Source organism: Ostrinia furnacalis, unplaced genomic scaffold, assembly GCF_004193835.3.
Source record: "Ostrinia furnacalis isolate ACB-3 unplaced genomic scaffold, ASM419383v2 OfSCF2833, whole genome shotgun sequence".
NCBI lineage: Eukaryota > Metazoa > Arthropoda > Insecta > Lepidoptera > Crambidae > Ostrinia > Ostrinia furnacalis.
This window is the reverse complement of record NW_021133072.1, coordinates 185,401-250,464: the sequence shown is the minus strand read 5'-3', so window position 1 is coordinate 250,464 and position 65,064 is coordinate 185,401. Positions and strand designations below refer to the sequence as shown.

General features: G+C 36.0%; 3 protein-coding genes across 4 annotated transcripts; 2 read left to right on the top strand and 1 right to left on the bottom strand.

The window, feature by feature from the left end:
- Nucleotides 1-2,305: 2,305 nt before the first annotated feature.
- Nucleotides 2,306-5,540, top strand: LOC114356586 (calcium/calmodulin-dependent protein kinase type 1). Its single transcript, XM_028309815.1, has 2 exons — nt 2,306-3,392; nt 4,152-5,540. Exons 1-2 carry the CDS (start codon nt 2,521-2,523, stop codon nt 4,357-4,359), a joined length of 1,080 nt encoding a protein of 359 aa, XP_028165616.1. The 5' UTR covers nt 2,306-2,520; the 3' UTR covers nt 4,360-5,540.
- Nucleotides 5,541-9,387: 3,847 nt separating this feature from the next.
- Nucleotides 9,388-21,504, bottom strand: Slh (sec1 family domain containing Slh). 2 transcript variants are annotated; one of them, XM_028309811.1, is made up of 13 exons: nt 21,346-21,503; nt 21,104-21,263; nt 20,682-20,983; nt 20,481-20,570; nt 19,927-20,185; nt 19,545-19,703; nt 19,029-19,204; nt 18,013-18,283; nt 17,258-17,387; nt 14,604-14,759; nt 12,548-12,607; nt 11,306-11,439; nt 9,388-11,164 (listed from the first exon to the last, which is right to left on the bottom strand). In XM_028309811.1, exons 1-12 carry the CDS (start codon nt 21,371-21,373, stop codon nt 11,329-11,331), a joined length of 1,902 nt encoding a protein of 633 aa, XP_028165612.1. In that variant the 5' UTR covers nt 21,374-21,503; the 3' UTR covers nt 9,388-11,164; nt 11,306-11,328. The 2 variants fall into 2 exon arrangements, with proteins under 2 accessions (XP_028165612.1, XP_028165613.1); XM_028309812.1 differs by lacking the exons at nt 9,388-11,164; nt 12,548-12,607 and having other exon boundaries at nt 11,220-11,439; nt 14,544-14,759; nt 21,346-21,504.
- Nucleotides 21,505-22,798: 1,294 nt separating this feature from the next.
- Nucleotides 22,799-54,263, top strand: Cda4 (chitin deacetylase Cda4). The gene is made up of 12 exons (XM_028309813.1): nt 22,799-23,042; nt 26,155-26,261; nt 31,827-31,938; nt 33,564-33,691; nt 34,345-34,487; nt 38,242-38,284; nt 38,973-39,149; nt 45,756-45,894; nt 46,321-46,424; nt 49,170-49,312; nt 51,364-51,585; nt 53,106-54,263. Exons 1-12 carry the CDS (start codon nt 22,814-22,816, stop codon nt 53,185-53,187), a joined length of 1,629 nt encoding a protein of 542 aa, XP_028165614.1. The 5' UTR covers nt 22,799-22,813; the 3' UTR covers nt 53,188-54,263.
- The last annotated feature ends 10,801 nt before the right edge of the window (nt 54,264-65,064 follow it).

The following is a 65,064-nucleotide window of genomic DNA, read 5'->3' as shown; positions in this document are numbered from 1 at the left end:
GTAATTCATAGTGTTCTCAAAAAGTTTAATATTTGTAATCATAATCACAAAAAAAACAAGATAAGTATTCATTGAATATCGGGAGTCCTCCTTCCCTAAACTGAAGGTAGACGGATGTTAACTGAAGTTAATGGATATGTAGGTATGCGAACTGGTTCCTCCTTCTTTTTAAAGAGTGAATCAAGCACAGCGTGAACCAGTTACAGGGTAACCTTGTACACTTCGTTTTGTCACCTTTGGAGGAAGGCAGGTTATGTGGGGCTCGAATCCACTAAACATCTGGGGTATTCCGTTTGCCGCATAGTGGTCGGCGGCGTTTTGGGTAAGGTACTAGAAACGATCCGAATCCGACCAAGGCGCCTTCCGCCGACTCACCATGCCCCCACTAGGTCAAAATAGGGGCCGACAGGATTAACTGGGACCAGGAGGTCAATCCCGTTCAACGGTGATGGTAGCCTATGCAATGCAGGAGGACGCGCCCACGCCACCAAGGGGATTGTGTGGTGCCTTGTGTAGCCAGCTTTTAGTATTGTTTATGGTTTAAAGACATTTACGCCCGTATTCACAAATGATGCTTGCTTAAGTGCAGCAGCAAATCGAACGCACTGCGTTGAATAGAGCTTTATGGATAGATTGGTTCATGTGTCATCCTGTGCGTCCACGCGCACTGTGAGACCTCATAGTAATGTTTGTGAATACAGGCCTTATTCATAAAGACAAATTATGCCAATTATATGAGAACACAGTAAAACAAAACAAAGACAAAATCGTTGTCGAACATAAAATAAATGAAATACATAAAATAGATAAAATAAAAGAAATGAGGAGATCCGCAGGAGAACCAAAGTAACCGACATAGCTCGCAGAATTGCTAAAATCACGTGGCAGTGGGCAGNAAAAAATTTTTTTTCATCAAACACATACGTGTGGGGTATCTATGGATAGGTCTTCAAAAATGATATCGAGGTTTCTAAAACATTTTTTTTCTAAACCGAACAGTTTGCGTGACAGACTCTTCCAAAGTGGAAAAAAGTTGGTCCCCCCCCTAACTTCTAAAATAAGAAAATGAAAAATCTAAAAAAACATAATATGATGTACTATCGGGGACTCGAACGCCTTGACACCTTAAGGGCCTAAATTGTTTGCACACACACGCTCGATTAAACTCCGCCCCCGTTCATTCATGTTTCGGGTCTAAGCAGCGTCGGCGCATCACTGTAGATGTTTGCCCTAGCAAACCAAGCTCTATGTAAAGCACTTAGGATTGAGTATTGCTTATTACCCGCATCCGTAGCGCTCGTTTTGGCGACCTGAAGACGGATTTTATGAAATAATAAAAAAAAGGGTCAAAGGTCTATACATTGACAGTTTCTGATTTCTTGATTCAGTGATTATTTTTAAAGGAATATTGCGCCAAAGAATAATGTTCGTCACTTAAAACCGTGTTGTTGCTTAATTTTGTGTCTGATTATGGCTGAATTTGTTTGGAAAAAAATATATATTTATTTTTAACTACATTGTTTAGCTATCAAGAATTTATATTTAATAGTCATTGTTCGTATTATGATATTGTCATCTCCACCTTGTATACATTTTTTCAAAATTTTTGATGCGCGAGGCCCCTTGTACCGCGAGGCCGTAGGCGGTGGCCCACGTCGCCTACGCCTTACGCCGCCTCTGGCAGTGGGCGGCGCACATATCTCGTAGAGACGATGGCCGTTGGGGCAGGAAAGTTCTCGAGTGGCGACCACGGGCTGGAAGACGTAGCGTGGGCATTTGGGCAAGCCCCCTATTAGGTGGACCGACGATCTGGTAAAGGTCGCGGGAAAAGCCTGGATGCGGGCAGCGCAGGACCGTTCATTGTGGAAAACCTTGGGGGAGGCCTTTGTCCAGCAGTGGACGTCATTTGGCTGAAACGACGACGACGACGACGACGACATAAAATAAATAACAATTAAAATACAGTAGTACATACTATTACATAGTATAGGTACCTACGCTGGACATATTAAATGGTAAGATCCAGACGTTACTATTTTCATGTATTTTGAAGAAAAGGTCTACAAAACACAAATACGTATAAAAATCCAGGTCACAAAAAATAACACTAATTATGCATAGAACGAAACGTTCAATCCGATTACAAGTACCACAAACTTAATGAATGTGACGAAAAATGGAACTAAAGTTATTTCTAGTAAAATTAACATATTTTGACAGCTTTGCACGGAACTAGCGCCATCGATTAGACAGATGTTGCCCGTGTGTGCACTGCTGCTGCCATTGGCTGCCATCTTCGGCTGCCACAGCACAGGATTTTTGACAAGTTGTCTGACCTTGGGCGCCCTGCGCAACATTCCGTTCCGTTTATCCGTGAATTGCCGTGAAGCCAGCCGAGTACGAAATATTGTTCTCTGTTCAGTCTCGGTTATTATCTGCTGTATGTATGTACGTAGATATTTTTGTTAAAGATTAAAGTAGTAGGTGCTTAGTGTAGTGCGTTCCGCTTGGGGCACAAAGATGCCTCTTTTCGGCAAAAAAGATTTTGGAAGAAAATCTAAAAAGGACAGCAGAGATTCGGAGAAGCCCCCATCTATCGAAGACAAATATGTAGTCAAGGATCTGTTAGGCACAGGAGCCTTTTCGGAGGTGCGTCTAATAGAAAGCAAAGAAAACGGTCAGCTATATGCGTGCAAAATTATCGATAAGAAGGCCCTGAAAGGAAAGGAAGACTCGTTAGAGAATGAAATAAGAGTGTTGAAGAGATTTAGTGAGCAGGCAAAGGGTGAGGGTGCAGAGAAGAAGATGTTTTCTCATCCAAATATTGTCCAGCTGTTGGAAACATATGAAGATAAAAATAAGGTTTATCTTGTGATGGAGTTGGTAACAGGTGGTGAATTGTTCGATCGTATCGTCGAGAAGGGTTCGTACACTGAAAAAGACGCGTCAGTCCTGATCAGACAAGTGTTGGAAGCTGTGGACTACATGCACTCTCAAGGGGTGGTGCACAGAGATTTGAAGCCTGAAAACCTGCTGTACTACAGTGCCGATGAGGACAGTAAAATTATGATCAGTGACTTTGGTTTATCCAAGATTGAGGACTCTGGGATTATGGCAACAGCTTGTGGAACCCCCGGTTATGTTGCGCCTGAAGTGTTGGCACAGAAACCGTATGGAAAGGCGGTCGATGTGTGGAGTATAGGCGTTATATCGTACATCTTGCTCTGTGGATATCCTCCATTCTATGATGAAAATGATGCAAATCTTTTTGCACAAATATTGAAAGGAGATTTTGAATTTGACTCACCATACTGGGATGACATTAGTGATTCTGCCAAGGATTTCATCCGGCATTTGATGTGTGTTGACGTTGACAAGAGGTACACATGCAAGTAAGTATTCTTCTTATTTATTATTCTCAAGTTTTATTCTAAACTTTATTTTTTTATTATAACATTATAATGCTTTTGAAATCCTCATTTAATGTTATGAGGATTTCAAAAGCCAAAGCTCTAGTTCAACAACTGCTAGGCTAGCTATATTATTTTCTCTTTATCTGCTATCATATTTCCCAAATGAAAGTTAAACAAATGCTGTAGATGTTTGGCCCGGGAAATGCTCTGCTGCGGGCCTGTACTCTGGCTTTATGCTTTAATCATGCCTTAATTTTGCAAATTTTTAAATACAGGCTATATTCTTTGAAATATTTTAAGAAAATAATGTTTATGATACAATAATATAAATCTAATTGGACCTTGCAAATTTGGATTGGATCTATCAAGCCTTACAAGGCCTCAGTATGTCCCTCGTCACACCAACACCTAAACCCTAATAATGTGTATTATTGTAGATGAAAAATAGGCACTTTGACTTGACTAAATTTTGTTATGAATTTTGCAGCAATTAGTGATAGTTTTCTGATTCATTAATCAATGTTTGTAAACAACAGATAATTTTAAATAATTACAGAATTACTTAACAGATTTTTTATAAACAAATCAAGAGATTTAAATCACTCAACTCTAGTTCCAAATCTCCATTAGTCCTAATATAGGCTTAACTCAACTAATCAAATATTAAAATGGTCATGGAGTTAAAATTAGTTTGGATTAATACAAAAGTTATTAATTCAAGCATTTTAAATTTTACAGGCAGGCTCTTGCACACCCATGGATCTCTGGAAATGCAGCCAGCAACAAGAATATCCATGGAACTGTATCCGAGCAGCTCAAAAAGAATTTCGCGAAGTCCCGCTGGAAACAGGCATACCATGCGACTACGGTGATTCGTCAAATGCAGAAGATGGCACTGAACAGCAGCAGCTCAAGCCGCAACTCTAGCGCGCAGTCCAAGCAATAGCTGCCTCAGCCGATACTCCTTTCCCCATAACAAGATACGTCTGCTTAATAAGGTACTTAATATTAACAAGTATAACATTTTAACATGACAAGTTGACTTAAAACAACTCTCCTATTAATAATGTCTGTGGCTTTTATTAAATTGATAGATGTGCCACACTAATGGAAGTTCATTGTCCAAACTGTTGACGCGCCTCTGATTTGTGTCATCGCTAAATATAATAATGACACAAATTGTATTATCAGCGCTTGAAACTTTTAATTGGAGCAGTGCTTATAAATGTTATTAAGCATAATATTTAGGTAATGAATGGAAGCATCGAACTGTTTTTAAAACATTATACCTAGTCATTCTATAATTTCTGATGGATATTGATATGACCTGTTAATAAAACTTAAAGCTACTCTAAATTTTATCTCAATTATACAACTTTACTATTTTCTTAAAAATGACTACTTACATACCATACCTAATTTTAATTAGGAACATTCTTCTTATAATGTTCAGTGGAACCTACGAATCTCATGGGAACCTTGTGTCTATGATCTGTAATAGTAGCAACATGACACTGTATCATATGTATCATAAAAAGTTATCTATCAAAATAATTTTTAAATATTCTGTACTTCACTTTTTGAATGATAACAAAATAATTAGGTAGGTTAAACAATGTTCTCTTTAAAGATACTGACTAATATATTAAGGTATGGTGATAATCACATAAAATATACTTAATTGTAAGATCTGTTTCAAAACCATTAGAGTTAAATCATAAAAATGACGAATATTTACAAATTAATGTGGTTAAAATGTATTGCAAAGTACTGTCAGTTCTGTAATATGCTCCAAGTTTGATATCAATTTGAAAGTTTTATCCTGTTGGTAACTGAAAAAAAAAACATAAAACATTAATGAAATTGCATATTAAATTCCGAGGGCATATTTCAGAAGAGGCGCGACTCAAGTCATTCATTAGGCTACAATCGGTGCAATGTAAAAGTAACCATTTCGGCAAAGTTGTATAACATGCACAACATAGTCAAATGACGTGCAACACTGCAGTGTGTGTTGATCTTCATACACGACTGATCACGTATGGATTCGCGTCATTCGCCAAGGCATTGCTACATGTAGTGCGTCAATTATTGTCAAATGAATAACTTTGTGCACTGCATGAATATTAGGCGTAATAAGACCGCCTCCACCCATGTTATTGCATTGAAAATTTTATGTATACCTATCTAATTAAACCTATTTAATCCTTGAAATTTCGAGTACCTAGTAGTTGTTTTAAAATATTAAACAAATCATATAATCTTATACCTAGAGTAAGTTTCCGATTCTAAAGTTATGTCCTTCCTATACTGAAATTTTCACGACGTCTATATTCACTAGGCTGGTTGTTTATTGGTACGGGATATCTATTTGAAAATAGTCTGTGGGATCTCTCTGAAACTATTTGCGATAGGTCACAATTATCATCCTGTATAATAGGCTAGATGACAAAATTTCAATTATTAGTCCGTCAGACAGATAATTAGAAAATATTAAACCCATATTTTTTATTTTCTTTCATTATTAAATAATAACAGTGCTACTTCGAGTTGAAATGGCGCGTTATGTCACGCTTGAGTAGAATTTTTACTCAAAAGTGACGTCACGCGACATTTCAACTCAATATAATACTGTAATTATTCGATTATGAAAAAAATTCAAGAATATGTGTCCAAAATTTTTTTATTATCTGTCTGACGGACTAAATAGAATTTCGATTTCATTACCCAGTCATCATCCCTATTGCATAATTGCAAAATTATCATCACAATAAATATTTTAAATCCAATCTAACCAAACTAGATTTCTTTGTTTGCAAATTATAAATCTACCATTGGTTTTAACAAGGAAAAACATGGATCCTTCGAATATTTGTGATATATTCAGATTTGCACCCACTCACTTTTTTCAAATGTTTTCCCTGAATTTTATAGCACTGTTGGATTTAATGTTATCGTAGGTAGTAATATTTTAAACCTGCATGTTGTATGAATAACCTAATAAATTAGTGCATCATATCCATAATATTTTCTCGTTATTGCATAGGCCTAATTTTATGGACTTGCTTTGACGTGTAATAATAACTTCATGCTGGCTTGGTTATCACATCATTGTCAATGAGTTGGGGGTGTGGCATAAATCAATCTCCATTAAGATCTGTCTGCAAGACTGACGTAACGCATTTTATTGATACACTAGTGTGATATCAAGATAGATCGAGGCATATCTTATATTGCTTGTACAGCTAGCATCAAAAGTAGTGGTAAGATTTTGAAAATTACTAATGTCTACTCTGACCAAACGTATTAAAGTTGTTATTGTCTCAACCATATGGTACAGACTTGAAACATGCTCTAGCGCCGCGCGCCACTGATGCTAACTGTACCTTTTTAATGTGTTTGACTCGACTTTAGCTGGCTAATTTGAATCATTCCTTAATTGACTGTGTTATTGGTATTTAACAACACTTTGGACGATTGGTTAATTTAAAGCTAAACTATGCTAATGGATGTTTTATTTTATCAAGTTATTCCAGTAAGAAACGGTCTTACTCAAAGAATAGCTCTCAAAAAGGGTCAATCGATAAAGGCGACTATTTATTTCTAATTCGCCTTCTCTGAATTATGTTTTTTCTCGACTATTTATTGTTAATCCAAAAACATTTTCTTATAATAATTTACTGCATAATTTTAAACAATCTTTTGCCAAACACGCGTTTATTAGTCACACTACTCACGCTAAACTAGTTTTAGCTGTTCTGCGGAGCAATTATAAAATAACTTTATATTTTTTCGCCCACCTTAATATTTTATATGTACTTTGATAATTTTATTGTACTCTCAAAAATTACGTCACCTTTTAATTACTTCATTATCAAAAACCAACTAATGTTTAACGGTATACAAGGCCATTTGGAAATTATCACTTTACATTCCAATTGCCAGTAGTTTCTTAACTATTTTCCTTTATTATTGAACATTCCACTTGCTAATTCTTGCGTATTATTTTAATATAATTGTTAGACAGTCACCTTTCATGATTTATTAAGTAACATCGTATAGTTTCTTTATTTAATATGTTTTTAGGATTTCATGGCTAAGCAAACATTTATACCCATCCAACATATCTTTATTTATTGCCTATATAAGGGTCCCTTATAGTTTTTCTATTATAATTTGATACCTAATTATTTTATAGGTAACCCATTGTCTTACCTACATAAAACAATTCTTGGTATTTGTTTTACATACGTTTACAATTTTTACATCAAATTATGTTAAGAATTTAAATTTTTGACATTCCATTGATTGGAGTATTACATTGAATACATTTTTAAAGCTAACGCGTAACTGTAGACTGGATTGTCAGTTAATGAATTGTTATTTTTTATGTCGCAAGGCATGTTTAATCACTAACTTATGATTAGATACAAAAAGGTCAAGACTTGGAAAAGATACATAAATTGATTTACACTCAGACAGATGATTATGTATCTTCCGTCCATAATAATTAATTTTGTAGTATTATAACAATGTGTTTTTTTTGGAATCATTTACTCAGCTGCTGATAAAAAGGGATTGAAATTTATCAATGTATTATTCGACTTTATTTCGCCAATGAGAAAGAAGATCTGTTACATTTGTAATTTAAGTGTATTAATGAACTCTCTTTCCAGTTATTTTCCATAGTCACATTTAAATCAACATTTAAGTTGTTTTTAAGCATTTTTTTATCATACACTATACAATACGGCAATATTAAAATTAATATTGCCATAATAATGCTGCTTAATTGTTATAAAGCGTTTTATTGCTTAAGTATCTAATAATTTAAGTGTATAGTGTACACGGAATATTCGTCTAAATGCGCCTTAATCTGTGTAATTAGTACTCTTTGTGGTCCTTGTAATGGATACTTTAGTTGTAAGAGTAACCTGTTGACGCTGTTATATTAGATCTGTCATAATTAAGTATTGCTTAGGCACTTTAATAAACGAATATTTATCTTTAATACTCCTACCATTGTTGTCACCTATATCTTCAAAGGTCGTAGACTAGTCATTCTTTAAAGACTTATTCAATCCTAAACGGAATTACAGAAAAATGGACCTATGCTTATGGGTGTTAGTGATCTTGACAGCGGTGGAAGAAGACAGGCTGCTGAATCAGCAACAGGGACCCAAAACTAGAGTTGTCTATGCCTAGTATGGGTACTAGAAGGCTCGAGTGCATGGTACCCCTACCAAGGGGTGAAATCAACTAAAAAGTGCCATTGTTGCTCACAGCAGTTTGGGTTTCAGACGAGTGCATAATGCAGGTCGGTTTTGTTTTATATTTATTTCAACCCATATAATCTGTAGTTCCGTTTTCTAGTTTCAAACAATTTTAACACTTGAGGACTCGCGCCTTAATTTGTAACATTCATACTCGCTACCGGGTGCGGTGGACCCAGTATATAAAATCCTATGTATTTTTCAAAAACTTAAATAAAAGTGAAAACTACTTTATTAGAAGGATAATATTATGATATAAACAAAGACAAAATAATAAACCAAATAGTCATATTTCTTGCCTTTTTCTAAAATAATAACTTATTTAAAAAATTCAAGGTTTTTTGACAAAATGAAGGTTATTTTTGAAAATTTTTGTAATTAATTATTTAAAAAAATACCTTGTTTATTTTCGTAAAGTACTATGATTTGCCTACTTATACCAATTAACAATTAATGATAAATTTGTATAGAACATTTAAAAAATCACTTTGTTTACCGGGTCCAGTGGACACAAAAACACATTTTTCGTCTGTAGCAATCACATGCAGTGGGCCATTTGACGATTATGACCGCTATTGGCTGTGCTACAATGTCGTGGAAAGGTACTAAGAGCGACAACATCGCAAACATCAAACTTTAAAAGTTATTACACAAATATTGAAGAACTGGGTCCTTTAGACCCATTAGCGAGTCCTTAAGTGTTAACGATGTAATGCAGAAATATCGATTCCGTACCTAATCGATACGAAGATAAGGTGTAGCAGTGTTCAGGAATATCTTAAGTGCCATGTTTTGTTCAATCGTGAATTTATCTTCTAATTGTGTTATTCCATGTATAGAATGACGTTTATAAATTTTAATGCTTTATCAGTGTTGTATTTAATAATATTATATTACTTATTTCTTGATTACGCACAATATTTTAAAAATGTAATAATGATTTTTAATGTTATTGGATATTTATCTACACGTAATACGACTATGATATTTACATTAGTTATAAAAATATTACTTAATCTTAGTGTTAGTGCTTGTGTTCGTTTTATGACATCCTGTTTTCTGTTTGTTGCACAAACATATCTTTTGAATTGTTTACTATACAGGGTGATTATGAAATGTATTATTCCTTCAAGGTTACACATAAGTCATTATTATGAGATTTAACGTCGAAACAGCGAAACAAATGAATATTCTAATGTTTGAAAATTTTAATTCTCAAATGCAACACTACCAAATAATAGTGTGTGAACTTTGAAGGGATTTTATATTTCAATCTGAAGATTGATGATGATGTTGGAATCTTGCCATGACTGCACATGAACATGTTTTGTGCTCTCTCTCCGTTTGTTGATGCCTCAGGCAGTTTACATCTGAAGTTAGTGAACATGTCCAAAACCACAAACTTAATTTTAGAAAAAAGTTAATATGACTTCATATAAAACACCATTTAAAAATTTGAAGTGCCTATTCTTCAACTTTTATTGTTGTGAAATTCTACCCATATCTGTGGTGAAATATCTTATTTTCGTTAGTTATTCTAATGAGGCAAAATTTGGAAAAAATGTAAGTACCTAAAGAGTAAAGATAAGTTTGAAAAAGTTCCAATTGCTTCCCTTGCTACTGATTACAAAAGTTTTATCAGAATGGCATCTAAAAATAACGAGTGTGTAGTTTACTATAGACACTATCAATATTGCCATTTTTAATGTGATATCCGTATCACTCAACATCAAAATTAAAATACGTTATCAGATGTAACTGCCACTGGGCAACGTTTAGTTATTCACTGTGCCAAAGCCATATCATAATCCGTGATAGATGTTGTATTGTAAGCGTTGACGTGTTAATATCAAATCCCACTAATATATGAGTAACTGTATGCTTTAAACTTCACCATAGTTATTCAGCACTTGTCAATCGAGTGTTTTAGAGATCTTGAAGTTCCTTGATCACTGTAATCTACTTATTTTATTTTTTCAAACTATAGTTTAGTATAAGCATAATATCTAACACATATTTCTATTTTTCGAGGGTTATTACTTATATTATGCTTTGAATAAAGATAATCATTTTAGTTATTAAATAAGCACAATAGTTTAAGGGATGGGGCGTAAATCGACAAGTTTTGTTTTCATGACAAATATTATATGTTTTTCACGTCATTGTTTTCACACTTCGATTTCTTCAGTGAAAATTGTGTAACTGTTCGTTCATGGTTTGATATACTGTTGAAATACTAATCTTGTGATTTAGATTTTATACTTCTTGTTCAAAACAATCAAAATTTATTAGTAGTGTATTAGATGTTAGCTATATTTTGAATGTCATTGTAAATAAAATGCCAACTTGTTGAGACATGTGTTTCATTCACCTTTTAGGATTCCAAGCCAATATTATACTGTGATATAAAAGTCATAATTCCACTGATGAAGATTATAATAATACATTAAATAATTATGGTATAATTTACATTGTAAGGGCTGATTTTTCAATCGTCGGATAACTTTTAACTGAAGAATAAGTTTGTCATTTTGGCATATTTCCCATACTAAACCTGTCAAAGTGCCAAACTTATTCTTCAGTTAAAAGTTATCTGACGATTGAAAAATCAGCCCTAAGTTATATTACTGAGATGGGAATGTCTATTGTATTTCTTCTCCGAGCAGAGACAGCTGTTTCAGGAATTGTGAAGCGTTCGGCAAAGTTGTAGCACCATAGATGATCTTCCTTGGAGTACCGCTCGTCGCTTGTTGCTGAAAACAAAAGACAATGTTAATCTTGATTCTTGATTGCTTGAATGTACACCATTAGCTTAGTGGCTACTTTTACATATCGTATCGAGCTCATGAAGCTCTTCCAGGATCAGTAACCAGTTTTTCCATACCTTGTAGTTTAGAAATAATCGAGTGAGATAACACCGGTCAACAAAAAAAAAAATTTTTTTTTGAGCATGGATTTTACTTATTATATTCTGATTATATAAGCAAATTTATATAAAAAATTGCGATTACAAATCAAAAATATTTGCTTTTTAAAGAGTTATAGCGATTTGAATTTTCCATCTTCATAGTAGAATGTCTCTAAAGATGCACGTCACATTCTCATTGGGATATATTTATAGCTAATTATGGGGGCTTATTCGCAAGAACAAGGGGCATGCTTTCATCAAAATATAGTGGGATTTTAGAGACGACGTTACCAAGGCCAGTAAACTGAAAGCATGATAGGGTTAGATTTTTATGAGAAAAATCTTCTATGGAACATGACAGGAAATTAGAACTTTTCATTTTTAATAAATATTTGGACTCTATTTTAAATTTTCTCTTGTGAGAATGAATCTTAAATGGATGTTTGATATGTTTTAATAATTAGAAAGAATGAAAGAAAGAAAGAAAAAAGTATATTTGGCAACAAATTAAATCATCTCTATGTTCATGTTTCATACATTCGTTGATATGAATTTTTCTATTTTTTACACATAAAAGCAAATTCAGAACAATTTTTTGTTGTAATTCTTATTTCTAGGTATTAAAGCAATAAAAATAAGCTATGCATAACCCGTGCGCAAAAATGCTGTAGACAGTTGTAATTTATCGTTTCCACCCTGTATAGTTTCTAGCTGCGTCAATGCGACGACCGGCGTCGCGGTACAAGCGGTGCGTGGGTCTATCCTAAACTATGCTTTGAGACTTAGCCGTAAGGTTAAGTCGCGTCACTACCTTGGCAAAGTCGATCAGGTTCTGACGATGTGGGTTCTTCTAATAGCGCCACCGAGGTTCGAAGTCATAATGGGCGGCGCAGGGATCCATCCTGAACTATGCTTTAAGATTAAGCTATTAGGTTCAAAGTTACTCCACCAACCTTGGCGAAGTCGATGAGGTTGTGGTACTCGATGTAGTTGCCGCCGCCCACCACGAACACCACGGCGTCTGTGGGCGACAGGTGGCGCGTTCAGCGCCCAGCCAAGTCTCGGCCTTATGAGCAACTCCGCTGGGTTCAAAGTCGCGTCGCTAACCTTGGCATAGTCGGTCTTGGTCTGACACTGTAACTGGCAATGTAGGTTCCAGCAGCATCACCATTAGGTTCGAAGTCGTGACGGCAGCGTCGGTGTAAGCGGCGCGCGAGTCCATCCGAAACTATGCCTTAAGAGTAGCCCCACTAGGTTCACAGTCGCGTCATCTTATCTTGGCAAAGTCGATCAAGTTCTCGCGCTGTAAATGACAGTAGGCGCGGCTGCGCTCGACGCGGGAGTCTAGCCTAAACTCGGCCTTATAAATAACCCCATAAGGTTTAAAGTTACTCCACCAACCTAGGCGAAGTCTATCAGGTTCTGACGCTGGAAATGACAGAGCCGGCGTGACTGCGCTCTAGCCTAAACTCAGCGTTAATAACAGCCCCATAAGGTCCAAAGTTACTCCTCCAACCTTGGTGAAGTCTATCAGGTTCTGACGCTGTAACTGGCAATGTAGGTTCCGGAACTTCCAGCAGCACCACCATTAGGTTCGAAGTCGCGTCGGTGCTCGCGGCGCGGGGTACCATCCGAAATTATGCTTTAGGACTAAGCCGTAAGGTTCAAAGTCGCATCACCAACCTTGGCAAACCCAAACCGCAGTCAGTCAGGTTTTGACGCTGTAAGTGGCAATGTAGCTTCTGGCAGAGTCACCATTAGGCTCAAAATCGACCAACTAGGTTCAAAGTCGCGTCATACTACCTTAACAAAGTTGATCAGCTTCTGACGCTGTAACTGGCAATGTAGGTTCCAGCAGCATCACCATTAGGTTCGAAGTCGTGACGGCAGCGTCGGTGTAAGGGGCGCGCGAGTCCATCCGAAATAATTATGCCTTAAGAATAGCCCCACTAGGTTCAAAGTCGCGTCATCTTATCTTGGCAAAGTCGATCAAGTTCTCGCGCTGTAAATGACAGGAGGCGCGGCTGCGCTCGACGCGGGAGTCTAGCCTAAACTCAGCGTTAATAACAGCCCCATAAGGTCCAAAGTTACTCCACCAATCTTTGTGAAGTCGATCAGGTTTTCACGCTGTAATGACAGGCGGCGTAACTGCGCTCTAGCCTAAACTCAGCGTTAATAACAGCCCCATAAGGTCCAAAGTTACTCGACCAACCTTGGCGAAGTCGATGAGGTTGTGGTACTCGATGTAGTTGCCGCCGCCCACCACGAACACCACGGCGTCTGTGGGCGGCGGCGTCGGTGCGCGCGGGCGAGGGTCCAGCCAGGTGATCTCAGCCTTAAGAGTAGCCCCACTAGGTTCAAAGTCGCGTCATCTTATCTTGGGAAAGTCGATCAAGTTCTCCGCTGTAAATGACAGGAGGCGCGGCTACGTTTGACGCGGGAGTATGGCCCAAACTCAGCGTTAATAACAGCCCCATAAGATTCAAAGTTACTTCACTAACCTTGGTAAAGTCGATCAAGTTCTCGCGCTGTAAATGACAGGAGGCGCGGCTGCGCTCGACGCGGGAGTCTAGCCTAAACTCAGCGTTAATAACAGCCCCATAAGGTCCAAAGTTACTCCACCAATCTTTGTGAAGTCGATCAGGTTTTCACGCTGTAATGACAGGCGGCGTGACTGCGCTCTAGCCTAAACTCAGCCTTAATAACAGCCCCATAAGGTCCAAAGTTACTTGACCAACCTTGGCGAAGTCTATCAGGTTCTGACGCTGTGATTGGCAATGTAGGTTCTACTAGCATCATTATTAGGTTCAAAGTCGCGACGAGCGGCGTCGGTGCAAGCGGCGCGCGAGTCCTTCCAAAATTACCTTGGCAAACCGCAGTCAGTTTCTGAGGCTGTAAGTGGCAATGTAGCTTCTGGCAGCGTCACCATTAAGCTCAAAATCGACCTACCTTGGCGAAGTCGATGAGGTTGTGGTACTCGATGTAGTTGCCGCCGCCAACCACGAACACCACGGCGTCTGTGGGCGGCGGGTGGCGGGCGGCGCGCGCGCGGGCGGCGGCGTCGGTGCGCGCGGCGCGCGGGTCCAGCCAGCTGAGGTCGGTGCTGCCTTCGCCGCTGCCGCTGCCGCCGAGAGCGGCCTCCACTGCGCGGCTTACCGGCAGTTTCTGAGGAGGTTTGTTTAATTCATACAATGTGTACCAGTTTAATTCATACAATATGCACCAGTTTAATACAATATGTTTTGACGGCATAAAATGAGTATGGTCAAATTGGTCAACCCCAAATGAAATGAGTAAAAGCACAATAGAAGACCGTCCGTGCATAAATCGTGCTGAACCAATTGAAATAAATTGGATTGGATATCCAGCGCCTTTTTAGGGTTCCGTAGCCAAATGGCAAAAAACGGAACCCTTATATTATTCTTATTCGTCATGTCTGTCTGTCTGTCCGTCCGTCTGTATGTCACAGCCATTTTTTTCCGAAACTATAAGAGCTATACTGTTGAAACTTGGTAAGTAGATGTATTCTGTGAACCGCATTAAGATTTTGATGCAAAAATAAAAAAATAAAATAATAAATATTGGGGGCCCCCATACTTAGAACTGAAACTCAAAAAATTTTTTTTCATCAAACACATACGTGTGGGGTATCTATGGATAGGTCTTCAAAAATGATATCGAGGTTTCTAAAACATTTTTTTTCTAAACCGAACAGTTTGCGTGACAGACTCTTCCAAAGTGGAAAAAAGTTGGTCCCCCCCCTAACTTCTAAAATAAGAAAATGAAAAATCTAAAAAAACATAATATGATGTACTATCGGGGACTCGAACGCCTTGACACCTTAAGGGCCTAAATTGTTTGCACACACACGCTCGATTAAACTCCGCCCCCGTTCATTCATGTTTCGGGTCTAAGCAGCGTCGGCGCATCACTGTAGATGTTTGCCCTAGCAAACCAAGCTCTATGTAAAGCATTTAGGATTGAGTATTGCTTATTACCCGCATCCGTAGCGCTCGTTTGGCAACGTCGCATTTTAGTCAATTTGAAACTACAAAATATTATATGAGGCTTCGTGTAAAATTTGAACTAGCGATTGCCCGCTCGGGTCACAAAATTGCTATCGCACATTCCGAGGTAACTATGCAATTTCCCGAGAAAAAAGTAGCCCTTTCTACAATTATTGTTGATATTATGAGTGTAAATCTCATGATATTAGTTTAGCTAGTTAGGGTGAGAAATACAAAATCATACAGTTACTTAAGAATTTTACTTATTTAATAGGTATTTAATTTATTCGGAACTTATAATTTAAAACAATATGTTATTGAATTAATTGATAAAGAGTTAAGGAATATTTGTGGCTTAAAAACAATTATTGTAAGATCTGGCTAAAACTTTCTTAAATCCTTGAATGTAAATAAAAACTTATAATAGGTTTCTATTTATTTTTAATGCATATTTTGTTTTCCGTTTTAAAGAAACACTTATCTACGTTATTAAAATTTAATATCAATATTGCACTAGGTAGCAATGATCCAGGTAATTGGTTATCGTAAATATTATAATATTAAGTTAGTTTTATTTCAAATTCAATTTTTTATTGCACATTAAGTGTCTTTACACAAGGTCTTAAATCAATAACAATTAAACTTCAAACTAAATAATACTTAAACAGTTAACAATGTATAGATAAGTTTGTAAGTAAATATAAGAATTATTTTGAGAGGCATGGTTCAGTAATCGAGCGGAGGTCAATAAAAAGGCAATCAAACAGTCCAATTACTAGCACGGGTCAACACAAATCAATCGGTTATTGATCACGAAACTTCACAAAAAAACAAAGGAGAGAATATGTCGACAGATCGCCAAAGCAAAAAGCAGACAGACCTCGTATAAAAACACAATATTAAAAAAAATACATATCTATTTGTTTGTAACCAAATTCTATTATTAAAATTCTAAGGCTGAGTTGCACCATCTTACTTTAACTTTAACAAACGTCAAAATTCTGTCAAACTCCATACAAAAAGCACCGGTTACCGTTATAGCTACGGTCAAAGTTAGGTGGTGCAACTCAGCCTAAAACTAAGAAAGATTGAAGAAAAAGAAACATTTCATTTTAAACCCTAACCGTATGACAATAAAGTGCACAATGGTATTTCGTATTGCAACCTAAGCCCTGATTGTCTCTTATTGGTCGTAGTAAAAATATAGTAAAATGCGTAACCAATTAGAGACGGGGTGAGCACGTGACCGGAGCGATGCGCTTACGCTAAAATTTCTACAAAGTGGTCAGGCGGAAGAGTCCCCGATAGTACATTACAATAAAAACTACCAACGAAAATTGTTTTGAACGAGATCTAGTAAGTAGTTTTTTTTTAATACCTCGTAAATCGTAAACCGCTTATTACCGCGTAATCTTTCATACTAATAACTTAAATAAAAAATAATAATCTTAATTAATTAATATAATAAATCAATGGTACGGAACCCTCGGTGCGCGAGTCCGACTCGCACTTGGCCGGTTTTTTTACCTTATAAGGTCATCTGTCTACTTTGTGGGCGCATTGGGTTGATGCAATTAGTGGTAATAAAAGCATTCTTTCATTGATTTAAAAAAGTCGCCTGATAATGATAATGAGAAAAAAGATTAAATAACTTACATGTTTTTTGACAACCAAATTCTTGACTCCCTCCATCACAAACGAAGAACCCTGGGAGACCAGTTTGGAAAACATAGATACTGTTTTCGTACCACCACCTTCATATTGACTGGACATCTTTGTAAAACCCCTGTAAATGAGTTATAATTGAATTAGGCACATTCAGGCATGATTTCTATCAAATCAAATGTTTTATGCATCCAAAGCGAGGGTAGAAAAAGCTTTAGATATGTGGAGAATGCGAGGTAGCCTTTAATGAGGGTTTCCTTAATGCGTTCACCAGTTGGCAGCACTAGCGAGTCTAGGTTCTATAACTTGAATGTTGCCAAGTCCAGTACGGCTAGCACGAAAAATTTTCGAGTTCGAATCGTTTGCGTATTCAAATCGCTATCAAAAGATTTAGTACGAAAACTACAACAGCGCCCTTGTGAACGTGTCGAAAAGTGAACTTAGTATGAGATGTCGTTGCACGAAACTTATTTTGAGAATAAAAATTGTCACGTTATCGTTTAATTCGAAGGTTGAGTATCGAATTCTGTCGAATACGGAAACGATTCGAAGACGGAAAGTTGTTCACGCTAGAGGTACAGTAATAACTGATAAACGCTGTAACGCTACGAGAACTATCGCATTTGCAATCGCCAGTGGCGCCAACTGGTAAGCACAATAATTAAGGAAACTCATTGTAAATAATTTAGCCTAATCATAAATAATTATTTATGTATGTATTTAAAATGTTAATGTTTGTAACTTACTTCCACCGTTTCATATACGACATCGGCTGAGTATCGCAGTTGGCGGCCACCAACGCCGCTTCGAACTTTTTATACTCGTCCTCTGGTAATTGCGAAGTACACAAGTAGTATATTATGAAGAGACGCATCTTGTCCTCAGCGGTGCCCGCTGTGGGATCCGTTATGAGGTCCATCACCGTTTTGCTTTCGACTCCACTGCTTTTACTCATTATCTTCTCTTCTAATTCGAAGAACGAGTCGAGCCGCCTTGATTTTATCGCGTTGAGGATTGCTGCAAATAAAACAAAGGTTTGTAGTTACTTTTCTATTAGAATGTTTAATAAATATTGTTGGAAAACGAAAACAGACAGTTACATTGTGGGTTCATAAGTGAAACGGAACTTACGGAACGCAAAGGACGACTGAGTGAGAGAATCAGGGAGATGATTTTTGAATGACACAAAGTCGATAATTTTCTTTCCTTGGCTGATTAATTAAACTTTTTTATTCCTACATACATATTTTTTCAGTCGTGTTTAAAGAATTTTATTAGAAGTGAAATGGATCATTTTTGTTATTATTTATCTTGTATATTGCTGTATAACTTTTTTGAGAATGGGGTAGTATCACATACGTTTTTCCTGATTGTTAACCCAATACCGTGACCTTTACATACTTGTGTCTCTGTGATTACTACAAAATATAGTTTGAAACTTTGAATTGAGCATTATTTATGCTTCGTTCGTTCGTTTCAGCCGAAAGACGTCCATTGCTGGATTTCCACAAAGACCAGTCCTGCGCCGCTCGCATCCAGGCACCTCCCGCGACCTTCACCACATCGTCGGTCCACCTAGTGGGTGGCCTGTCCACGCCACGTCTTCCGGCTCGTGGTCGCCACTCAAGAACTTTCCTGCCCCAGAGGCCATCAGCTCTACGAGCTATGTGCCGCGCCCACTGCCACTTGATTTTAGCGATTCTGCGGGCTATGTCATTCACTCTGGTTCTCCATTATGCTATCATCATCTATTTATGCTTACCAGTAGCAATAGTAGTATGCATGTCAATCAGCCGCTTCTTCTCCATAAGCTGAGGCAGCGAGTTGACGGCGCTAGTGAGCCGCTGCGTGTTGTCGCTGACCAAACTCAGTGCTAAGTCGCTGTCCGCGTCCAGACCCATGGAGCTTTTTAGCTTCTTTACTTCTGCTTCTGAACTCCTGGAGATTGATAATTTATCATTTAAGGGTTGATTTTTTAACTCAAACACAAATAGAAGTAAAAAGTTACATTACTGGAGTTTTATAGTAGGCACTTTTGCTACATGGCGATTGATGATCAGACATTGGTCTGACAAAACTAATTTATCATTATTACCTACTTTTTGTTTTATATTATACTGTTTTATCCCTGTTCATATTATAGTAAAGTGACAAACAAACAAATAACCAGTATAATGGGTGTTGTTGCTTTATTTTTTTATGGTTTCAGAGTAAAATTTTTGAAAGTTATTAATTATATTACTATGTAATGTTCCTGAATGAATAATGTGTCTCAAACCTGTATTTATCTAAATCTTCTTGTATAGCTTCTGCCACAGTGGGGAAAGGACTACCCTTGTGCTCTGCCCATAATGGATCCCTAGAGTCCAGGTCACACACTCGTGTCTTGGTTTTTTGGCCAGACACCGCCACTGCAGTGCTTTCTGGAACCAGTGCTCTGAAATCATAAAATTAAAATTGTGAAACTTATAGGTGTTACAAGAGAAGAAAAAATATGTTAATAGGTAACACTTTTAAATTACAAATGCTTAATATTTGCTACTTTGAATCAAACCATAAATAGAGTAGTGGTCAGCAGTATTGGGTATCGGAATTATTGGTTACTGGTGTCAACTACCCTTCCCATTAACTTCCATTAAAAAAGAATGCTGTGCAAGTACCTGTTGAGAGACAAATCCAGTACATCATGAGCTAAGGCTTGGTATGTCCATGTGTGATGTAAAGGTGTTGCCATATCAATATTCCTGTCTAACAGTATGAGCATAGGCCGAGTGAAACTGAAGGAGCCGGATTGACCAGTGTTGCCGTGGAATAAATTATTTCTAGCATCCCAAAGATTCTCTCTCAATTTCTTGTCTAGTTTTTTGGCCACCATTTCAGCAGCATTGCCTTTACTGCTTCTGATGATAGGAACATTACCTGGAATAGAAATTTTTTTCATAAGCTTTTGTTTTAATGATTTTTGACACAAAATTGATTTTTTTTTCTAATAGTAGTGAAATACATCTTTTGGATCACAGTGCCTGTAGATTAAGATATTTGTTTCAAACAAATTCAATCTTATTGGAAGGAATTGGTTCATGCAAACATCATCAAAATTGAAATCATTCTTGAGCACTTTGTAAATCCATTTGGGCATAAATTATTGTCATACAAGAACATGGTAATTGGCAATTACCATTACTAATTGTTAATAAAGTATAATCTAACTCACCTAGTGTGACAAAGACAGAGAACAAGCTCTCAACTATGTTGTCCATGATGGCTTCCATTTCAGTGTCTTTTGTATCACCTTTGTTGATTGCTGGGAATTAAATAAAAGCTATGAGAACACAAATTAATTCAAGCACTTCCTCATAATCATCAAATATAAAAGATAAACAGTACAATAATAACATAGGGAAAATCATTTTACCATAGTATGACAGTACATCAGATTGTTGGTGCTTCATAATGAAAAGGTCATCCTCTAAGCATATAAAATTTAAATACTGATCATAAACTTTCTGGATGTTCACAGCGGAGTTTGACTGGATCGCCGATGCAGCCAAATCTTCCAGCTTTTGCCTCGTTATGGGAGAGATGAAATTGAGGTGGTACTGATCATAGGTCCCATTGTCGAGATCTTGACATATCCTGCCCAAGTTTTCCTCAGATGGAGAACAGAAATAAACAGCTGGCACCTCAGGGATTGGATCACGGTCTGAGTGCAGCTGGCTAAAAACATTTCAAAACATGTTATTGTCTTGGCTATGAATCATTTTAACAGTATGCTATCGTCTAATCAAATTAATAATAATATATGAGCATTAACTTGACGTCACCAAGTCAACTTACACGTGAAGGGTCACTCCTAGCTCCCTCAATTCTTTAACTGATATCAAAGGTGAAATTATGTCTTGGCCGACTCTATCGTATATCAAAACCTTCCAAGTAGGTTCATTGGCTACGCCCTTAGTCAAGGGTTGATTTAAATTCAGCATCTGCTTTAAAGCATCTGAAAGAAATGGGAAAAATAGTAAATTGGAAAGGTCATCATAACATCAATTAATTCGGTTAAAAAAAGAACTGCTACTTACTCAGCTGACGTTCACGTAATGTCGTCATTGTGGTAAAATGTGTAATATGCCATCCACTTTCCCCAAATGCCGATTTTAACTTAAATTAATCTAGTTTTAGGAAATAAAACAGAACTTGATTTCGGCTAGGGCTGGAAATCAAAACGTCAAAATTTGACATAAAAATTTGACAACGACACGTCGTCCGGCTTTTCGTTCAGAAACATGACTCATCAATAATATTTTAAAATGTTTGTACAGCTTTTTTTAATTGTAAAAAAGCGTAAAATTTTGTAGAGTAGATTAATAATTATTAAAATAATCAATTTAATCTACGCAGCCACTCTAAAATAAAAAAATACAACTATTTTTTTTACAGATTGGCCAAAATGTAATGACCAATACTGTATTTTTTTTTTAAATACGGATAAAAAAAGTTTTGTATGGAGGGAGGGATTGGGCGGGATAAAAAGGGCGGTTTATTAAAATTTTTTCTTTCGAATTTTTAACAATAATCAATAATTAATATTCTTTTAAACTCGTTAACCGTAATTGAAATATCATTTTATTGTTATGGTAATTTATCGATAGGTAAGGGGTCGGACATTCATTATTTTACGAAACTACTTATAACTAAAAAAATTACGAAGAATGAAAAGCTTGCATGAATATTTTGCTGAGAGGCTGATCTGCAATCAATAAAAAAATTGGTAAGAGGTTTGTTTAATTTCCATTTCTTGTCAATAGTTTATTGCTTATGCTTAAAGCATGAAAATTGTACATTGAGAGAACATGCATAATATCTAAGTCGAAGTCCAACCGCCAAATTGGAAGTGATATTATTGGAGCAGGGTTGATTTTCCTGAAACTGATACGGCCGCTGAGGTAGACCATTTTCTGAGCGGTGACCAACATGCGCTGAATTCAGTACCTATACGATAGGTGAATTCAGTACCTATACGATACTATACCTGAAACTTGTATCAGATGATCACAGTTAGATAGGTAAAGCCTGGTGCTCACGGACCAGGCTTTAGAAGAAATACTCGGCAACTTTATATTTATGTAAAGTTATATAAGTTATGTAATAAGTAATTAGGCGTTTATTCACTATTTGATGCGATATAATCGAGAGTTCAATCTCAAAATTACGAGTAATTTATCCGCGGCGCTAAAGATAAAATATTTTCACTAATAAGTACCTACCTACCTATTACCTACTTGTTGACCTTACGAAATAATTGTCGTCAACTCAAAAGAATGAAAGATTTGCGAAACAACAATTAAGCTTCCGTAAGACCTTGTAAATTAACTTCCGTGTTTTTACCTTATCAACATGGTTCATGTAAGAACCTAGGCGTAATTAAGTAGGTATTTTGATTTTCTTCTAGTTTTTTTGACTTCATGACTTTTATAATTATGCTGGAAGTCCGTAAAAACGTTGATGATTTTGCTTCCACACACGGATGTGTAATACCTAATAGATAAGATGGTATTGGGTGCGAACTCAGTGTCAGAGGGTTTGGAGAAAGCCGCCCGCGGAGGTCGGTTGGTGATGGCAGCGGCTTGGTGCGCCGGCGCAGCGCGGCCGCGGCGCAGTGCGCGCGCGTCGGTGAAAGGTGACATGTCGCGAGTACGAGTGAACGGCGCACGGACCGCCATGGCTAGCCTACCTTATAAGACGATACTACTTCTTATCTGTGCTATTCTCGGAAATGGTTAGTGAAATATCCCTATTTTTTACCAGTGCCACGCAACTGCTGCAGCGTTGTCGTGTACAGGAACAAAATCCAATGCAGCAGTTATTCATAACCTTATGCAAGCGATACGCCGATCAATTTGTTAACTTGTACGTAACTGTTACCGCGAAATGATCAGTGAAAGCTATTTGCAAGTTAGATACGAGTTTTGGCAGACAACTTTTAATGGGCGTATGTGAAAGTGTGAGAAAAGTTAATTCGTACGTGATTTTTTGGTGTATTTTTCATGTTTACCTTCATCATAGAAAGTATGAGTTAGTCGCTAAGGGACCTAAATGTAGGTCCTACTTAATTAGAATTCGTCGTGTACGTACCTATGTACTTCTTTCACTTGACATTGAGGTGTGCGACCGGTTCCAGTACGATCGAGGATATTGACTTGGCTACCTGCTAAGTTATTAATATCCTTACAGAAACCAGAAAAGTACTTACTCAAACATGATTGAATATCACATTCCTTTTCCTCCATTCCCTTCATAATAATTATAAAATAAGCTATAGGTAGATTTCTTTTCGCGTTAAGCTATTATTAAACTCATCGTAAATAACGTTACAACTTACAAGTTATGCATACAAACTTGATTCCGCCTGACCTGTCTTTTTGAGACTCAGTGCGCATACGTGCACGTTTCCTCCGAATTATCTAGTGCTACGTGCAATCATTACCTTGAAGAGAGGCGACATTTAACAATGATGTGAATTTTGGCCGATGATAACTATTTAAGGACAGATATACCTACCTTAAATATGCCTTTGTACTTTTGAAATTTTATGACATTGAACGCCTAAAATTCCAACAGAATTCTTAGTGCTTTAAGTGCGAAATGTTCAGTCGTGTTCTCTTGAAGTCGGTTAAAAAGCAATAAATTCCCCTTCATTCCAATAGATCCTTTATCTCGAAAGTCATTACCAAAAGTGTAGAATATGAACTGGAATTTTCTTAGGCTTATTTTTGGGTGCATGCACGTCAACAAAATGTATTTTTAAAAGACCTAATATCCATTTAATTAGGTACATCAGACTTCCTTCTTCTTCTAACAAATATTGTAAGTAGGCACATAATTAGGACCGTAATTTTAGAGATACCTCTCGTACTACATAAATTTTCGTAATTGTGTTAAAAATTGGGTAAATTGTCAAACGACACGATCACACGACAGACATTAAGCTTTTAGCAATAGGATATACATAGGTATGTATCCTAACTTAAGGTCAAAAACCGGTTTTAAGCACTGAATATTACCGCCGTACATATATTTACTAGTTACGTATGTGAACGGATACCTACCTACCATAAGAACCTGGATGACTATTCTCAAAACAAAATACAGGGATCTATTGAGCCAAATGCCAGTAATAGGAAAAAAATGTCAAGCCAATTCATGACGACGGCATCTTCGTCTCCATTCATCCCATTTTCCATCCACGTCGCTTCTGTTATTCACGAAATACGAATTGCTGGAACGCGATCCACACGTATTTATTAAAATATCGCCAATGCCTATTGAATCGCTCCCTTTTGTTTTAGGTAGGTATTTCTATAGGTACTCGCCTTTCAATAGAAACTAAAACAAGTGAAACTTTTAGTAACACACAATATTGCAAAAGTAATTTTATTTATCGACAGTTAGGTGAGATATGTTATCAAATTCAGTCTAACATTTGTCTAACAAAATGTAATTTTAACACATGTGATTTTGATCGTATTTTGACACTTATTTCCACGTTAGATTGGATGGATGGAAGTAATTACATAACCATGGCTATTATTATCTACTATCAGGCGAGTTATTAGTGCCACGCCACATCATAACTAAACTTATAATTATGAGAATACTTTACTTTTGCCTTTGACCTTTCGTCGACCGGTTGTCAATCGAGTTTTTATCAGAGGTGTTAAAGAATCGTGACTTCCTTCTAACTTTAATACGGGCCATTTAATTATGAAATCAAATGAATCATCTTTCAATCAGGACTACGATACATACTTTCACTTTCAGCAAGATATTGAATAGATCCAAATAAGAATTGAAAGAACATAGAGACTGTTACGATGATAATAGTGAATGCTATTTGCATTGTTATAAAACGTTATGCCATTTCGTTAAGCATATAAATTAATTAATTATGAATAGAACGTGATTCTTATTCAAATGTATATTAAATGATTATTAGGTAGAGTAAGTTTCAAATGGTAGAGTCCCAATTTCGAAAAATGTACGTAGTTTTCACACAACGTTTACGTTTAAATGGGCACCGATATTCAGTGGCGGCGCGGCGTAGCATGGGTTGGCACCCGGGGCGATCACCCCCCCGTCACACGTCCTATGGCACCCCCCAGGATTTTGGGTAACCCCAAAACCGATTCGAAGATTGAAAGACAATCGCACCCCCCACCCCCCCGTATCAATGCAAAGACCGCAGATTTGCCATGCAGATGTGCCAGTGAGTACTAATCTGCGCGATTTGTGTCACCCCCTGATGCTTGGCACCCGGGGCGGACNATGCAGATGTGCCAGTGAGTACTAATCTGCGCGATTTGTGTCACCCCCTGATGCTTGGCACCCGGGGCGGACCGCCCCCACCGCCCCCCCCTTACGCCGCTACTGCCGATATTACAGTGTGAGTCGGAGAATCAAACACACCTCCTCACAAATAGTAGTAATGCATAAATAAGTAAACCACATTTAGTTTTCATCACACAATCATTCAGTCTGTAATTTTGTTTAGATAACAACCTATGCCTTTTTAGTAGTAAAACTTTCGAATCACATAAAAGTAGGTAATAAATTTTCCGAGGAAGTTAATTGAACACTTTATAGTAGGTATGTATCTGTTACATAGTTCGTGGACTAAGTAATAGGTAGGTCATATAATATTACTCGTTTTTGTCGTCTATAAGCGTATCTTAAATTACATAAAATGAGATAGGTAACGCTAGCGAAGAATAAAATAACCATGACTTATGAGATAGTTTTTAAAATGAATACCCATGAGTTCAGAACATGAAACATATTCTAAACTCCTTAGCTAAATTTGAGAGGTTAAAACTACCCTTTATGGTTTTCAGTTAGTTGCCAGAAGGACAAGGACAAGGAGGAGGAGTTTGTTTGTCCAGAGGGCACGCAGGGCAACGGCAATTTTGCGGACCCTGCCACTTGCAGACGCTTCTACCAGGTAAGCACAAACTGCCCATTAATTATAATTGAATTGGCTCATTATAGGCACTTTAGGGCTTGCTTGTTAATAGTTTAACCTAGGATAATGGGTTGTTTACTTTACCTACATGTTGGTTTGGTGATCGACATTCAGTGACAATATACATAATATTTAAAGCAATGCAGTACCTACATATGATTACGTGTCGATGTTAAATCATATTTACATTAATATTTACACTGTATAGTTTTAGAGTAAGTAGGTAATGTAGGTATACTATACACAGCTTCCTTGTTTTGGATAAAAAAAATATTTAGACTTTGAATAAACCATAGGCGGATAAGTCCCAAGTATGTATTTTCTTTTAGTAGATGCCATACCATTTTCGATATTAATACACAGGTATTTCTGACAGGTATTTATTCATATAGTAGAGACGATTACATCAAACACGCGTGATATAAATCATATTGTTACGGTATTTAAGTATGAACGATGCTAGATTTTGTGTCGGCATAAAAATATGAAAGCGATACTTAGCCGTAATCTACCCAAAGTTAGTATACAGGAAGTGACTACTTGCTTTTCTCTAACTCGACTTATACAATAGGTTATGACACCATAAACAGGTTATATCTTCCATCAAAGAATTAAATGATGCATTAACAGTAGAGTTAAGTAGAATTTTATTCACTTAGGTCTAAGGATAGGTGTATTCCACTTTGATCACATGGATTTGATCACCAAAGTGATCAAAGTGGACTCCAGACAACACTTTGGTGTCCATTGATCATCCATGGATAAGTTCACTTATAGGTGATCAAAGTGCACCAAAGTGTCGCTTGGAGTCCACTTTGATTACCTGGGTGATCAAATCCAGGCGATCAAAGTGGAATAGATCTCAGGATATACATGATGGCCTTGGACTAATAGTTTCTTCACAAATTAATGACATAATAACTAAGCATACGAAATTAATGGTAATTAAAGAAATCGTTTGGTTCGTCGTATTGACATTTTACTATGTTGGTTGACCGGTTTCAGACCAGTAGAGCAAGAATGCTGTTGATAAAAATACTACTTGGTAGGTAGATTGATTGTGCAAACTAGTGATGTCGAACATATCGATAGGACTATCGATAGAAGGAATTATTTCTGAAAAACTAAACTCGTGTCGATGTATTGTGACGCTAATTTGAGCTGTTCAGGAAATAAAATAAGTAGTTTCGATATTGTAGAGTCTGATTTGGTTGTAATTATGAGCTATTTTGCTATAAAATATAGCCTGATGTGTTGGCGACTGAACTATTACTACTATTTTATTGCCGTAATTATATTTAATTTTATTTACATTTTATTTATCTATACTATGTAATCAAGCCGCACTAGGCACAAGTGCAAAACCGGCTATGAAATGGTAGTTAGACATTTATTATTCTAGAGGAAAAGTTATATGATAATATATTTTTAATTGTAAAATCATTTAAAACAATATTAAACCTGATTGCCTCTTAACTAGGGTTTCTGCTCGAGCTTTCTCGAACTCGAGAAAACTCGAGAAATTTGGCTTCATTCGAGACGAGAAAAAAATTACCGGAGCTCGAGAATTCTCGAGTTTCGATTTTGAAGCTTTAATATTCTTGAAAGCCTATTTTTCTTAGACAAAAGTAAGTTTAAATTACTTATTTAATAGGTTAACGTTGCTTTTAGACTGGCCTAGTCTTCCCTTTTGTAACTTATTTAATTTGCAAGTAATAATCTCAATCGAAACTAAGTAATAATGTTCACCTACGAGTATGCTATATTTATTATGTATGTTTAACGCGGACTGTTTTTGAAATCTATATATATAAAAGAAAGTCGTGTTAGTTACTCCACTTATAACTCAAGAACGGCTGAACCGATTTAGCTGAAAATTGTCAGGGAGGTAGTTTAGAGCCAGGAGAAGGACATAGGATACTTTTTATCCCGTTCGAAATAAAAAAAGTCTGCTTATTTATTGCCATTAAGGCGGAACAAAGTTCGCCGGGTCAGCTAGTTAAAAATAAACTGAAAAATGTGTTAACTGTCTGTTAGGTTAGATACTCGTGCCTCCTCGTAAATACGTTTATTTAAGTCGTTGTCATTAAAAATTTATTAAAAAAAATTGTTTTGTTTATATAAAAAAAACTATTTATCGTAATTTTGCTATTTGGATTTGTTTTCCAAAGAACACAAGTCCAAATAGCAAAATTATTTTTATTGTTAACTAGCTTTCCGCCCGCGGCTTCGCCCGCGTGGAATTTTGTCTGTCACAGAAAAACTTAATCGCGCGCGTCCCTGTTTCAAAAACCGGGATAAAAACTATCCTATGTTCTTTCCCGGGACTCAAACTATCTCTATGCCAAATTTCATCAAAATCGGTTGCGAGGTTTAAGCGGGAAAGCGTAACAGACAGACAGACAGACAGACAGACAGACAGACAGAGTTACTTTCGCATTTATAATATTAGTTGGGATATTCTTAAAATACACGCGACTTTATGATTTTTGCTCCTTTAGCTAATAACTAAGTTATGATTTTTAGTTAATATTATTTTTTTGTTTCTTGAAAATGAAAGATTTTATTTTTTGTTTCTTTTCTTACCAAAATAAGTGGTACTAAATTCTAATATTAATTGTTGATATAAAAGTAGGTATATTAGATTAAAAAACCTGTGTTTTTATTAAATTTCAACCGATTTCAACAGTTTTAATTAAAAGACTCGAGACCCGAGAAAACTCGAGACTTTGGCCTCGAGAATTCCCGAAACTCGAGAAAAAAAATATGTCGAGAAATCAGAAACCCTACTCTTAACATATTCACGTACGAGTATATTGCAAACTGGAAATAGAAAATGATTTCGTTTAAGTGCTAACTGACATTTTAATTAAACACTTATTTTGTTATTTTTGTTTTAATTCAGAATTACTTGTTTTTAACACATTGAAATAACACAGCTTTTGTGTACATATATGATACACAAAAGCAAAATGTGTCAGGCGAGATCGCCTGTCGAATATTTTATGTAATAAACAGCTTTTATGTGAAGATTCATGAATATTAATACAACAGATTGGTTAGTAAAAGTGTTCTAAATGCATATTTGGAGTAAAACAATTTCCGAATTAGCATTATTAAATTACTGTGTACCATTCAAAGTTTTCTGTGTTGGGAATCACTATAATCCACAAAAAGAAACAAAATAATCGAGACGAAACTTTGATCTTCTCATGTTTTTGTCGATTTTATTGAAATGTTTTGTGAACTTGTCAAAAAACATTGACTGGCTCGTTGTGGCAGACGACGTGCCCTCAATTCTGATGAAGCTTCACGAATAATCACGAATCTCCGCGACGTTTTTTGGTTTTTAAGTTCACTTAATTTGTAATCTTCAGACGTACCTTTCGTGTGACTTCTAACGGAATCGAGGACTAGTATGATAAAGTGGTTGCTTCAAAGTCACATTTCCATGATTTCCAGAAATAACCTACATCACCGTCTTTTTCAATCCCTTTACGTGTATTTTTTAAATATTGTACTTAGTTATTGAGTAAACTCAATTAAAATAAAATAAATAAATAAATAAAATAAATGTATCATGTATGTAAAGTGAGAACGTATCGTCAATATTTGCGGACAGAAATTACTGAACTATAAGTAACTACTATCCTATTTTTTTTAATTACTCTAATAATATAGGCCTACTTGAAGTATTAATCGTTACAACTTTAAATTCGTCCGAAAGCATTTTTCCTTTTCTGAATATAGAATAAATTTATTTATAGGTACGGAAATGAAAATGTCTTTCATCCAGAAAACCTTTCATTAACCATACTTCTTTTTATATCGCTAAAACGTACAGAAGTCTATTCTTACTGGAGCTCTTAATTAAATTTGAGCGTCTTTAATTAATTGCTTAACAAAAGGGTCGCTTCTCAGATAAATCACCGAAGGCAGATAGATAATGAAAGTTTCGTATAGGTAGATATTAATTATGTCCTCGATACGATCGCGCTGCGCTAGGAATGTTGAATTGCCTTTTCCCGCGACTCCGCATGCGTACAATTAGTACCTATCGTACCTATGTCATAGAAATAAGACATAATTCCGTCATCAGTCACAACACCTACTGGTTCTTACTTCTTCGAAATTGTATGTACAAAACTGACACTTGTAGCAACCTACATAGTTATGGCACAGTAATACAACTATGTATGGCACATCCAACTCCACATTGTGTCATCTTATGTTCTTGGAGTACTTAGGTATGATACTTATTGCACAAAAATGCATAGGTATTATAATTATAATTACTGATGGGCTGATGTACTACAGTGTACAAATAATCTAGCCCTAATAGTACTGTTTCATCAGGTGTTTCAGAACCCGTATACCTAGGTAGGCATGTCTTTGCTTTTACACTATTAGAAATTATTATTTACTGTTTTACTTAGTTTAGCTTTATTTCATCGATCCTTCTTGTATTAAAGCACACATATTTGATAGCGTGCGATACGTTTTGCGCATATTGAGTGTATAGCCTGGGGTATCGCGCGGGTAGAATATCAATCTAGAATTTAGGACTTCAGATGATGTGTTGCAGCAGATGACTGGACTGAAAACTTTATCATAGAATGAAATAAAAATAGCCAGACAGAGTCTAGTCTCAGACATTTTGTTGCAAATTAGCACTTATTACAAAGTAGGTAAGACCGTATTATTAACAGTTTGTAGCATTCACAAATTCATGCTATCATATTGTATTTAATTAAAAATATTTATCAGAATAAACCGACCTTCACAAATGTGTCGATAATTACCACTTAGAAACCTGATATTTCCGATATGATAAACCTATTGCGGGCAGGATTCCATGTTACTATGGGCAGATTATCAGTACATGCTAATTTCTATTTGATGCGCATGAACGACTTCGAATAGGATCAGTTATTTGATTCAAACCCTTCAGCTATAACATAAGAAGGAGCAGTAGAGTCATAGATGTCCATGTGTCTCTATAATGGAACGAAGCTCGAAACTTGGCTTGGTTACTGAAATTGGCTGAATTTCAGTGTTGCCATACCAAGCACAATTTTATTACGCTTGAATATTGTTTTAATTCAATTTATATTTCAGTAGTGAGCTGAGGTAGGTAGATAGGTTAAGTCGGCAGCAAATCTACCTTACCTAGTCTTGAACCAGCGATGATGATGATAGAAGAGATTCGGACTCCCCTGGTAAATCAATTTACGAACATTCATTCATGGTTTGGGACTTTAATGGTAGGTAGTCAAGTTGTAGATCGTGTTTGAAGAGTTGCAGTGGTGGGAGCAAAAGATTAAAAAAGTCCCGTTTCAATTATGAAAAGCAACAGACTATTCATTGTAAATGTCTACTTGCATAAACTCGTTTTTAGGAACTTTTATGATAGTAAGTGTTTCTTTGTTTGAAAGCGGTTATTCTGTCTTTCGCTGCGTAAACATCAGTCAATATTGACTTACATAATGTGCCAATATATTAGTACGCATCACATGAGTAATTATTCATTCGTTTTCGTTCCAGTGCGTCGATGGGTACCCGTACTTGAATAGATGTCCTTCTGGATTGTTCTTCGACGATATCAGCAAGTTCTGTACCTTCAAAGCTGAGGCGAGATGTGGTCCTATTGCTACCAGTAAGTAATTTAATAATAATATAACTATAACAAACAATCTGGAAGAAACTTTTTCTGTATGTAGGTTTTTACGCCGAAAACGCTGAAACCATTTCAAATTCTATGAAGACTTTTTGTAATTTGTCGAAATCCACAGAGATGTAAACATGAGCAAAAACTTTAATATTGTTCTAAACAGCATCTCATCTCATTTTAAAATAAAGATAAACCTACTTACATAACTTAATAAAATAACATTAGGTATGAGGCTAAACATATTATTTTTGTATTTTGTACCTACAAACCCAGAGTAAATTTTGTAAAGCGTGAGAAATTTCACGAAGGTCTGGATTAGCATTTTATATCAAGCGAGTATTTATATTTTAAACACCAAACTCCGTAAAAGTTGGGAATTTATTTTAAAAGTTATTCTATTTCCAAAGAATCTCGTCTTTACAGTAGCTTTTAGAATATAGTTTTCAAGCAAGTACGTGAGTGGCGTGCGATAGGTCCTGTTTTCAGATTCACAGGTGTTATGAAAAACATGAATAATTTATTTAGTGCCAACCTGTATAATACCTACTTCATCACCATTTCACACTGAATAGGGCTGGCACAAGCACGCGTGGTTGAGACAATATATTATGTAGAAGGCAGTTTTCAGGCTCTATGCTTTTGTAGAAAATGTATGCAATCTTTAATCTCAAGACTTATTGGTACTACAACAAAAAAGTTAAAGGTAATAGCAGCTATTCATAAACAGGTGAGATTTATGGCATATTTTTCAATGAAAAGGATTTGTGCAATAAATTTTTGCAATCTTGACTCTACCAACATCAATAGGACAAAACCTACAGCATTTAATGAGCTAACACTGTCGTGCAAACTTAGGTGGGCAGCTAATTATGTCCCAACGTCGCATAATGTTGAAATATGCCCACCATTTTGTGGGCAGTTTGTGATGTGAGGTGGTTAGCTAAAACAGCTAATCTACATGCAGACAGTCAATGCGTCGCTTGATGAATTTTTGAACACCGCCGCGCTCGGCTGCCCGACGGTAGTAATTCATTCTAAACCACCAATTGTCGAGCTGTCATTTTAAAACGAATGAAATTGCCTAGGCATCGTTTGTCGAATGCAACCACACTTTTGTTCTATTTTAGGTTACTAAAAATAACTTTGAGTGTTTCAGAAAATACCTTTATGACGTTTTAAAATGATCCGCAATGATAAATCTGATTTAAGTAGATACACGTGGAAAATAATTTCAAGATAAATCGGCTTAAGACAGATTTGAGAAAATCTAGACAATAATCGAAGTATCTCTTTATTTTTACTCCCATGTTTATATTCACTAATTAAGAAAACAAGATTTATGAAAAAAAAGGATTCTTACGTTTTGTTTTCAAATTAATCCTTTCAAGGACGGGTAATCCGTACCTAAGTACGGGCAACGTAAAAAAGAAATAGCATTAAAATATTATTGATTTTAGTTTTGCTTTTTAAACGAACATACTTTAAAAACTTCGATGTATTCAGATGTATTATGGTGACTGTAAGAACTGTTAAAAATCATATAAATTCTTGTCTAAGAAATTAATAAGTATTCTGTGGCACTGTAATAAAGTAGCTATTCCAACTTTCAGCGCAAGCTCCCATCACGGAAGCTCCTCTAGACCTAGCGACCAAGTGCGACCCGGCTGAGTGCCAGTTGCCGTACTGCTTCTGTTCCAAAGACGGCACTCTCATACCCGGCGGCATTGACCCTGAAAATGTAAGCAATTATTACTATTTTGGTAACCGATATTTAAATCGACGATCTCATAAAGGCAGCAGAAGGGCGCTGGATGCAGGCCGCTACCAACCGGGCAATATGGAAATCATTGGGGGAGGCCCATGTTCAGCAGTGGACGTTCTGTGACTGAAATAATGATGATGAACCGATATTTTGTGACTCAAGTTTAGTAAAGAGAGTCTGTCTTTAGTTTTAATGTCATATCCAATACCCATTTGCATTTGTCTCGAGAACAACTGATCAGATTCAATTCAGTTCATGAATATGACCTTTACTATAACAGTACAAAAAAAAAACAAGTTAGACGTAGTGTTTTTAACGTTGATGTTTTCAGTTTTGTCATTGACCCACTAAAGGTGAATTCTAAAGACTATTTTTTGTTATAATAAGCTAAAACTGTTATTTGAAGATCAGACAAATTAATTTAAAAATAGTATTAAGACCGATTCACAAATAATTCTCAAGTAACTGAACAATTAAAAAGCTGTCGTAAGCATCGTTGACATTCTTCAATTTATATAAACCTTGAGAATTTAAATTCACCTCGAGTGAAAGTCGGTGAATAAAAATGCGAATTATTACGCAATTCCACCGAGTATTTAGATGTAAAAGTTTGTTTTATTACTCGGCAGACTCCGCAAATGATCATGCTAACTTTCGACGGGGCTGTCAATTTGAACAACTTCGAACTATACAAGAAAGTTTTTAACGGCAAGCTGAAGAATCCGAATGGCTGTCCCATACGTGGGACGTTTTTCCTGTCTCATGAATACAGGTAAGAACTTTTGGTCTTTACATTACTTACTTTATAGATTTTTCATCATAAGTGTTTATGCACATGGGTTGCGTTGCGCTATAATTTATGATTTTTAATTATGGTGTTTTAGCTTTAGAGCGGGTTAGTTGATGGAACCAGTCAATAATTCCAATAAGACATAGCTTCTTTAAAATGCTTTACTTATTTGAGATATGAAAGCCCAATTAACTAAGTATAATTATTGCTCTACCAAATGATAGATCATATAGTTTTTGTCAATAAGATGGTAATGACAATTCAAATTCCTCCTATTTTCTTCTCATCTCACGATTTCAATGTCACTCGAAGTTTTCTTAGTTCGTCTAATAAATTTAAAAACGACTCTACACAATTTGTTAAGTACACAATATAACAGGCTAGCCTTTGCCCGCGTCTTCATCCGCGTGAAATTTAGTTTGTCACAGATCGTCATATATGTTATTCTGGGTTATAAAAAATAATACTGTAAAATTTCATCAAAATCCGTTCAGTAGTTTTTCCGTGAAAGTAACAAATATCCATCCAGACGTCCAGAAATCCATCCAAACTTTGGCATTTATGAGTATAATATTAGTAGGATTCCGATTAATAAGTCTACCATGCAGTGTTTGTGTTTAATCCACACGATTTATAGTATTTCAATGTTCACACAGGACTTTATACACTCACATGGTTTTGACGCCAAATCCAATATTGCAATGTTGCCAAATTGTACCAGTGCATTAACCTAAAAACATAATTTGAGCTGTGAATTAATACAATCCGGCTGTAATTTGGTTTTGTTTCTAAAAGGTTTAATTATTTAAATGTACACACATTATTGAATAACGGGAGCTAAGTAGGAATTCCTGTTATACAATATGTTTTATTGAAACGCTTTGATCAATGGGGATGTTGCCTGGGTCAAAAAGCAAGAGTTTTAATTAGTCCGTCAGTTAACTTATCAAAAAATACTCTACACGTATTTTTCATTTTTTCAAACTAATGAAAATTTAAAGAGATAAAGCGCCCCAAAGTTCATAAGTAGAGGCCCGTGACTAGAGAATACAATCCCGAGCATGTTTTTCAATCCCGGGATTACGGGATTTTTGATGGGTGATCCCGGGATCCCGGGACTATCCCGGGATCAGCCCTATGTGGGAATTGGGTTCTAATAAAAAAGAAACTTAAGTATAATTTCTCAAAAGATGTTTTTAATATTGTTAGTTGCAATAATACTAAAATAAAATAAAAAAAATATACATCAAAAGCACTATTTTCAATTTCGGAAATAGAATCTTAGAAATATAAAATGATCCAATGTTTGACTTCCTAGCCTGCTTCGTAATATATTTTCAACAAAAGCAGCAGCTGAAAACGCTCGCTCGGGTTCTACACTCGTTGGAGGTATACAGGGTGGAAACGTTAAGTGATCTCATTCGATTATTTCTAAACTATACAAGATATCGAAAAACTGATTACTGATTCTGAAAGTGCTTCACAAGTTCTTTCAAACGGTACCAATAATAGGTTACATAATAAACTGGATCTATCCAAAATTTCAATGTTTCCGGCTTCCATACATTTAGTAAAACCACATAATATTAAAAACTATACAAGATATTCAAAAACTGGTTACTGATCCTGAAAGTGCTTCAAGAGCTCTATCCAACGATACCAATAAATAGGTTACAAAATTAACTGGATCCATCCTAAAATTCAATGTTTCCAGCTTCCATACATTCAGTATAGCCACAGTCATGGCACTCATGTCTTGATAATATTATAGCAAGTAAAGCCTAAAACCAATGTTTTCCATGAATAATTTTAAATAAGAATGCAATTTACGAGTTCATTTTAAGTGTTTATTGTTTAATTAAAAAAAATACTTCTAATTTTTTTTTGGCTGGCATACATTTAGTATGGAGGCAGAAAACATTTAATTTTCGGATAGATCCAGTTAATTCTGTAACCGTTGGATAGAGCTTGTGAAGCACTTTCAGGATCAGAAACCAGTTTTTCGATGTCTTGTATAGTATAGAAATAATCGATTGAGATCACTTATCGTTTCCACCCTGTAGATAAAATAGATACTGAAATGCTAATTCTAAGTGATATCCACGAACTCCGCCATTTTCAAATAGGCTCATTTCACGTCTGATAGTATTTGTCAAGCCCGATTCACTTTGTAGTTGTACTTCAGGATCTGGGCATTTCATACTCTTATCTATTTCCAGCTGCAACTTTTCCTTTAGTGTCAATTGGGGTTGGGAGGTTTGTGGCGTTAGCTCAAGTTGTGGTCCTGTCTAAGGTCTACGAAAAAGATATTATTAGGGCCGTACCTGTATAGTCCGTATCCGTATCGTACCTTAGGTTTATTTTTTATCGTTATATAATTTTATGCTAAGGTAGAATCTAGTCAAGGTCATAGTCAAGGCGCAACGGATCGTAGAATGCAAAATAGACCTGTTTATATCAATCCCGAAAATACCGGGATTAGCCAAGAACAGTCCCGGGATTTTCGGGATCAGAAAAGGGTCGGGATCCCGGGATCCCGATTCCCGGGATTGTGTTCTCTACCCGTGACGTCAACGCTTGCTTAAAAATGCCGCACGTTGTGACGTCGTGCGCAACTTCAACGCACCATAACTATGTAATTATTTGTTAGATTGACAAATAAAAATATATGTGTCCAATATTTTTTGATATTAAACATTACGGACTAAAAAAATTTTTTTAGGCAACTAGCCTATTATTGCGGGTGAAAATGGAATGGATTTTAGACCCATCGCCTTGGGGCGTGTTTTATGTTTTCACAAAGCTTTTAATTGATTTTTTATTTCGTAAAACATCGGATAAATTGTCTAGCGGATCTGTTTTTAGGGCTCGGCAACTCAAAAAAAAATAATCATGTGATGTGAGGTGGCAGACGAATGTAAATAGTCAAGAAAAAATTGAATACTTATTTCAAATTGTTTTTAAAATCAAACCTAGAATAGTGAAACTTGCAATTGGTTTATAAAACAAGCAATGATCTGACTCTTTTTTAGAATTATAAAATTACCTAGGTACCTAATGTTCTCGTAATTTGCAGTTTATAATGTAGCAGATTTGTACTAAAGCTACAGTTTGTTTTTTAATCCGACATAATTATTTTGAGGCATGGAACATTCAGTTTCATTTCAATCGTATTTGGCCGGTTTTTGCGATATGAAATGGAGGGAAAGGCTTATAAATAAATAGTATGCACAATGTAAGTACATACACTGTACACATTAAAAATCCATACACTTATAATAAACATACTTACCTAATAACATAAGTGTGATTTATTTACACGAATAAAATAAAGATTTTGCAATGATTGTTTGTAGATTACTGCATTGCATCCTTGGCCTCATATTTCTAACTGGATTCAGGTCCATATTTTAATGATCAGTTATTGGTTAGCTGGACGACTGACAGAAACGGAATTCTACTATGAAGTTGCGGGCAGCTTGTTTAAAATAAAACCACTCTTACGTTCGTTAGCAAATAGATAGGTTGTGGTTGAAAATGTTTCAAAATCTTCCTGGATGTATTTCTAGAATTTCAGTCTGCAGGAAATCTAGGAAATTATGATGAGAAACGTTTTTATTAGGTTTGGGACTATAAAGTTAAAATGGTTTAAAACTAGGTATGAATAAGATTTAGGTAATATCAACTTGTATTTATCTTTATTTCTAAGTTTCACTGCAAATGTATGTTTTTTCAGCAATTACGTCCAGGTTCAGGCTCTAGCACACTACGGTCATGAGGTTGGTATAATTTTATTTTTAATTTCAATATTAAGTTACAAAGTAATTAATTCAAAACTTTCACGTTGCATAATTGAAATAATTTAATCAGGTTTTAACGCGATACGCGGATAGGAAACGTCAGGCAAATACAGTTAATATTTCAATATTACTTATCCGCGTACCGCGTTAAAACTTGTTAAAATTATTTCAAGTTACAAAGTAACTAATGAGTATGGGGGAAGGCAACTTATTTTTTATGTTTTTCAAAACCACAATACAGTTACGCAATGAAAATAGTGAAGAGATTCCTTTTTATATTACGTCGGAAATAAACTATACAATAGGCTAGTTTCCTAAAAAATTTTTTTTAGTCCGTCATGTTTAATATCAAAAAATATTGGACACCTATATTTTTATTTTTCAATGTAACAAATAATTACATAGTTATGGTGCGTTGAAGTTCCGCGCGACGTCACAAGGTGCGGCACTTTTATGCACTCATTGACGTCATGGGCCTCTTCTTATGAACTTTGGCGCGCTTTATCTCTTTAAATTTTCATTAGTTTGAAAAAGTGAAAAATACATGTAGAGTATTTTTTGATAAGTTAACTGACGGACTAATTAAAACTCTTGCATTTTGACCCAGGAAACATCCCTATTTATACTATTAGTATAACAGTTTATATAAGTGTCCCCTCTGTCCCAGATCGCCACAGGAACGGTGTCCCAACAGCAAGGCCTGCAAGACAAAGGCTACGAAGAGTGGGCAGGCGAGATGATCGGCATGAGGGAAATCCTGCGACGATTCGCGAACGTGTCCCGAACGGAGATCGTGGGAACGAGGGCGCCGTTCTTGAAGGCTGGTAGAAACACGCAGTTCAAGGTAAAGTAGTACTAATACAAACTTGGTTAAGGTGTAATTTAAATTACAATAACATGTCTCGCACCAAGATCGTAGGGACGAGGGCGCCGTTCTTGAAGCCTGGTAGAAACACGCAGTTCAAGGTAAAGTAGAATTTAGACAAGTTAGTTAAGGTGTAATTTCCTACTTGAATTGATAGAAGGAAGGCATCTGGGCATCGGAAATAGATCCTAAATAGTGGTAGGTCGAGATGATCGGCATGAGGGAAATCCTGCGACGATTCGCGAACGTGTCCCGAACGGAGATCGTGGGAACGAGGGCGCCGTTCTTGAAGCCTGGTAGAAACACGCAGTTCAAGGTAAAGTAGTACTTATACAAACTTGGTTTTAATTAGGTACAATAACATGTCCCGCACCGAGATCGTAGGGACGAGGGCGCCGTTCTTGAAGCCTGGTAGAAACACGCAGTTCAAGGTAAAGTAGTAGGGGGAGTCCGGGAGAGTTTACCCGCCTTCAACTAAAATGCTCATAAATATGTCTATACTTACAAATTGCTAATTTTTATTAATTGTATCTTAAGCTACATTATTTAGCTATATTTTCTTCTAAGAAAGTTTAATACATCATTATTAATTTAAGAGTAATTAACAATTTTAACCAAAGTGATATTTGGCTAATATCTCCCGCCTGGGTGGGAGACTTGACCCCCCAAATAGGGAGCCTTTACCCGGGTTTAAAAATAAGCAAAATAATCACTACAAATTATAATTATATAAAGAAATTTAATCTTCTTGAATGAAAATGTGTAACAATTAATTCTTTAAGGTTTTCAAAAAAATCTGCGACGTTTTTTCTATTAAAACTGGTTGATCTGGATAAACTGGTTTCTACTGGGGCAACACCTCTAATAATTTTCCTTTATCAATGTTTCATACCTATATCATTTCTTATTACTGACAGATCTAAATTGCTACTGTTTCTGGATGTTCCTTTTTATATTTGAAGCCTTTCAAATAATTTTGGATGATTATCTGCAATAAAAGTACCAGATTACCCTGGGTAAAGTCTCCTCACAATGCCAGGGTAATGTCTCCCACCCCAGGCCAAGCTGTCCATTATTACATTTTTATAAAAAACTATAACACTTAAGTAAAAACTGTGTACCGTAAATGGTACTAGGATAATTACATTTACGATGTATATAAATGACATGCTGGAATCTATTCATAGTAAACAACTGAAATCAAATATGGAAAATTGAAAAAAGTTACTTTTCGGGCTCGAAAATGTGTTATCACTTGTCACTCTTAAACCAAACTGCCAATCACAACGGCAATGCGTGGGCGAGGTGGGACGCGCCTATGGAGTCTAAGAAGTGTGGCTACGTCGCAATATTTAGTTCCACGAAAATTCTATAAGCAGTGGCTATTGTCTCCCACCTGCTAAACTCTCCCGGACTCCCCCTACTTATACAAACTTGGTTTTAATTACAATAACATGTCCCGCACCGAGATCGTAGGGACGAGGGCGCCGTTCTTGAAGCCTGGTAGAAACACGCAGTTTAAGGTAATGTAGTACTTATACAAACTTGGTTTTAATTACAATAACATGTCCCGCACCGAGATCGTAGGGACGAGGGCGCCGTTCTTGAAGCCTGGTAGAAACACGCAGTTTAAGGTAATGTAGTAGGTAAGTATTTAGACAAGTAAGTTAAGGTGTAATTTCCTATAATTCTGTAGGGTCCCTAAATTGAGCTAGTATTGACCTTAATTTTGAGGCCAAGTCAAAACTGTTTTAGTGTCGGACTGACCGGCTCGACTTCCAAAGAACAGTGGTTCGTATTCCGTCGTTTAAAACTATTGTTGTGAACCCATTCCTAACGAGGTGTTATATGGAGATTTTTAAAAGAATATTTTTTCATTTACACTATAGGTGTACCAGAATCTCATGGCAAATAGGGAAAATAAACTTTGTTGAGAGCAATACTGGGGAAATTGGAATAAACGATCTTGATACTGTTTAATTTTTTACTTTTATGACTTTAGTATTAATGAACATGAAGTACAAATATACATTTTAGGTAGGTATGTGTATGTAGAATGTTGTTATACATAGGGTTTTTAACATAGGAAAATGTCTTGNAAACTTGGTTTTAATTAGGTACAATAACATGTCCCGCACCGAGATCGTAGGGACGAGGGCGCCGTTCTTGAAGCCTGGTAGAAACACGCAGTTCAAGGTAAAGTAGTAGGGGGAGTCCGGGAGAGTTTACCCGCCTTCAACTAAAATGCTCATAAATATGTCTATACTTACAAATTGCTAATTTTTATTAATTGTATCTTAAGCTACATTATTTAGCTATATTTTCTTCTAAGAAAGTTTAATACATCATTATTAATTTAAGAGTAATTAACAATTTTAACCAAAGTGATATTTGGCTAATATCTCCCGCCTGGGTGGGAGACTTGACCCCCCAAATAGGGAGCCTTTACCCGGGTTTAAAAATAAGCAAAATAATCACTACAAATTATAATTATATAAAGAAATTTAATCTTCTTGAATGAAAATGTGTAACAATTAATTCTTTAAGGTTTTCAAAAAAATCTGCGACGTTTTTTCTATTAAAACTGGTTGATCTGGATAAACTGGTTTCTACTGGGGCAACACCTCTAATAATTTTCCTTTATCAATGTTTCATACCTATATCATTTCTTATTACTGACAGATCTAAATTGCTACTGTTTCTGGATGTTCCTTTTTATATTTGAAGCCTTTCAAATAATTTTGGATGATTATCTGCAATAAAAGTACCAGATTACCCTGGGTAAAGTCTCCTCACAATGCCAGGGTAATGTCTCCCACCCCAGGCCAAGCTGTCCATTATTACATTTTTATAAAAAACTATAACACTTAAGTAAAAACTGTGTACCGTAAATGGTACTAGGATAATTACATTTACGATGTATATAAATGACATGCTGGAATCTATTCATAGTAAACAACTGAAATCAAATATGGAAAATTGAAAAAAGTTACTTTTCGGGCTCGAAAATGTGTTATCACTTGTCACTCTTAAACCAAACTGCCAATCACAACGGCAATGCGTGGGCGAGGTGGGACGCGCCTATGGAGTCTAAGAAGTGTGGCTACGTCGCAATATTTAGTTCCACGAAAATTCTATAAGCAGTGGCTATTGTCTCCCACCTGCTAAACTCTCCCGGACTCCCCCTACTTATACAAACTTGGTTTTAATTACAATAACATGTCCCGCACCGAGATCGTAGGGACGAGGGCGCCGTTCTTGAAGCCTGGTAGAAACACGCAGTTTAAGGTAATGTAGTACTTATACAAACTTGGTTTTAATTACAATAACATGTCCCGCACCGAGATCGTAGGGACGAGGGCGCCGTTCTTGAAGCCTGGTAGAAACACGCAGTTTAAGGTAATGTAGTAGGTAAGTATTTAGACAAGTAAGTTAAGGTGTAATTTCCTATAATTCTGTAGGGTCCCTAAATTGAGCTAGTATTGACCTTAATTTTGAGGCCAAGTCAAAACTGTTTTAGTGTCGGACTGACCGGCTCGACTTCCAAAGAACAGTGGTTCGTATTCCGTCGTTTAAAACTATTGTTGTGAACCCATTCCTAACGAGGTGTTATATGGAGATTTTTAAAAGAATATTTTTTCATTTAAACTATAGGTGTACCAGAATCTCATGGCAAATAGGGAAAATAAACTTTGTTGAGAGCAATACTGGGGAAATTGGAATAAACGATCTTGATACTGTTTAATTTTTTACTTTTATGACTTTAGTATTAATGAACATGAAGTACGAATATACATTTTAGGTAGGTATGTGTATGAAGAATGTTGTTATACATCGGGTTTTTAACATAGGAAAATGTCTTGAAAAATAAATAAATCGTATTATTACTTTAAGTAACTAATTTTATTATGCATCATACTTTTAACTTATCACTTCATTCAGAACTAGAAAACGATTCTAAGAACTCCACTTGCAATTTCTTGTTCTTCAATAGATGATCAAGATAAAGAGATAAAATCTTTTTCAATTTTCTTTACATGGTCATAACATTTTGACCATTCCTCTGCACCAATTTGTGAGATATACCTGAAAACCCCGATAAAGCAGCTATTATGAATAATATAAAAAAACATAACCCTCCTTGTGACGTAGTTGGGTAATAAACTAAGTATCAAAACATTTCAGTCCAACTTACTGTCAACTCGACGACGAGCTTTAGAATCAAAGATTGACTTTGAATTATGCCTTATTTTACAATTCACATTGAAAACAATATGACTTGCTTGAGCTTTTTCGACTTTTTCACAAAAATAACAAATAGTCAAGAAGAGATTACAAAATTTTTGCAGCGGCTGACAGATTTCATAATTTTCTTTGACAGGTGACAATTAAACCATAGACAATTGCCATATGAAAAACACACTTTTCCAATATTTTTGTTTGCCATGAGATTCTGGTAGACCTATAATTACTAAGATACTTTAAAATGAACAGGTTTATAATTTAACCCGCCTCAGATTACTATCCCGAAAATCGTGTTAACGAAAGTTGAACTTTATGTGGGTAAACTTTTGACAACGCGTCAGAGACCTTAAACACTCTATTGGAATATTCCGAATTTTGCTGGCCCTAATAGGACTTCGCCATAATAATTTATAGCATCCCGTCCGTTAATACAGCCTGTATTTCGAGCTTCACTTCCATTACTTAGCATTTCGTCCTCCCTATTAAGTCGTTGCCTACACCGCGTGTGTGCAACTTAATTGCTAAGTAAATTGTAATATTTTAGTGCTCCGAAATTCGGAACTGGTTTGTGGAGACTGCAACATGTCGTCCCAGGCTTACAGTTGGAAATAAAGTTAGGTTTCATAGTCCTCGACGGGCCCCGCATGTGTCAGTTGAGAAAATACAGAGCAGGGAAGGTACTTTGTGAATCACTTAGCTAATGGGGGGAACTAGATTTGCTAATGTTTGTCTTTAAATTTCGTTTGTAAATGTTTGTTTCACTAATGAAATGGTTCTAGAAATTCAAGTCGTAAAAACACAATAAAAATCTATAGAGTAAAGCTCAGTCGCCAGCCGCAGCGTTCGACCTGTTAACACCTTTGCTGCGGCAGTAACTTTCTAATACTTTCCATTCCTTCGGTACAAGGTCAGTAAACCTGGTATTAAAACTTACATTGTGGCGGCACAAGGCTTAAAGACCTTGTAATATTTAAGATATATTAATTTTATTTTTGGCTTCATGTTAATAGATATTGTGTTTTTTTTCTTTGAATATTAATAATAATGCATTTATTGACATACACCTGAAGGCGTTCGTGAATAACTTGTTTAGTATAAAAATTATAGCTATATTCAAAATACAAGGCTTATGCACCCTGTGCCGCACTGAAGTAGGGAAGTCTGGTGGGTATTCTAGGGATGTGAAATACAAATATCGATAGTTTAAATTAGGTTTTAATAAAAAAGTAACAAACAAAGATGTTTTAATAATTTAGTCAATATTTTACAAATAAGACATACGTGCATAAATACTTAAATAAGCTATATTTAAAGAAAACATATTATTTAATAAGATTTAGTCACAACTTGAAATGTTTGTCACGAAAAACATTATTTAAATTAGCAATAAATCGTGTAGCAAATTAAATTATAATCAATTTGCAGTTTTGATTTTGTTTGTTTCTCTTGACGCCATGTCGACATGTGCGTTTCTTACGAATGCGAAGCAACACTGGCTGCACGAAGCTAGCGTGGGGTGCGGTACCAGGTGCGCAGGGTACAAGGTGCTTCGACCTGGTATCGCATTGTGAAGACATTTTATTACTTCCGTGCGGTACCAGGTCTAGAAACCTGGTATTAAGGTAGGTACATCATTAGATTCTATTTTAAGAATACATCATAGATATATATTCATCACTTTCCTACACCGGACCCAATTGAAGTTACACCTTTCGCACGACAAGGAAGACTATAATTTTCTTAGCCGCACGGTAAGCGAGACGTACACAAGGTCTATAGACCTGGTTTCGCACTCAACGTGTTAAAATAGTTTATTTTTGCGAAAGAGATTAGAGAAGTAAATAAAATATCACCTGCACCGTGTACGTTAAGACCTAAAAGGCTGGTAGAACCTTTTCCACGTAAAGCCGTAGGCTTATACTGTGCGCGCTGGGAATCAAAAACTTTGGTGTGTATCTACTGCTTTTATTTTGACGAAACGTATCCAAAGTGCGGCAAACGTAAAAATTCGGTGCGGTTTCCATCCATCCGGCCTACGAGAGGTCGGCTGACGAATTTTTAAAATTGGTGTTGCAAGTCACTTTTTCCAGTATTCAATGGATTCAAAACTTCTGATCAATGTCCAATCTGAAAATTCACTAATAACACTATGCACGTGTATTTGTTAGCAATAGATGGCTCGTGATCAATAAACCCGTTAGATTTATATTGCATTTTCAAGTATTGTCATCCGGCTCGAAGGACCACTTTTAAAACATTGATACTGACCATCACTTGTTGTGAACTCTAATTTGACTAGTTAAAGCAAATAAAGCTCTGCATTACTTATGTTCTTTGTAGGTGCTAGAGGACTTCGGATACATCTACGACAGCTCGGTAGGTGTCCCGCCGCTGCCTATTCCAGTGTGGCCTTACACCCTCGATTACAAGATACCCCACGAGTGCAAGTCGGGGACTTGCCCTACTAAATCCTTCCCGGGTAAGTTTTTATGGAATTATACTGTAGCGAAATAGAAGGAGAGAAAGAAAGAGGAAGAGAGATATAGAGGGGGATTTAAGGAGAGAGAAAGAGAGAGAGAGAGACTCGTAGAATTTTGAAGTGATTAAAGTGACAGTCGATGAAAGCAGCGACTGACTGTGTCAGCGTTCCTAACGTTATTTCCTTTTGTAAGTAAAAGCAGATTGATTCAGAAGAACTGGAATCAAGTTTTCAATAGTGTTTTCCTCACCTGATTGTATAGAACTCTCATTATTTCAAGTTGTTTGTAAATTTCAAGCTAATGTATTACGTACTTTCCTTACTATTTTAATGTTCACACTCAAAAAGCTTCATTACGATACAAAATAGTGGCGTTCCCACGAACCCGTTTATCTTTCGTCGAACAATGTTAACTTTTACAAACAGGACTATGGGAGGTGCCATTCAACGCTCACTACGTGGAAACGTTCGAGGGAGGACACTGCCCATATCTGGACCAGTGTGTACTTCACAATCATGATTCTGATGATGTAAGTTTTTTTTTATTTAATTTTGGATTTTATGTCAATTGGTCATGATTGATATTGCAAAACCACTTATTTCCATGCACACAAAAATTTTTGCTAGGTTTAAAATAAAACAGTTTTTATCAAGATTCTTAGGTATAAGTAGAGGAAATCTGTGAGGCCTTTGTCGCCTTTGTCCAGCAGTAGATGGCGCTGAAACAAACAAAGAATTAAAAGTAAGATTGTAAAAAATGTTCTTACCTTAATTGATTACCTATTTCGGTAGTCGGTCGTTAATTTTAATAATTATTTTCCAAACCTACACCAGACTAAAACGATTACACTTGTACTAACTCAAGTATTTGCTGAGGAGATGTCTGTACGAAACTTTAATTAGCTGATTGCACTTCGCACTTTTACACTCGTACAGAAATAGCAAAAAGTTGGCTAAGTGGACAAGCTTGTCTGCAAAAGTTATGCGCAAACAGTATGTATGTGATTCATATTATAATAGGAGTATGTATGTGATTCATATAGGGTAAGAAGTACGTATTTTTCAAAACTAAAATCATTAATAAAAGGATGTCCACGTACCTACTTATTGGTGAAATTCGCAATTCATAATGCATTTAAACAAAGACCAATGTGACTAAAACAGTTGTAGTAACTAAATGTTTATTTTTATTTGTGTTTATTAAAAAAACACAGATCTGCTGAAACGAATAAAAACTAACATAACTAGATATTCGATCATTCTACAGTTTTAATTGACGTGAGATAAGTAAAAGGCGTAGAATACAGAACACATTTCTTACATTATTTCAAAGTAACCCTGTATACCCGTCAGCGCGAGGTGAAAATATCCTTAATGTGCCTGTCGCGACGTAATGAGCTAACAGGTTTTAGACAGCATATTCCTTGAATATCTTTCTTTTGTTACATATGACTAAGTAAGTAAGAAGATCTTTACTTGGTGTTGGATTTATACTTACCTTGGAGTTATTTAAAGCATTTTGTGTACAACCATTTTTTATTCTGAAACAGGTATTGTTATGATGATGTGTAGGCAGTAGTAGGCACGTGTCTCGTTCTTACAACCTTGACTATTTTAGTTTCAGGAAAAGTAAGTACCAGTATAATTATCTAAGTTGGTACCTACTACAATTTTATCCTAAGCAATATACAATAGCAAACAAGAAAATATTTACGCCATTATAATACCTAAATGAAAGTGGTAAAAATTGTGCACTTCTTGTTCAAGCATTATTTTCATGACACTGCTTTTCACAAAGATTATTTGTGATATGGACTTGATAGGAAGTTTTAAATGAGCATATTGGTATGTTATGCTTTCCAGCTGAAGTCAGTACAGACGATATCCTTACGGAATCTATCCCTTGAGGATTTTACCTGATAAATAATCAGATTTCCGATTGCCCAATACATAAGTTGCAGCAATATACCTAACAATATAAATGATTAGTATTTTCTAGTTTAGGCAAGGATACTTGTAATACTCGAAATAAATCAGAATACCCAGAATATTCACGGCCATACCCTTGCCGTTAATATAAAACAAGACAATTGAGTCCGGTATTAATTAATGTTTAGTTATAAACACAAAGGCTTACCTACGCCACCCCTTTGGTTATAGGCTAGTGGAGGTTGACCCTGAACGAAACTGGCATTTTCGCCATTTTCTACTCGCTTAATTTCAGTGTTCTAAAGATTTGTGATTAAATAAACTAGTAACCGTATCAAGGAGTAAAAGTTAATTCAAAAGTAAAGATTTCAGAATATTCTAAGACATTCATTCATAACTGTAACACTAATTCCATTTTTATTCGTTATTAAAATTTTAGGACTTTGCTCACAAACAAGATTATCATTTTTTTATCACTCATTCTTTTTCTATAGATCGTGATCTGAGGTAGTTCATAACACTTATGTAGATAAATAAATACCCATTAACTCCTGCTTTGAAAAGGTAAATTAAAATACAGAAAACTCTGGTCTCATCTACTTAAATAGAGAAATACCCAGTCAGTTCATCCTTCAGTCTTGTAATAAAATTATACCTTACAACCGCTGTTTTTGGAATAAATAAATAAATGAAAATATGAAATGAAATGAAACTACACAGGCTTCAAAAAGCAAGGTTAGATTTTAGCGTGAGATAAAATGGTTGATATCAATTACAGTGCCCGGGACAACTGTTCTACGTAATAAACCTATCAGCACTATCTGTCGGTCGGTTGAGATACGCGCCCGTTACCGCGCGTTATCAAATCAATTGCTTCGCTTCACAGATTCCGATGGTTTTGTTTTCACCGCCACTTTATTAATTTGTTAGAGATTTTATAGAAAGAAACAGTAATTGTAAAATACGTAATAGAATAGAGAAATGATATAAAAACAATATTTTAGAATATGTCCTAAGGTAGGTAGGTCATGAATTTTGAATTTTTGATCAATCGCACAGGTTTTTTTACCCTCTACGGAGCAGGTGCTGATGGAAAGTGATGATCAGGCGGTAGAAGCTATACTCGTATCGAACTGTCGCAATACAACAATGCTCTTAACATTGACTTCGGCAAGATGGTGGTATCTAGTCAGGCTTTAGATACAAACCCTACCATTAACCATCTCACAGTGTGCATGGACGCACACACGAACCAATCACAGAGATCTATACTGCTTCACTTAAGCAAGTATCGTTTGTGAATACGGGCGTTAGTCAGTTACTTACTTGATGTGTTCTTCGTGCAGGTACTAGAGTGGCTGCAGGAAGACTTCAACCGGTACTACGAGCAGAACCGGGCGCCGTACATGATGCCGTTCCACACCAACTGGTTCCAGATCAAGGAGTTGGAGCAAGGCCTTCACAAGTTCCTCCGATGGGCGGCCGACTTGTAAGTTTTTTAATTTCCTTAATTTCTTTAGAGACGTGTAGGTCTGTATTTACAGTGTGTATTTAGCTGGAAAAATAATACGATTTTAGTCTCTTATCATGATAAGAGACTAAAATCGTATCTCCTGTCCCATGGGACAGGAGGCAAACGAGCATTTTATTAAATTGTGTATTTTGCGTTTTTTTTTCTCTTCAGAAAAACTTGCATAATTTGATAGTAATTATTTTACTACTAAAGCCTGGTCCGTGAGCACGTAGAATTTTGTCCAATGACCCTGAGCTACCAATCCTTATCGCTCGCGTGTAATTATGTTGCTGTCGCGCTCGCATACTCACTGCGGGCGCCCGTCGCACAGTCGCGACAGCAATATAATTACACGGGAGCGAGAAGGATGGGTAGCTTGGGGTCATTGGACAAAATTCTACGGGCTCACGGCCCAGACTATACCTAGTTAGGTTTATCGAAGCCTGAATAACATGGAATTTAACCGAGAAGGGTTCATAAAAGTGTTTCATTAGTAAATCTTTCAGAGATATTCAGGGCGAACTAAACTTCTTAATTCTACGTGACTTGAAAAAAGGAATTCTGAAAGAAACTTTTACATAAGTTAGTCTTATTTATAAGAACAACTTAGTCGGCAAGCTAATATTTTAACTAATTACTTAATTGCGAAAAGTCGAAAAGTTGTTATAGTTTGCGAAGCTTAAAGACTTGTCTTGCTTGACTTGTCTAAGTCTAATGCAATACAAACTTTGTCTAGAATTAAAGTAGTAGAATTTGGTTTAGAAGAAAGCAACCATGCGCTTGATCCTTTTCAAGGTGATTCTGTAGATAATTTGCGAAGTTCTCAGACGAAATTTCTTGGATATGTTTCACGTAGTTTTCGATAAACAAATCTCTAGTGACCATATCGTAAAGTAGATAGTTTAGCTACTCATTGTCAGTAACAGTTATTTAAGGGAAAAATATTGACAGTAGCAATCAATAGGTTTACACACTTACAGAGGATTAAAAAAAACTAGAGAACATTTTCAGTTCAAACATCTGGCCGGTCCAAATAATGGCCTAATTTATAAATAAGCCTCCCGTATAGGTATTCAATTTCCTAGATAGTAGATTACTAGTAAACCTATGTTATTACCTAGACACTTCATAGGTTACCTAGATAATATCTTATCTCGGTATAGGTCTAACACAGTTATTATTTTATTGAAAAAAAAAAAAAAAAGAAAAGACGGATGGTGTGATTTATAGACATTAAAAGGTGTAGTTACATTACGTTCAGAGCATTCCAATGTTTTTTCTTCATTCCCAACCAAAACTGACACGTCATAATTGAGGAAGAAAACAAAACGTTACACCAATGTCGCCGTCAAACGTGTTAGTTACGATGCACGTTCAAGTTTCTGTGATGTGCAGCCAACCGAGCCAACCTTTGTTGCAGGCGGCTGCGCGAAAAGTTCCTTTGTAATTACAAGTCCCTCGGCGAAAACTGAGCTAATAATTGCTCAGGCTTCCACTTGCATTCTATTTACAGGTTACTGGTCCTTCTGATATTTGAACAAAGTCGCTCGAATACCTTTATAACAGGGCAGAACTTCGGACGCAAAAAGGAGATAACTTTTCTTTGTTTTATGAAGTTCCATCGAGCATATCTTTATAGGGAACACTCAGAAAGCTCTGTACTATATTGGCTTTTTATTTATATTTATTTGCATACTATGTTTTATCACAAACAGAGCGCGGTTAGGTATATTTACCCTGTGAAGGTGATGCGAAAAAGGTTTAAAAATCTGGAGTTCCTTTGAACTTCTTTCCTAATATAAGTGCATTCGCGTTAAGAAAATAGTGATATTTTACTTTGATTTGAGCAGCAATGTTTGACCAATTTGATCATGTAAATTAAAAAGCCATGTTCTCAATTATGAATTGATTAACCTCTTACACTGCTGTTTCACTAGTTTCTTAACGCGAATCAACTAGATTCTAGAACTGATGTAGATTCACATCACGTAAATAAACCATCAACATAATGATACTGTTTCTTCCAGACCAGACGTATGGTTCGTCACTGTAACCCAAGCGCTAACTTGGATGACAGACCCCAAGCCAGTCAAGGCGTTGAACAACTATGAGCCTTGGCGCTGTGACAATAAGGACCTGCCTGCTGCTCCTTGCAACCTCCCCAACAAGTGTGCACTGCCCTTCAAGCATTCCGACAGTAACTTCACCGACACGCGGTACATGGAGACTTGCAGCGAATGTCCTAAACAGTAAGTTTTACTTATTACTAGCGGCCGCCCGCGACTTCGTACGCGTGGATCCCGTTTTACCCCCTTCATCTATCTTACGCGGTTTAGATTTTTTCATACAAATGTTTTTTCCCGCTAACTCCCGTTCCCGTTGGAATTTTGCAATATCCTGTTGTAACTAAGCTTTAAGTTCAGTAAGGTACCTGCATGCCAAATTTCAAGCGTCTAACTTAAGCGGTTTAGATTTTTAATACAAAAGAATTTTCCCGCTAATTCCCGTTCCCGTGGGAATTCCTAAGTATACCATAACCTGCCCAGGAGTACGAAGAATAATTGTACCAAGTTTCGTTAAAATCCGTCGAGTGGTTTATGTTTCTATAAGGAACATACAGACAGACAGACAGACAAAAATTTTACTTATTGCATTTTTGGCATCAGTATCGATCACTAACCACCCCCTGATAGTTATTTTGAAAATATAAGTATTTCATGTACAGAATTGACCTCTCTACAGATTTATTATAAGTATAGATTTCAGCTAGGCTACTCTTTAAGGGCCGGATTCCACCTAAGCAGAGATGGGAGAAGAGAACATGTGCTGTCAGCTGCCTATAAAATCTTCTTAATAAAATCCTAATAGCTCAGCTTTGATAGATGGTTGGGAAGAGTGGAGAAAACATGACTCTACTTAATTGTTTAGCGTTTTCTAGAAGTGAGCTTTGCCTTTCAAGCAAGCAGGTCTAAATTCTTTCCGGTCTAAATAGTCCATTATAGGTTCGAAGGATACGCCCTGGTTGTTTTGCAAAGTTTTTGCTATTTATTTACTTAAGTAAAGGAGTCGCAAGAGGTGTGAATAGTTTATTTAGTTGCTAAGCATTATCTCTCCTTTACACAACTCCGTTTTGGTGGAGCCCAGGCTTTACTTTAGTTAGACTGTGTCTGTCATTTCGCTGTCTCTTTCGCTCATCTCAAGAAGGCGGAAGTCTTGCGAAACGGGTTCGCGACTCGTGGCTAATTAGTACAACTCAGGGTGCGAACTCCGTCAAATTAGTGCATTTCTCGGTATTTTGTAAAGAGACATGTGGTATCGCTGGATTTAATTTAAAGTTTAAAAAATTATTTATGTACGTTGTGGTAAAAGTTTTGACTTCGAGTTATACGACGTCAAAATATGCAATAATTTTAAACTGAAAAAGTCGAAGTAGAATTTTCATGTACAAATCGTTTACTAGACGACCATTTGACCTAATGTCTACTAATAAAAGGGTAATTGTCGCTAAAATTAGTGGATGTTTCACGTATTACATTACTTAACTTTTAATACTCCGCAAGATACTAAAATAATATTCCCAGTGAGAGTCAACCTAATATTATAAACAGTGCAGATAAACGATTCGACTGCAATTCTAAACAAACGAACATCAAGTTTAGCGTTTATTCAATTTCGCGTTGTAGTAGCCAGGAAATAAGGTTCTCTCAAGGGAAACTCGATTCCTATTCAAATAGAAGACTTCTATGTTCACGGGCTTATCTTTTTCTAGGTACCCCTGGCTGGGTGACTCGGGCGGCACTGGCATTCCTGGGAAAGACAACTACATACCTGACAATCTCAAAAGAAAGTAGTTTCTAGATTAGTTTTTAGTGTATCCTGTATAATCTATCTAGGTTATCTTTCGATTCAAAACCATTGATTTTTTGCTTCATTTTTCATGTTACCTAAACTGTTCTATTCTCTCGCAAAGTTATCCATACAAATTGTACTTATACTTTATTTATCTATCGTAGAATTTACCGCAAATATTAAAATAGATATTCTGGATAGATTATACTCTGTATATTATATTTAGGTTCTAAGAAAACGATGACTAGTCGTCGCCACTCACAATATAGTTTTAAAAGCTTTTTTATCGTTGAATTAGATCTTATTTATGATTAAAACTTCTTATAGAGGGGCTTGATCCGTGTTTTTCTCGGGCATATTTCTATTATTACGAAAACAGGGAGCTTTGTATGCTGGAACGACGTTCAAAATTCATACCTAACTGTTTTATGTTTGTGATTGTCTATGATTTAAAAATAATTACAGAATCTACGAGTATGCTCGTGTATGGACTGAGTTTTGAAACTCGTTTCAGAATACGGGCTAAGGACCTTCATGACTGGTTTTTTATTTTTAACTTTTATATGGACAATAAACAGATCTCACAATCTAATTTGAAATTCATATTTGTCATAATAAAATAATGTGTAAATACAATATTTAGCTAAGTTACACTGTGACAAGGTTTATACGTAGTTTAATGTGAAAATGTGTAAACCTTTCTAATTATGATAATCACGTTTCAACTTCCAACATAGAAGTTAAACCACTTATGCCATTTATTCAAAAGATTACCTACTTGTAGTAAAATATCAAAGATAAAGTTAGTGTTAATACGATTGGGCCATAATATTACAGCGGTGTTTTTATTAGCTAAATTAATTACTAAATCTATGTGAATATTTATTTGGGCGCTAATATTGGGCAATTAATTTTGCTTTCAATACTGTAAAATAAATATCTCCACGTTTTCACAATGTAAATTCTGTGTTGTATCAAAATAAATTATGTATTCTCAATGAGTACGGTGCTCTTTGTATTTGTAAGGTAAAACAGCTGTTTATTTGTTAAATAAAACGAAAATGTAGGTATTTCCAAAGGTGTTCTTTCATTTAATTAACTTTGTCGAGACATTAATTTTCGTTTTCTGCAATTATTCCCTTGGAGAATTATATTTACAGCCGATACAAAACAGTATTAAAGTTGGAAACTTGAATTTCGATTGGAGTTAATTACAAGGTCGACTATTGTAGTATTTACCCTAATTTCTTTGGAATAGCTTCTGATGCTCTAGCAAGAATTTAAAAGTTCTGATTCTACGATACAATAGAGAGTAGAAAATCAAGGAAAATAAGGTTGGCATACTTTTGATATACTCTTACGTTGCTTATATTGTTTCTTCGATCGATAAAGTATTTTTATTGAGAATTGAATGAATGCAGATTCAATTCATTCAAGTAGGTGACTGCACGTCAAATTATTTATACACTGTGGGGTTGTGATAGGGGCGAGATTGCAACAAAAATAGTTAATAAAATGTAACAAAAAAAACGTGTATGTTGAGAGAGAGACGTCGTAAAACATTTATGAAATCTTTAGCTGGAAAAATGAAATATAAAATGGTTATAAACAAGTTACCGGGCAAGATTTGATATGTTACTAATGAAAGTTGTGAAAAAGGCGTATTGTGTGATGTTTATAAGCGCGGACGAGCACATCGAGTACGGCTTGAGTCTCTGAGAAAGTATCGATGTTTTGTATTTCAAGATATTATTTCATTCTGGTCGCGTCGTTTGTTTACTGAATTTTTTTACGCCAGACTCATTTTATTTTTTTGGTGGATAGTTCACACTTGCACCATTTTTCATTCAGAACTCAATACTTTTTAACTTGCTCTTGAAACAGTAAACTCACAATTTCAAATTAGGTAACATATTTCACTAGTTTAGTTGTTTAAAAACGAATTATCACATAGTCAATTCAAAACTGTTTTAGGATTAGGTAATTTTTGTTTTCCGGCCTCCTTAACTATTTGAATAAACAATGTCATTGTTTCTATTAAATTGAAAAGTAGGTATACTCGTACTTTAAATAACAATGACTATCTCCTAACGACCGAGTTTCAATAGAGACACAATAATTTATCGATACTATAATATTTTGCGGCACATCCCTAGTTCAGAGCCGCCTCGGAGATTTAATTTGAGATTGCGCGGCGAATGGCTGCCTCGGAAACTTTCTCCATATTCACATGCATTAGCCGCTGTTGCCGACTTTTTTTATATTCACATATCCGAATTGCTTTCACCTCGTTTTATCTATAAAAATCAATATGTACCTGCACAGTAAGTTTCTACAAACAAACATTGTAAGTAAGTAAACCAAAATGGGTCAAAATATAAAAAAAAAAACTTTATACTCGTAGATTTGTCAAGCTCTCTTTAAAGTACAAGTATAAATGTTTATTTTAATTAATATTTTGATTAAAGTTCTTTTTTAATCTTTGCCAAAAACAGTAAGAACTGTTTTAATTTTAACCAAGTATGTAATGAATTTACACACTCATTACAGCGTCCCAGAGAAATAGAGACACGAAAAGAGCCTAAAACGAAAATCGTTTTCGCAAAACGTTGCTTTGTACGTAAATGGAATGACGTCAGCAAGGACAGTTCTCGATTCACTCGCATTGCGAGCTTACTTTCGCCTTAATTGTGAGATAAAGTTTAATCATTATAGCACTTTGAGCCTTAACGATCTACATCTCGCCGCCAAGCGCCAAATCGGATGCTTCCAAACTCGCCATTGTTTCATAATCATAGAATCCATCGACTTGGCCAATTTTTGCTTGGTCCACGGGTCAAGTCACCTTTAATGTCAATAAAATAAACACCAAATCAACAAAAGTCTACTTTAGAATCTTAGAGTGGGCCCAGTTGAAGGAAGAAAAAAGTATTTTTTAATACAGCGACTTGGACTAACCAACCTTACGATTTTGTTTGATCTCATAAAATATTATTTGTATCTTTAATTCCAGTAGGCATTACAACATCTGCATAGCTAGCAACTCCAATAACTGTTGACCCATTTTGCTATCTTCCAATTTTCATGCAGATACGAGTAGTATGTAAGGAAAAGTGTATTAAAGTACATAAAGTACACATGGAGTTTACTTACCGAGTTGAAAATGTGCAGGATGTGCCACCAGGTAGACGAAACACCACTCCAAATCTTCAAGGACTGCGGATGCGGGAATCTTTGATGCGGAAACGTAGCTTAAACCTGCAGGTTGGGCAAACACAATCTTTAGTTAGAATGAAGATACCAAAAGATAAATTTACAAAATAGTACAATTTGAGAGTATGTATTATCTGTATTATGGTCGTCTTAATTAGAGGCAGTTCAGCCAAAGTTGTTAAGGTACAAAATTACAAAAAGTTAAATACAGTTTTTCATTCATTTCATTTTAATGTAAGACAGTTTTTTTTGCCACGATTCTCATAGCGAATGATGAAATACAATATTTAACCCGGATTGTATTAAGTGGCAGCTGGGTTCCATTAAACCAATGCAAAATCCCAATACAATGTCAATATAACATTTTACATGTGGAGCGAGCTTCCAATCTGTTTTATTTTCATTACAAAACAAACTACAATGTTGTCGATACACTTCAACTTTTCCGCTGCGAAGTGTCGTCATCCTCATTGTGTTGCAATCACGTCACAGCGTGTTTCCCAATTAAAATGTTTTTCATTTCCCATTTGCATGTAGAGTTCCGTTTGACCTGTTTCCACATAGAGGGTAATAGTCTTATTATATTTTATGAAGCAGTGCATGCTCGAGGGGGCCTGTTATGCGCGCCACTCGGCTCAAATGCCTCCTGGACCTTATTACGCCGCCTCTTTTATGTACGTACGGTATTTACGTACACAGCGCCGCGACCAAATTATACCCATGTGTACGCGGGTTAAATTAACTTTTGAAAATTTGAATTAATGTAACATTATTTTATGCAAAGTTTTTAAGGGTTAGGCTTCTGCTCCGTTATGATCTGATCCTCGCCAATTCAGTGTGAGGTATAATTAAAAAAAAAAAAACCCTTTTATATTATGTTCTATAAAACTCCTGCTGTGAATAGTAACGCTGTAAATGGCTCGTCGTCACTCACAGCGCATAGTGTGGCAACCTGTTGCGGATTTAGTTAATGAGAGGAGTTCAGTTTAATTTATTAATACTATCATCAGTCTGCGTGGATTTCAGCGTATCGTAGATACACCTCGCAGCCCCTGGGAAATACCTAATTAATCTACATTGTTAATTGCATGTGCTTAGAATGTGGTGCTTTAATAAAAGTTACACATAATCTCGCTGCCAAGGGAGTTCTTCTTAGATGCTGCGAGTAATAAGCAGACTGAGCTCAAAGGATAATTCTGTATTATTTTGAGGGCAGCATTTGTGCTCGTTTAATGTGGATCAACTGAATGTTTCGACGAATTGTGAGAAGGAAAACAAATCGAAAGCAGATAACTTTGCGTCTTATTCCCCGACTTTTGGCGTTTACACAAATATGTTTGCGACAACAATTTCCTTGTGGATGATTACCGGGGACTTGATTGCCTTATCTGCAATAACAACTTAATCGGGATCGACGTGAATAAGTCCGCTCATTATTTTCTCTTATCAACGTACTCAAGGAGATAAAAGCGGCAAGTTATTCTTATGGTCGACGTTTTTATGTCGTCAGAATAGGGAAATAACGAAGTCATAAATGGGAGTCGGACGATAAACAAGCTGTAGCTTGGGAGATAAGGGCGCTGGGAGAAGGCGGACCTCGCACGGTGCGATTTGTGCACGTAATTTCGTTAGTTGAGGTGTGCCATTTTATTCCAGAAATAGTCTTATTTTTGCTATCTACAGTTCGTATTTAAATGAGTGAACCTCAGAAAAGAAATAGTAAAAAGAATAATAAGCATGATTTACATAACGTGGCGTTACATGGGCACCTGAAAACCTGAAGTATGAGAAGTATTTCATAATGATTCCGCTTGAAAAAAATGTGGTCACCAAGTTATTAAGCATAGGGCTAGATTTATGCATCTTTGTTCAAACTTCTACTTTTAATAAATTGACAATTTACTAGACAATTAAATTATATCTGAGCCTAGATCTTCTTTTCCCTGAAACCTGTCCTAATGTTTACTTATTATGTTTTCATTTTGATTTTAGAGACCAATTTTAAACTTAAACTCACCTTATGGTACGGTTTGTGTGAGTTTTATCAAACAAATCTTGGGATATGGTTGATACTAGGATAAGTGTTGAGGGCAATGCACTAAAAGTCGTATCGTGAGGACACAGCATAACTACACCGAGAGTATAAAGCTTGTTCACCTGCTTTATCTACATACGAGTATTTGTTAGAACTCGAGTCCGCTGGATGTTTATTTAAATGAAATTTAATCATAGTAATAGCTTTTAACCGAGGCTGTTTTATTTCAAAGTTGGTTCACATCCCGAGTGCGTGTATTATGTAGATTGTTTTGGGGCATTATGCTGGCGCTTGATTTAAGTGAATTCTTCACTTGTTTAGAAAGAAACGTCATTACCGTAAATGGTTCTTGCAAAGCACAAAAGTCGTTCGGGTAAATAAATGATACTTTTTCTTTAATGTCCCAGAAATAAGTCGAAATGTTGAGGAAAAATAGCCGTATATGTCATTGTTATAGTCATACATATTATAGGTACGTTCTAACTTCTTAACAAGCATCAGAATGTGGCTTTGTTATCTGAGTAAATAAAGACAAATGTAAATGAAAAAATTGCATACCTTCATTACTTGGTAAAGATTTCACCGAGCTCATCACTTAAACATTTGCATTTTGCACCAAGCGGGACTCGTATCTGAAACCAAATTGAACGGTAGGTATATTTAGAATAAAAATTACTTAAATTATAGTTCACTGAAAACCAATTAAGTCCAGTCGTTTACAGCTCAAATTATCCAAATCTCAACCATTGTCCTTCTAATTGATGCACAATTACACTGATTCCACTTAACCCCTCGAGCACCCTCGAGCGAAGTGACGCCGCTGAATAGACGAGCGGCCTCAAACGGTCTCAGTCGACGAAAAAGCGACTGAAATGTTAGACTTGGCGTGAATGCGCTAAGGGGAAGAAAAGAGCAAACTCGCCTCGAGTACGTGAAAGATTAGATCTGTGATGTCGGGGTTAATTATTAAACGTTGACATTAAATATACCAAAGTTCCAAAAGTACTTGTTTAAATTGAATAAACAATTTTGATTTTTACGTAGTTTGTCGACATTGGTAAATACTTCATGTATTATAAAAAATCCTTTAAGTCCATTACTGCGGTAACCATTAGGTAAGTACTTAAAATTATGACGAAAGTTAGAATAAAAAATCTTCAACTCGGTTTACTGCTTAGCCTGAAAATAACTTTAGGAATTACCTGATTTATGCGGCATCCAAGTAAAAACTTAATTTACATCTTAATCACATCAACATCATCATTTCAGCCACAGGAAACATAGGTCTCCCCCAATGACTTCCACATCGCACGGTTGGTAGTATTTATTTACTAGTAATATTTTGAGTTCAAGCACATTAGACCCTAATTTTACTCAAACACCGTGACGACAGCTAGAATGACAAGCCAAAGTGCAAAAATGAGTTCTCAAGTTAAGATGTTACGTCACTTATTACGAGCTTAATGGATCCTATAAAAAGTTGATGAATAAAGCATGTTATTTGATATAGTCTTATTTTATTGTATTGCATACAATAATATAAATGATCAGATCAGGTGACTGTGTTTACAAAGAGGTGTTTACACTTAGTTTTAGTTTAAACATGTTTAGGTATTTCTATAGGTGATTATTATAATTTTAATAAGACCAATGATGATATTGGGAAAACTGTGTTTCATTAATTGTATTAGAGGAACACTGTGTTTGGTACCCTATATTTTTAAAATGATTTCACATTTTACCTAACGAACTGTAATTTATTTTTGGTTTTTTACTGAAAAACAAATGAAACTTTTTATTTCTTAAGTTTTCTTCTACATCAACTGAAATCCATTTCAGATTTCATGTTCAACTGTAAATTGAGTTTCAAGTTCAGGGTAATAAAAAGCGAAGTGACAACATCTAACGATTCTGTGTGTCTGTTTATTATAATAAAACCACATCATTATACAAGAGTAATAATGTCGAATATAACTCGAGGAAGGCACTTTGTAAATTTTAACTTCAGTAATAAAAAGTGAAATGACAACGTCTGACGAGTCTTGTGTCTGTTTATTATCACATTTACATTATTTATAATAATTATACATGAGTAAATAGCTCGAATATGCCTCGAGGAAGGTATTAGGTATAGGTTGAAATTTTTATAATTCAACCGCATAATAGGTATACGAGCAGGAGTAATTTGTCCGAAACGTGACATTGGTGGAACAGTGGCGAAAAAGTACAAGTTTATTGCAATCAACAAAAGAAGAAGATGATTCAAACAAGGTACTTTGTTTGCTTCAGTTACCGCAATGAGTCTGCAATACGTTCTCTATATTTTCGAAACTTACATTATTCTAAAACTGTTCCCGTTTCCCGTGTGCCAAGTAGAGATGAAACGGATAGTTGTTTGGCCGGATACCGGATACCGGATATCTGGCGAGCTGCTAGGCCGGATAGCCGGATATCCGGCGGCCGGATAGTTGGCCCTTTGACGAGTTTAGCGCCGTACAGTGCCCCGATTGCGCTAAAAATTTTACGACTTTAAAGATTTAACGACGAACGAACTTCAGCTGTTTTGACAAATCCATATCGAGATGTTATTTTGACAGCTAGTTGAAACGTAGCATATTCGTAACAGAGAGTAGCTGCGCCTTCGAGTGAAGTTAGAAAATTCTTCAAAACGTTCAAAACAAAGTAAACGTCATTATTTTCTGTCGAAAGTAGTGCAACCACACCATGAACTTCGAAATCGACCTTCGATTCTAGCTAAATATCTCATGTGACAATTTTGTATCTGTTTTGCGCATAAACTTTACCCTGATACCGAATTTGCACCTCAGCTGGAATAAAAAACGAAGCGCAACTGGAGAAGAACCGCCAATGAATTGGAGACGTTAAAAATTAGCGCAATCGGGGCCCTGGTGCTTCGAACGCGATCAGTGGGTCTAGTAGATTAAACAAGTCACACTTTTCGAAAATCGAATCCGTCCGAATAGAATGTCAGATTTTGCCACTTGTCTAGGGGGCAGATCAATTTTATTCATCATCGTGAGTGTGTGATTGAATAGCGAAAGTTAAATTAGTTTACTTGCTGCTTAATCTGACTGAACTGCATCATGTCATCAGACCATCAGTGAAAAAAAGATCGCCTATTTTATTTGGCAATATTTCGACATTAACAGATATTTACTATTTATGTATTCGTCATTAGAGTGAACAGCCCAGAAAAAGAAATTAGTTTTTCGAAAGGTCTTAATATGGCTTTATTGAAACTTTTTGGACTTTTTAATAAAAGCCGTCATTATTATAAGTCATATTATTGATATTTTTACCTCAAGATTAATGTATTTCATTTTATTATAGGAAATTGTCGTAGTTTTTTACTATCCGGTATCCGGCCCGATAGTGAGTTACTATCCGGTATCCGGCCCGATAGTGAGTTACTATCCGGTATCCGGCCGGATAGTAAATTTAGGCCGGATATCCGGCCTACCGGATAGTTACCGGATATCCGTTTCATCTCTAGTGCCAAGCATTCCGTATTCGTTTGTTGCGTACCGTTCCGCTGGCCGAGGTATTCAGCTGACTCGTATTTCCAGACAAATAACATGTTCCATCTGATAAGAGGCTGTCGTCGGCTCGTCTGTCTACAACCAATCGCTCTTGGACGTTTCTTATCCCGGCTTGTTATTGCACTGCAAAAAACAAAATGGCTTCTCGCTGTTGTTTCAGAAAACACATTATGTGACGTCGCCTCGGCTATTTCTACTTGGAGCACGTGATTGTTAGGCTTTTTCCAAGCTGATAAGATGATTTGTTTATAAATTGCAGTTTACATTTAGTATTTTTTATTTTGAACTTAAATACAGATTTTAAACTTTGTCTGTCTATTTATTAATTTATTATTACGACAAAGGTGCCTAATTAAACAATTTTGAAAAATCGGTAATTTGAACCTAGAAAAAGGACGCGAGCCTTACTAAGTTTACGAGTAGGTATATTAGGGAAGTCGTTTTCCCAAATCAAGGAAAAAATATTTATGCTTTGATATCGGGAAGTGCAGAAGACTTAGAAGTACATAGATCGAAAACGCCGGGCGAAACCACTGGCAAAACCTTGTTTCTTATAATGACAACGAGCAATGTAACGATAAGTTCAAGTGCATTCGAGATGCATCCAATTATATTTCGATTGCGGGCGAAATCCCGCGTTCCATTATTCCAGAGCCGTCGAAACTGCATTGTGATGTTGCATTATTTAGCTGGTTATCCGTTGTTTGACGCGAAAAGAAACGTTTCGGTCGTTTTTGGACCTGCAGTCCTGTAATCACGGCCTCAGCTGCACGTTGCATTATGAATTTGTTCCCTTTTGTGCGGAGTTTTTAATTCTACCGGTAAAATGTATTGTTCATGGAACAAAAGTCGCTGGTGTCATTGTTGTTGGCCAAAGTTCATTTAAATTCCGTGCCCGTGAGAGGGAACAGTAGCAAATATGAATTCCTTTAGTCCTATTGTCAAACTGCTTTTGCTCGCTGCGGCGTAATGCTTTTAGGCCATTGTGCGGTGTGCAGTGGCGAGGGCGATTCATTTGTTACCAATATTGTGATACTCGTACCTATTTCCTCAATAACTTGTGATAATTGGCATTGGAAATATTTTGAATCGAAAATGTGCTAATCTAGTTTTAATATAGAATTAATGTTTTCCAATAAGTATTGAGGCCCGTATTTATGAAATGACACCTAAAACTCGCTATTCTCAAATCCTGTGATTGGTTAATATTGAAAATCCATTAAAGCTAAATCCAGCGATAGGGGCACTTATACCTATGTTAAATAGTTTGCTATTTTCGTTTCATATCAATGAAAAACAATCTAAAACCCTAGTATTTCAATCAAACAGAAAAACAATTTTCCAACATTTGTAAACGAAGAGAAATCAGCTCGTATTTTCCTATTAAAATTTGCTTTCATATGACCTAGGGCTAGGTCCTTTATAGCATAAGTTACGTTGAAATGATAAAACAATATGGAGCTGAAATTGTACACTTTTCTGATAGTTAATTATATTTATAGAATTGATATCCCATTATTATTTGCATGAATTGAATGAATTACGTACTTACCTAACCTAATTATGCTTTTACGAGTAGTTACGTAAATGATAATTTAATTTCCAGATAAAATAGTGTTTAATGAAATCACGATTACATTATTTCGTTTTCATATTTAACTTCCATTTCACACACCTTATTTAATGCTGATAACTTCGTGAAATTTTGGCCATTCTGTGTAGGTATATTCTGATGGATCATCAACTTTAACACTATAATATCATCTTATTTAGAAGTTATGTACGTGTGTGCCACTATAACATATCTTTATAGTTGTGATCCTGTACAAAATGTATATTATGTTGCTGATAATGATATTACTGCGAAGACTCTACAAGTTATTAAATCTATATCTGTTCATGTAGTAGGTACTATCTATCCCTTCATTAGGCCTATATTTCACCGGGACACCATGGCGGCGCAACCAGTCGCCGGCTACCAACAAAATGTATACAGCTCTATAGACAGTTACTCACCTGGTGTCCGTTTGGTTGCGCAAAGCTCTATATATTTTGTTGGTAGCCGGCNAACCAGTCGCCGGCTACCAACAAAATGTATACAGCTCTATAGACAGTTACTCACCTGGTGTCCGTTTGGTTGCGCAAAGCTCTATATATTTTGTTGGTAGCCGGCGACTGGTTGCGCCGCCATGGTGTCCCGGTGAAATATAGCCCTTAATGTAATTCTTGTAAGATTATTAATGATTAATAATATGTAATCTTAAACCAATAAGAGACATGAAAGGCCGGTTGACACTCGTTCAGCAGCAGCCTTTTCGAACTATTAGCAAATCATTTTAAAACGAATCAAAGCCACAGTTCCAGCGCCAAAGGGAAAGAATTGACCGCGCTGGCGGCTCTCCAAACACGTCTCTCTTCATCACGTTTTACAGCGTCGCAACAAGTTATGGACCAATTTTCGGGAACGTTAGGGATGGGATTGAAGAATTTAGGTACTTATCGATATAAATATGTTTTATCGATACTTATAAAAAGTATAATTTCAACATATCAATATTTTTAGTAGAAGCCAATAATCATTTTTAAAGGATTTTCCAAACTTACAGATTGTTTAAAACTTTGAGAATTAGCGATGAAGACAGGGCAGCGATTTGTTACCTACTTTTAGGGACAAACTTACGTACCTCAATAATATTAATTTGAACAATGAGTTGCGTTAAAAACAAATTATTATAAAAGTAATAGACCCAAATGTTAACTGGGAGATAATGCTGAGTAGCAAATTAGCAATATGTTCTCATTTGGAACCGTTCTTATAGCTATAAAGTGTATTACAAGTACAAGTAAATAAATATGCGTCATTATGTAACTTGAACGTAATCAGGGATGTTATGGATATCCGTAACCGTAACCGAAACTTTCGGATATCCGAAATTAAAAAATATCCGTAACCGTAACCGAAACCGGTATAATATTATTCTTGTATCCGTAACCGTATCCATAACCGAAACCACATAATTATCCATAACATCCCTAATCGTAATCATCATAAAATATGAAAACATTTTTTT

Coding starts and splice junctions, on each gene's coding strand:
- LOC114356586 (XM_028309815.1), top strand. CDS start 2,521: ATGCCTCTTTTCGGCAAAAAAGATTTTGGAAGAAAATCTAAAAAGGAC. Junction 3,393..4,151: donor GACAAGAGGTACACATGCAA/GTAAGTATTCTT, acceptor TAAATTTTACAG/GCAGGCTCTTGCACACCCAT.
- Slh (XM_028309812.1), bottom strand. CDS start 21,373: ATGACGACATTACGTGAACGTCAGCTGA. Junction 18,284..19,028: donor GCATACTACTATTGCTACTG/GTAAGCATAAAT, acceptor TTTTATTTGCAG/CAATCCTCAACGCGATAAAA. Junction 14,760..17,257: donor ATTTGGTTGTCAAAAAACAT/GTAAGTTATTTA, acceptor AAACCTCCTCAG/AAACTGCCGGTAAGCCGCGC.
- Cda4 (XM_028309813.1), top strand. CDS start 22,814: ATGGTATTGGGTGCGAACTCAGTGTCAGAGGGTTTGGAGAAAGCCGCC. Junction 23,043..26,154: donor CTGTGCTATTCTCGGAAATG/GTTAGTGAAATA, acceptor TATGGTTTTCAG/TTAGTTGCCAGAAGGACAAG. Junction 49,313..51,363: donor CTCCGATGGGCGGCCGACTT/GTAAGTTTTTTA, acceptor TGTTTCTTCCAG/ACCAGACGTATGGTTCGTCA.